We start from the raw sequence: 53,171 nt of genomic DNA, 5'->3' as shown, positions 1-53,171 counted from the left end.
CCATCACACACACGGTTGCACATCGCGTGGCAGTCTGCAATAATCAAAGTGAGGCGATCAACACATGACCGCCGTGATGATGGACTGGGACTTACTGGAAATTTACATATCCCAACCAGGGAAAACATAAGGAACAATTGTGCCGTCTCATGAGATCTAATCCAAGGCACAAGGGGAGAGTAATGTTCAATTTATGATATCATTGGGTGATGTGTATTTGCTGTCTATCTCGTGTAAAGAGTGACTGACTCAAAGTCCCCTATTTGAAAATACAGTATATTAGTGAGTTGTTTGTGGACTATCATTCTTACCAGGAATAACAAGAGAAGGGAGATTTATTTCAAATTGGTGAAGTGGTCTCATGAGGAATTTGTGGGATGGAAGTCATAATTTCACAATTCAAACCAAATCATTCAAGGGAAAAGAAAACTAGAACAGACAGTAAATTAATTTCCCTGACAATCATGGAAGCTGCCAAAAAAAAAAAACGTATCCCAATATTTGAATGCATTTTAAGTATTGTGACCTTAAATGAATTGAATTGGAATGCAATGACTTAATACTAAATATCTCTTATTTATTCTTTTTAAATTTACAATGTAGAGTCTGTAACTTCTCTGTTAAAAAATTAACAAATATAAAGTTTGATCTTTTTGTTCATACCGTTCAATTCTAGATCACTGAATGATTAGAATTTGTAATATTACTTTTTGCCCTCACATTAATATTGACCCCATTATTTTTAAGGAAGAAAACACCCACTAAGCAGCCCAGGAATGTACTAACAGCACCTATTGAGTCACAGTGATGTGAAATGCCAAGATAGTCAAATCAGGTGGGCAATCCTACACAGTATATCAACATTATTTGTCTTATTTGCAGTACAATAAAAAATGGTACAGGCAATACAACAACATCAGCTCATTAATAGTAAAAGTATTAGCCCTTAGATCAAGTACAATTAGTCTTTTAATTTCAGATTTCATCTTTAAACAAATAATGCCTTTGACTCAATTCGATGATTCTACAAGCTTTGGATGTGTGTGTGTGTGTGTGTGTGTGTGTGTGTGTGTGTGTGTGTGTGTGTGTTTTGGAGTGTATTACCACAGTAACAGAATATCAATCTGCTCTTAACGATGACCTAAAAACTCAATAATTGAATTGACAACTCCCAATAGACATCATTCCACGGCATAGTCCAGGATATGATGTTTGATTTGCATCCAAAACAAGGCAAAAACAAACAAAGCCCCCTGCATTGGGAACAAATCGCACACTGCCTTGCTCCCTGAGATCCCTACCCTGCGGCCCCCTGGGGGTCCTTGGCCTTTAGTTTGGGAACCAGTGTCCTCCAGCAGCATAGGATTAGCCAGGCCAGCTGCCCGGAGAGACCTCAGGCTCTGGACGCTGACACAAGGCCTGACCCCAGGGTGGCTACTATCAGGGACCCTGAGGGGGATTTGGACAGCTCTCGGTGCGTGTGTATGTATGTGTGTTGTTCATTGAGTCGGACAACTGTTGAGCCAGCGCAGATTTGGGCAGTGGTGCTCTTTGTGTGTGTGTGTGTGTGTGTGTGTGCATGCGTGCTTGTATGGTCAATTCTTTCCGGGGGTTAACTGCTGATCCAGTACAAATGGGAGGTGTGTGGGGGGAGTGGGCTGTCGTGTGCTCCTGGAACATCTGCCTCTGTTTCTCCTGAGTCAAGCCTTGGTCAGAAGAGGACTGGGGAAGGAGGGGGGGAAGGAAGGCACACACTGGGGGGGGGGGGGGGGTGAACTGAGGGGAGAAGATAGGAAAGGAAGAGTTGGTAGAAGTTGGAGGAGGAGAATGACAAAGGCCAATGAGAAAATGCTTGTGTGCTGAGTAGACACACCTCCTAACAATTGTACTTGTGTTTACCTACATGTGGACCTTTAACTTTTTTTGTTGTTGTTGCTTTTTTTCATGACTATCATACATTCTTGACTTGGTATTATGTTAGGATTCATGTTTCATCACCACAAATTAACAATGAAATATGCATTCGTAATTCACTTAAAGATTGTATCATTGCTGTGGGCAATGTCATTTATTTAAATAAATTCTTGTTCATACTTTTTTGAAAACTTTTCATATGTATTGGGCCAATAGAGATTTATTTTGATTTCATATTATATCTACATGCTCAATCAGCAGGTTATATTGTTTAAAATAAAAGCTGCAATCCCCTACTATTTAAAAAAAAAACAACAACATTACACCAAAGACCTTAACATTCATCTCAGTCTTTAGACCTGCACCGGTATTTAAAATGGGTCGCATGTGGCACAATTTCACTCAATGCCACAAGCAGCAAAGATGCTGTTTGTGGTGTTTGTGGGAAAACATGAACCCATTTTGGCAACACAACAACCTTTGTGAATTACCCCAGGATAAACCACAAGGCATAATACAAAGTATTTATGTTGTAGAGAGCAGATGAAGACAGACGTCTCAACCTTTCACTGGCTGTTGATAAATTACGCAAAGCCATTGTGCTAAAAAAAAGTGAAGATGAACTTAGAATACTATTTACAATGAATTAAGTTTGCTCTTGCTGTTAAATGAACTTAAAATAAATGTGTTGGCAAAGTCGCGCATTTGTTATGGCATTTATTTAGATCGAAATAATTAATAATAATGAATAAATATTCAGATTATTTGGATTTTTACAAAGTTTTGATCTGACTTTTAGGACAATATGCTTCTTTTTTTAAAAACCTGATTAGCCTAAAACATGAATACACAGTATAAGTATCATAAGGCCAATATTAGATCAGAAAAATACCTATGGAAATACGACATATATTTTGCACCTTTTATTTAGCAATGAACTTTACAGTCACAGGTATTTCCTCGGTATGTGGTGGCACTTGCATCCATGATTATGAGACAGATTATTATGAATTTAAAGCCAAAAGATGAGTTGAAACCTCATGTGTTGCGATCATCAGCATCTGTTCTGACCCCCTAATGTCCTTCTTTTGTCTCGTATTGTTCGTTCTCAAAGTGTGACTAACTCTGCTTTCTTAGTCATGTTAATTCTTTTCTGTATTGAAGAGTATCGACGTATCCTGTCTTCTGCAAGAGTGATTCCAAACTCGGCTCAATCTATTCGCTGGGATCGACACTTCAATATATTTCGTTGATAGGACGTCAACACGACGGAAACTTTTGAGTGGGGCAGATTTACAAGTGGACTCCTCAGTCCTCCCTCCTTGAAGATCAGTTGACTGCGAGAGGTGGATTGCCCTCCGAGCCCACTGAGCATCTGGCTGGGGAGCGACAGATGCTGACAGCTGGACTGACGGCCAGCATATGCCGCTTTCTTTATTCCTGCCAAACTCAGACAATAGAGTTGAAGGGACGGGGGGTGCATTGTGTGGAAGGTAGACCTAATAGCTTGTGACTTCAGAAAAGAGTCTCTATTCTCCTGAAGAGCAATTAGTCTGTCTCTGATCCCAGCCTGGAAAGTTTATGGGTGGACTGAGGCCATGAAATGTCAGAGATGTCAATGGGCCATTCATATTCAGGCCTCAGTGCGAAGTTTATATTTTAAAGATGCAATCGATTGTATCGGCACCTATTGTCTTTAACGCGAGGTGTGTTTGTTTGGATTCACGTGGCGTTTTATCGCGGACTGATAGTGATCACTCGTTTAAACGGAGTTGTGTGGCCGCATGCGCCGAGCACGTGCGCTTTGTTTGGCAGCGTCGTGGCGTCACACGCACGAACCAGGAAGTGACAGCTTTCCATAACAAACGCGTGACGCTGCCCGGTAGGCAACACGTTGGATTTTCAAGTAAGTCATTTGCGCAACACGGTCCAATCACAATATTGGCTGCATCGTGAGTTCGTTTAGAACGCCAAAGTCTGTGGCTGCACTGTAACTAATAAAACTTGCAGCCTAATGAATGGTTTTTTTTAATGATCTTCTCCATCCGTAGAAATGGGAGTAAAAGGTTTGCAGTACTTCATGGAGCGCTTCTGCCCAGAATCCTGCATCACTGTCAATTTGCAGGAGATGGCCAGCGAACATGTTTCGAAAACATCTTCCAGTTGAGTGCATCCATAATGCAATGTACATATTTATATGTTGTGGCTCATTTATTGGCTCCCACAGACGTCCAGTCCACTGCCAGTCCCCCCCAGTCAAAATGGACTGGACGTCCATCGCCATCAATAGCACAGAAACATGATCATTCACTACTAACCCCTCCCAGTTCAAGAATTTGCCTAATGTTTCTGTTTAATTTGTTATTGGACTGAAGATTTCAGTTTGTCATTCTGATTCTTTCAGGTCCTACGCTCGTTGTGGATGGGATGGCCTGTTTGCGCCACTGGTACTCTTGTAAAGACTGGGTGTGTGGGGGTCAATGGAAGGAGTATATGAGCATCCTGAGGAAGTGGGTGGTTACGTTCACCTCTGCCGGAATTCATCTTGTCTTCTTCTTCGACGGCATGGTTGAGGAAAATAAGAGACCTGAATGGGTGAGCTACACAACCTTGTGAACACATAGGAATGGAGTCAGTATCACACAATTTTTTAAGATAAGACAGATAGAGTACTTTAATGCACTACTTTTTTTTAAAAAAAATAACATTCATTATGGAAACTAGGTATATACTTCGAAACATGAACATAATATATCGTCTTATTATTGCTTTAAGGTGAAGCGAAGAAGACGAGTGAACGGGGAGGTGTCTAGATTATTTCGTCACATTAAGTTGCATGGAGAGCAACCAGGCAAAGATCTATTTAACCTGCCTTCTGGATTGGCAACATTCACACGCTTTGCTCTCAGGTTTGTAGGTTATCACATTGTGGTTAATCAATGTGTGATAGACATTTAATGGTACTAATATTATCGATACATTTTAGAACTTTAGGTCAGGAGGTATTTTGCTCAGTGCAAGAGGCTGACTATGAGATTGCCTCTTATGCTTGTCGCCATGGATGTATGGGAATTTTGGGACAGGACTCAGACTTCATCATTTACGACAGGTTGGTTTTCTTGAGGCTGTTGTTTTTCATTTCAGTTTAAACACAGCTATTCATAATAATGTATATTTTAGAATGAAAATGTATCCTCTGTATGAGTATACAGTGTTCCCTCGCTACTTCGCGCTTCAGCTATCGCGGACTCAGAGCTTCGCAGATTTTTTTCAGGATTTTTTTTTAAAGATATTAAGTTAAAATTATAAATTACATCATTTTACAAGAGGTGGAAACAAAATATTCAATAAGAATTAGTAATTGCATCAAAAAAGGCCAAATAAATGGTCAATAACATGGTGTAGTTTGAAAAATATTCTCGGATAAAAAGTGCTGCTTTTATTTATAGGAAATCACTTTTATTTTCTATTTAACTGTTTTTCATCTTCACTGATAAAACATATGGGGAGATCTGATCTTAAGTATTTCACAAATGTGCCTTAAGTTTGATTTGTTTTAATTTATCACCACCTGGTCATAGATTTGTATTGACTGAAGATCCTGCAGATTAATTGCCAGACTAATATATAATTGTTTTTTTTTCAAGTGTTCCTTACTTCTCATTGGCAAAACTGCACTTAGCCCACCTCACCACTGTTCAATACGACCGAAAGAGGCTTTGCCGAGCCATCGGGTTGGACTTTTATCAGTTACCGCTACTCGCTTGTCTCCTCGGTAACGATGTGGTGCCAGAGGAGCGCATGCAAGTTATCAGGAACAATGCTATGGAAGCATACAGGTGTGTAATTATGCTTCATTTGTGATTTTCATGAAGATAAAAGACACAAAAAGGAAATACTTTTTTTGTCATCAGAAAATCATCTCACCCTGGAGCTCCTCAGGGACACGTGGTGTTAGCTGTATCCCAGTATGTCAACTCTTTGTGGGGTAAAGAAAAAGAACAGAGTGGGATTATCCCCCAGGCTCTGAAACTAGCAGCTCCAGATCGAACGCTCCTGGAAAAGGGCATTTGCTCCTATTTACTGGCTGGACCAAAAGCTCGTCCGATGGATGCCCAACCTCCTATCCACCCAATTTTTAAGAAAGATCTCAATCCAGAAATATTGAAGGTAAAGCATATATTTTTCTATGCCGCCGACATACAGTGAACAACTCCCCAGTGTTTTATAGGCCTTGTGGGCCGCCAGGCTTATTTTACCTTCTGCCAGGCTATTGCATTTCTACAAACGAAAGTATACAGATTTTCACCACATATGATAATAGCAACATTGTATTGTCGCTTAGTGAACACAGTTGAATAATTTCATTCCATAATTCTGGTCAACATTTATCTATTTTTTTGTCCACATTATTATTTTTTTGTTTATTGAGTGATTCTTTGCCTCCAACTTAGGCTTGTAGAGGAAAGCATGTGTCCGCAGAGAGTTTCATGGTCTACAATGTCCTATGTGAAGGAGTGCTTGAATGTAGTAATAGTCTGGAGGATGAGGAGGATCATCAACTGTTGCCTCAGGCTCTTGTTTTTAAGTCCTGCAGACAACACATCTACGCTCTGTTACTGCTCAGTGGGCAATATGGTAAAATTGCACACACACAAATAACGCATGGACTCCCACATTCAAAGTTATTCGAAAACGGTGTGTTTTTAGACGGCACGGTGGAACCTCCAACCATCAGAGAGTGGTTTGTCTATCCAGGTAACTCTTTGAAGGAGCCTGACATGGTGCTCCCCGTCCCACTCGACATCCCAGGTACTGTATTAACATCCCTTAAGAAAACAGTTTATGTGCCTTCTTTTCGTTCGCTTGAATTGGTTGTCTAGCATCGTCAATGGCAGCCAATCAATGACAACAATTTGTCTGTTGTTTTTAGGTGAACAACCAAGTCTGGAGTTACTCTGGTTTGGCTCTGGGTCTGACATTTCCACTAAACGCCTGATGACATTTTTGTCAATATTTGACTGCCAGGAGTTTTCTGAGTTGTATGGAGTTATTGAAGACTTTCTCTTGGCTGCTCTTTGTCTGACCACCTATATTGCACTCCAGGTAGTAATTATTATGACGTTTTAATCATTTCTAAGATGTCATAAAATGAAATTATTGGTGTTTGTTGGCAAACCTGCACGATTTATAAATTTCCTAGGACTGCGATTAAATTATGTGGAAAAAAAACAATAAATAAATCATTACAACAGAAGGCGTGTTTGTTAGGATCCGTAAATTCTAGACAAGCAAAGTTGAGCGGACGGGCCGACAGACAACAGAGGCTGTTGTTGTCTGACGGCCGGCCGCTGCTTTCAAATTCACTCGTCCCTCGTCTGTTCAAATAGCTTGGGGTTTGTTTGTTTTGAACACACCACTCACACACACACACACACACACACACTGGCTGCCTTCCCTGCTTCATTCAGCATTGGTGCATTTGTAGACCAAACAAAAAGTCCCACCTCGAAGAAACGCCAAGATGGAATTGAATTTGAAATAATGTACATACAATAAAACGGCTTTTTTTTTTTTTTAAATCATGCTGTCATTCCCTATGTAGGTGCCATCATTTTGCTCAGAGGATGTGGATGCTTACTTGAGTCAAGCTGTGTGCCTCAGGCTGAAATCTCTGCAAGATCTGCAGCAAATTAAGGTCAGCAAAGCACATGCTTATTGAAATTGGCTCAATTTGTGACAAGTTTCCCAATGTATGAGAACAATGCCTTCACTTAGTTTACAGTAAATACACTTCCAGACAGGGAAAATAAAAATAAAAATAAAAATGTAGACAAACCCAAATAAGCCCCTAAAGAAAACAAACAGCCAAATTAGAAGGGTACTTGGTATTTTTTTTCAAAGTCTAATTGTATTTTAGTCTATTATCTAATGTCTTAAAATTATAGTCTTTACACAGTTGTTTTAATAGTCACTATTCTTCACAGAGAAAGACCATTAAGGGTCTTAGCAGCTGTTGCCTTAATCATTCACTGCACCATTGTTGACCCTTTTATTTTCACCGCTTAATTACCATACTTATTTTGTGTTGCACCGCTTCATGTATTTCCTGCACAGTAATTAAGGTCGTGTTTTGTATTTAAAAAGCTAATGTGAAAGAGAGGTCAAAGGCTGTTGCTGTGTATGGCCATGAAAATGATCAATAGAGCTCTACATGTACAAGCATGCACCCCAAAAAAATTAGTACACGCGTATATAGGCTGACTGTGTGTCGATCTATCTGCGTTTGCCATTTTACGATGGGGTATTTATGGAAATCGCTATCATGTTGTTGGATTTAAACTTTTTCTTGTAAACTGAGACTTGCCATTTGTGTTGGGTTTTTTTTGGAAAAGGGCTTGTGGGGTGGTTCTTGGATGCCTTTTGTTTTGTTGCAACATTCCTCCCCTGGGCTTTGGATGCTTGCCTGTGTGCGTGTATAACTCGTGTGCGATATAGAAAGAGTAAGACGGCGCGAGTGTTCTGGCGACAGTCAGCCGTCTGTCCTGGTTGACGCTTACCACATGGAGCTATTTCCATCAAACACGCGTCTCCCCGATGAATGACACACACATACACACACATACACAATTTTCCATCCTTTGTCCCACTTGGTTTGTTCTCATATTCATATTCTTTTTACGCTTTCAGTATTTGTTTCCATCTTTTTGTCAGTGCGTTTGTGTGTCTCGGGCCTTTTTTTGCATCTGTTCAGTGCTTCATTGTTTTCACTGTGTGAAGCTGTGTTTGACTGGAAGCAGCTGACAAGCAGGGCTACGCCAGTCACTGAGCGCTTGTGTGTGTGAGTGCACGCGCGTGTACGTTGTAATCAAAGTTATCAGCGCGATCTGCCAATGGACAGGTGAGAGCATTAAGTATTCTTTGCACGGTGAACATCTGCCGGCTGTCATTCACTGTATTCAATCTTTGTTTACAACATAGTGGAACAGTCTCGCGAGACTAAAGAATTTGAAGTGGTGAGTTTAGAATGATGGAACGCGTGTTAAGTAGCTTCAGACCATTTTTTTTTTTCTCCTGGTGTAAAATTGTAGCAAATTTATTTTGTGTGGTGATAGTTAGGCGCATATTTATATTGTGTATTTTATGATTAGCCTGATTAGGCCAAACCCATTAAATAAAACACAGAAAACGTAGTTGAACTTGAGCTTTTTTCTTGGAAAAGGGCACTGTTTAAAATGAATTTGCATCACCTTTATTAATTGACATCTTTACGCAACAGCAATTACTGCTAGCATAATACATCAGTTGTAATCAAACTATAGTACATTTATTTGATATACAGTTTACCTTACCCTTCATAAAGGTTTGCCAAGAATAAATTGACTTGAAGGTGGGCCTAAGGTTGCATTGAAGCACCGTTTATAGGCAAAAAAACGGAATGTTCCAATGCCATAATCTGATTCTCAGGAAGCCCATTGTTTCCCAATGAACTGTATGTTAGCGGAATGACAAAATGAAAGGAAGCAATCACGAAAGATGTGATGTGTGTGGCCAAAAGCAAATATAATTCCACCTTCTTCTTCTTCTTCTTTTCTCTCAGTTGCCATTCCTCTGCAGTCGAGCAGTCCAAATGGGCTCTCTCTATGTCCGGGGACTGAGTTACCTACTGGGGGCCAACTGTGCCAGCGGTGGCCCGCTACCCAATGACGCCTTCATGCCTTGGCAAAGTTTTGACGGACGGCTCTTTCATTCAAAGTACCTGCTTGCACATGGTAGCACGGACCAAATGTTGCTACTGGAAAAAAATGTGAGTAATAGTTAGAATGTGTTAACTTATAGGTTCACTACAGTTTTTATTTTTTTAAAATAGCACATAACACTAAATACATTTGGCCTAGTTATATTTTTCTTCTTTGATAATTATAGTGTTGCTACAAGCAAAAAAATAACAATCAAACAATAACTTTATGTATTGTCTGTTCCGCTTTCAGGAATCCAGTGTGGCTTTGTTTCTCCAGCTCAGAGAGAAACTTATAAAGGTTTGCAAGAAGAAAAACAGAGTCTTACAGTCCCAACCCAGAGCTGGTGGGCTTGAAAAGAGTTATGGAACCTGCTACGAAGACCACCGTACAGGTGACTAAGCATTCTGCAGTGTTTTTATATAGTCTTTCATTGTCCATCGATTTTCTCTTTTAATTTTTTTAGCATACATTTTTAACTATTTGAATTCGTCATTGCGCAAATTCAAGGTAACTTCATCAAATAACCAAGTTATTCTTGTTCAACTGCGCATTTTCATTTTCAAAGCTGCAAAGTTGTTTTTCACAATAGTGCAAATATTGCACAATGTGGCTTCAAATACTTTAGGGAATAGCATTTTAATTTGACCATTGATCAGTGGTTGTAGTTCTCCAGTCCCCCTCAGGGAACCACATTACCCAGAGAGCCGTGCAATAACCAGCACCATGTGTGCTGTGGTCTTTTACACACTGACACGCACACACACACACACGGATGCAAAGATGCCGATATCCAACACTTGCTTTGTCAGTGCACTAGTAATAGCATGTTTCTGTTTATAGGCTGGGAGCACTCTATTTTAAGACACACAACAATGATTACAGGCTTCTCTCTCCGTCCCAAAAAAACCCCATCAACACCCACTCGGCCCTCGGCTCCCTTTTTACCTCAGCGGTTCCCATACGTTAATCCTTTTATCTTCTCTGTCCTCTCTTTACATCCTTGTTTTGGACAGCATTTTGACACTTCCCATCTTTTATCTGCTTTTCATTGTAATTTAACAAAACAACTTCATGAACCAGAAGAAAATCTGATCAGACAGTTTGAACTGCAAGATAGTATAAACTGCAATTTTTGCTTCCCCTATTTAACCTCCATTTTATTCCGCACCCCCTTTAAATAGTAACCTTTTATCAATTTCTTAGTGTAAAAAAACATTTTATAGAAGGTTGCTGGATTTTTATTGATGTGTACTTGTTGCAGCATTTCATATTTTTGTGGAATTGTGTGGATTTTTTTTTGGCGTGGATATTGACAATTTTTCCCTCAATCAGAAAATAGTTTTTCAGCAGATCTCATGGTAAATGTGACATATTCATATTGATCACTGTACTTTTCATTTATTCTAATTCTAATGATAGTCCTGCCCAAAATGCATATTAGTATGTACTACTACTACTGGTACTATTTTCAGTGCAAATCAAATGAGGTAACTGAAGAAAATATGTAACAAAAACTCCCGAATAGAAATAAAATCTATAAAAAAAACTATTTTCAATTTAGGTTTCTGGGAAAACATTAATTAAAAAGTGAAAGCTTGGTCAGGTGATCCTTGGCACATTTAATATTTAAAAAAAAAGAATGCACATTATGAATAGAATTGAGTTCTCTACAATTTGGTGGTCAGTCATCAAGCACGAGTCAGCAGTCTCATGAAATCTGAATCCGTTGTTTTTATGCAAACCGTATGACTTTTGCTGAATGTTTTTTTTTCTCAAGCAGCAACATGTGCTTAGTTGGTTTACCCCAAACGGTCTTCTCTTTACTCAAGTCACACCCTTTTTTGGATGTGCTATTGATTTTTTTGCTTGTACAAGTTGGGGTGGGGGGCTTAACTATTTCTATCATTACGATATTTTGTCTTCTCGGCTAATATCTGTTCGTGTGCCAAAATACTTAATTTTTCCTTTTCTGGTTACCTTGCAACTTCAGATAGTGGTGATAACTGGCAGGACATGGGTGAAACATCAGTAGGAGGATGGAGGAGGGAGAGAGATCACGTAAATGTTCGATACAGCAGAGCAAATCTACACAGAGGGAGAAGAGGAGGAAGCCAATATTCCCACCCTGCTTCGAGTCGATGGCGTCCCAGCAGAGGGCGATACCAGCGGGATCCCAGGTAACATTTTCGTTTAACGGAAAAACCATGCCCTGCTTTTATAGTCCCTCATTTGAAATTCCTCCTCTCAGATGGTGTCAGCCTTCAGCTCCGGGATCGTAACCCCGCCCAGACGGAAAGAAGAGGAGCAGAGGATTAGTGAGCAGGACTCGAGAAGTTAAGAGGGTAGGAAAGACCTGATGAAAGGAATCACAGAATCAAGTTTCTCTAAGCAAACTGATTAGCTGTCAAGAATGTTTGTGGAAGGGATGCAGAAGGTGAAAAGGGGGATTAGGTAAATTGGAGAATTGAGAGATTTCAAAGATGGAGATTTGTCATTTTGGATTGACTTTTTGCGTAGAGAGAAAAAAAATCGCAACTCACTGTAGAAACCTGCTGCTACAGAAAACAATATAGGCATGGAGTATTAAATTCGTGAAGCCAATTGGAAAATCACAGAGGAGAGGATTAAATGCTTAATCCTCAAACTTGTTTTGACGTTATTGTATGGGACCCTTTTTAATATATAAGTCATTATAAAATCCACCACCATTCTGCCAACAAATATATTTAGGTATTCCAATTTTAAAAAAAAAGGGAAAATACGGCAGTACTTAGTCGTACGTTTTAAAAAAAATATTTTACAATAATTTTAAACACAGCATGAATTTCAGATTTACAATAAATACATTTATAAATATGAATAAGACTCTAAAGGGCGGCCTGGTGTCCATAGTTAGCAGGGATAAGGTGGAGTAGGTGGAATTGGGGAACTGCTATGAATAGACTGTGCGAGTGACCAACAAAAACAGGAAGAGACGTAATAGAAGAGGCCAATTTTGGAGAGAGTAGAGAGGAAAGACACGTTTGGAGTTGATGGTCTGTTGTGTTGTTTCAACCACAGGAAACCCTATTGGCTTCCTCTCGTTAAATGTGTATGTGCGGGTGTGGTTCCTCCAGCAGCAATGACACAAACACCCATTTCAGTCCTTCGTGGAGTCTAAGCTTTCTTTTTTCGACTGTTTCCTCTCCTTTGGTGGTCATACAATAAGTTTTCTTCTCTATTCTTTTGTGTTATATACAAATACTCTAAAGCATTTGTTGTCTTAACCTTAACCTTTTACTGAGCACTCATGAAACTCATTGGCTGCTAGTGAAGGCCAATCTAGTAATAATGATTGACAAATCATTGAAATATATACGTAATATTATACTACATATTATAATTAGAATTGAATTTTTAATTTTTAAAAATACTTCATGCCCTCCAAAGGAGTAAAAAGAATGTACATTATAACTGGATGCAATGGAGTATAAATCCATTTGGTTGAAAAATATCTGAAGAGGAATATTCAGAAATACTTCTATTTGTTTAGTTGTTGTTTTTTTTCGATTTGCATGTGCCCACATCGAAAATGTGTTGGCAACAGTCACGCTTTTTGTTATTTTGGATTATTCAACAGACGCACGCACAACACTGACACAAGTATCCAACAATGTGCAGAGCTTAAGCGCCCAAATATAACCCTTCTGTATTTACAAGCCACAAATGCTTTCTTTGGCACTGACCAAAAGTGATGGAACGCTCCCTACATATTTGCATGCTTGCCTGTGTGTTTTAGATTACAATATGTTTATTTAGTTTAATGTGGTCTAATCACCACGGCCTCAAATGTGGTTCAACAAGTATAATACACTTGAACATGGAGAGGTCGGGTCAGGATTGCACGTTCCAGTGTTGTTGAAAAAGGAAAGCCTTTTCTCTTACCTGTGGACATTCTAACCTCCATCACCCACCCCTCTTTCTCTTCTTCCCGTGTCTATGATTGAATGCACTTTGACTAGTGGAACATATGCTGCTGGTTGTTCAATACCCTCCCTCTGAGCAATAGCGCATCCATACGCGTGTGTGTGTGTGTGTGTGTGTGTGTGTGCCAGAATGGGAGAATGAGGGAGAATTTGTGTGTGTGTGTGTGTGTGTGTGTTGAAACATGTGCCTCCTGTTGCACATCGACCATCTGTTCCTTGAATGGACTGATGGAGTACTGCTGTAACCATGGTGATAGGCCATTCAGTCAAATTGCACCATCAAACCACCCCTTGCTGTTTTGTGTGTGTGTGTGTGTTTGTGTGTTTTTATGTTTATGTTCAGGAATGGAATTGTGGCTGAGTGGAGGAATTCCCACGTGTTGATGAAAGCAGGTTGTTGATGTGTAGGAACTCAATTGTTTTTCTATTAAGAAGCAAAAGAGGCAACAAATGCGTTTCTGTTTGCTGTAAGATCTGTAGAGATTGTTTTCAGCCTTATTTAATCCAACCGTTTTTCAAAGCATTATAATACAATGTGGACCGACTCCTGTTACCTTGAAAAAAGTTGGTTGGGAAACTCACTAATGCCCAGTCAATCTAGAAATGTATTGGTATTTTTAGAGCAGTTCTTGTACTTTGTTGCGGCAATAAGCTAATATTGATTAGTTGACTTTTTTTTTGCATAAAAAGTAGTTTTGACCAAGGGTTGTTTACATTTTACTCAATATAACTGTTAAAATGAATTGTCTTATCCATTTTAACTGTGAATCAACCCTCCATTTTAAACTCCGCTCATCCTGTTTAAGGTTGAAAACTTGATTGGTCGCCAGTCAGACACAAGCCGCATACAGAGATGGACAAACGCTCGTACTCACAATCGCATCTTTACACAGCAGGAATTAAACATTTTAAGACCTAACAGCAATCATTTGAATTCGTGCTAATCATGAAGCAGCCCTAAAGGAACCTACACACACACACACACACACACACACACACACACACACACACACACACACACACAAACAGCATCAGCACAAGGGTGAAATGAATATTGAGTTTCAACTGTCTCAACTCACTAGTCTATTCATCTGCATTCTTGGACCATTCAGCAACCCCACCCTTATGTGCACACACACACACACACACACAAGGCAACCCCGGCTCGCCCATTATACACTGCACATACACACACACCCTGCTCCACCCAGTGGTCCGGGGTCTGCTGGCCATATGTCAGCCCATCTCTTGTGAGACACCTCTCCTGAGACCCCGAATCCTCTTTTGTGTGCGTGCATGTGTGCGCGTATGCATGCACTAATGTGTTTGCCATCTTTGCTCACGAGCCATCTCCAAACCGCTGTCATCCACCGAGTGTGTGTGTGTTTGTGTGTGTGTGTGTGTGTGTGTGTGTGTTTGTGAGTGCAACTGACCGCACAACATCTGCATATAGAGTCAATACTTGTCTAATTGCCAAATTGGAGGAACATTATTTTAATTCTGTCAGAGGCTTGCTGGCAATCAGTGGTTACAGTAAAATCTCAATGGTTGAACAAACTGGTGATTAACGACGCTGGTTTATCTCCAGTGGATTCATTCAGTGGTTCCTACATAAAGAGTGATTGAAAGAAATCTGTTCTAGAAAGGCAATTTCCTAAAACTTTTATTAGCTGTAAAGCAGGGGTGTCATACTTTTCGCATTGAAAACCACCATCTGATAATCTTGTAATTTAAAACTATGTCAACTATATTTATAACACTAGTCATTCTCATCCAAGTTTTATCAGCAGGAATCACAAAGTAATTCCAAAATGTCATTTTTCACACTGACCTAATGTCACCAAAAGTTGAAAACCGTCTGGTTCGAATGATGCAAAAAATAAGTCATGTAATGGTATTAATTGCATAATTTTATGACTTTTCTCCAAATATGACTTCAATCTCCAGATATTACGCCAAAAAAAGTTCTCACACAGACTTTACGTGGTCAAAAGTCTTGTAATATCTCATAGTCATATTAATTTTTCTCTCTGAATATTACATTGTATGACTGCTTCCAATATACCGGGGCACCCCTCACCATTGCTCACGGCACCCCAGTGTGCCTCGACACAGTGGTTGGGAAACGCTTACTGACTTAAGTGGTCATGCATCATAAATCTGCATAAAAACATTTTTCCCACTGCTCATTGTCAACTAGCTTTGGCTCAGCTGCATTTGAATCAACATTTCCAGCTCAAGGCAGTCGATTTTGTACCTCACGAAGTTGTGAAAACCGCGGCACCATGAAATCAGCCTAACAAAAAAAAAAAAACGAAGGAAATGACGATGGAAAGGTTCTGCGATATTGATTTTTGTCCCCATGAAGACACATTTTATCCAGCAGGAGACTGAGGACAGCAATAATAACCAAAGTAAAGACTAGGGAGAATTACAGTGTTGCATCCACTACAGCCCAGCTTTAAATAACGTTGCATATTTCGTTGAAATATGCCATTTTAAAGCTTTTTGTAAGACAGTGATATGGCATTATTAAAAAGTCAAGTAAACAGCATTCACGGGGGATCATGAGTGTTATGCATTCTATCCCAGCAGATGGGTGAAATGTGGGTTACGCCCTGGACTGGTCTCCAACTAATCACAGGGTTCATGGAGAAGAACAAGCATTTACCCTCACATTCACACATAGGGACAATTAAGAGTCTTCAATCAAGCTAACAAAATTCCTTCTCGTTTTGTCCGCCTTTTCTGACCGCTGTCTACACAAATCTAGCCAAGTATACACTTTTCTTTATTATTTTATTGATGGCTCATTTCTCATTGAAAATTGAAACTCGCTCTTCTGTATCTTAAAAATGAGATAAGTTTAAAAAACTATGCTTGCACCATTTTTGTGTCTAATTTTGTAAATTGATTTAGCTTCATGCATTTGAAAATACGCAAATTCTTTTAAAAAAAGCATCACACTCATTTATACTCGTATTAAAACACTAAACTGTTGTTTTGAGATGACTGATGCTTTCATTTAAAGAAAACCTATCAGTTATAAGTCATTTCTTATAACTTTTCAGCTGTTTTGTTTTTTTTCTGTCAGGGCAAATGTTTTATGATAAATTAGTTTGGTCAGAGAACACACGCATTTTGCCAAAAGTTCTTTTCTTCCTTGCAGTATGTGTTCCCCTTCTTCCTGCAGTTTTTTAGCCAAGAACTCCATGAGTCCCTGAAAGCTGCATTTCCTTCATTTCATTCTTTCAACACCTTAGGATTCCCTTAAGCATTAAATCCAAACCTTTGTTTTTCAGGATGCTATGTCAACGGCTCCATCCATCGTGTGGATTTAGACAAACATTTGCCATTTGCAACAATTTTGCGCTCTTCCTTTAAAGAAAACAAACAAGCATTCATTGCATCCTCACAGATGTCTTTGAGCTTAAGCTGCCAACATTTGGTGAACATAAATGGGGTCAAGTAATCAACATTAAAAATGTTCACTAAGGCCTTTGAAAACACTTGAAAATATTTACCAAAGCACAAATTTGACTAGCAATTTGTACTCTTTTTATAAAAATATCATCTAAACAACAAGGCTGTTTTAGATGACAAAAAGGTGATCTACTCTTAGACATTGGGTACCGTGTCAACCTTGTGGTCCTCGAAAATTGTTTGTGTTTGAGCCAAAGTTAACCCAAAGGTACAAGTGGGAGTCAGAATGGCCGAGCGGTCCAAGGTGCTGCGTTCAGGTCGCAGTCTCCACTGGAGGCGTGGGTTCGGACCCCACTTCTGACAGTCTGTTTTAGATGTCAACTAAGGTGATCTACTCTTAGACATTGGATACCTAGTCGACCTTGTGTTCCTCTAAAATTGTTTGTGTTTAGTCAAAGTTACCCCAAGAGTTCAAGTGGGAGTCAGAATGGCCGAGCGGTCCAAGGCGCTGCGTTCAGGTCGCAGTCTCCACTGGAGGCGTGGGTTCGAGGGTCTGCCACCTCGCGCCGGCATTCCTGTGTTAATGCATGAATCATGACACTGACTGGGCGCCGGTCTTTCTTCCTTTGCCCTCTGGCTCCGGTTCATGTCCCCCTCTCCCGCTCTGACTTTCCTCTCCGGCCCAGTAACGCTTTAAGGCCACACAGATGTCTCTTTGCTGCTTCGGCCTCAGAAGTGCAACGTGGGTCACGAGCATGAAGATTCAGGTTAACAAACAGACAGGCTGGCTAGGTGGCTAAAGAGGGGTCATGGTCAAAGGTCAGCATATTTGGGAAGTCCCAGAGCTGGAAGAAGCATGAAGCCACTTATCTTCCTTGTGAGGTGACTTCTTTGAGAAGCAATTTGGATCTTGTCCACATGAACGTCTTTATGGAGTCTGCTGACCTGTAATCCATTTCCCCTCATGATTGGCCTCATGCGCTATATTTCCTCAAATTTGGCTTCCACTCGTTCAGCCACTTTGCATTTCGTTTGAAGAAATTAGTGGCTGTATTTTAACTACATCCATGAGTTAACTGCTAATTGGAATTATGTCAAAAAACAAATTTGTGGCCTCGATTCAAGTGTTGGGAGTCATTCGATATTTCAAATGATTTTCTACCAAGTTAGTTTCTTTGACCATTTTTTGAATATATGTGCTCTGGAATTTATGCAATTTTATCTCATTTTGCTGACAATGATTGTGTAATCTTTACAGTTTTACTTTGGAGTGCATCATTGGTGAAAAAAGACGTCTGAGTCAATCCCAACATAGTGACATCTTGTAAGTAAATCACTACCCTGGCTCGTAAACAACGGGGCACAGCTTTGATCACAGAGGACAGAAAAATGAACAAGACCATGTGGAGCACCTCAGGTTGCTCATATTTTTGCAACTGGATTTTCCATCTACTGGCCCACAGGCCTCTTATTAATTACCCACAATTCCCTGAACTGCGACCAACACTTGGGTGGTGGGCCCTCATTTAACTCTTTGGCTGGCACTGATGGATGTCTATCACTGTTGGTGGCAGGCAATGAGTTGAAGTCTATGACATTTTTAAGAGTGAGTATTATTGGAGGCCATTTTTATCAATGCTGTGTTAATTTATATATTTTTTTTATTCATGAAAATATATTAATCATTTTCACAAGTAATACACACTCTCCTTATGAGCATGCAGAAATTGCATTTTGGGTTACAAAGGCCATACTTATACACCAGATGTTAATATTTTGGCCAACATAACCCAAAATCTAAAACATGGATGCAATTTATTAAGGGTTTAATTTGATGTTTTTTAAATGACCAAAAAATTAGTCACTTGCCCTATTGAGTTTTTTTTTAACATCCCCATCTGGATAATACTACAGCATTAGGATGACGAAGTTAGGCTTTTAGTGATCCAGTAAGACAATATTTTTTACAAAGATCATCAATCTGCATAATTCCATAAGGAAGCAGATGGAAAAACTAACTTATTAGTTAATTTTAGAACTTTTCAGATGAGTCAGGCCTCTGTTCACTTGATTTCTGTCCAGGTAGACCCCCCACCCCACACACAAAGAAGTCACCAGTGCAAGGTAGGGGTCCCAGCCCAGTAAAAGAAATAATAGTGCTTCAGCAGGTACATGTCACCTCATCCTGCTCTTTGATTTGCACAGACACTTCCCTTTAGCATAGGACCGACAAATACACACACACAATGCCCCTCTCCCTTTGGTCCCTTCATAAAATAACTTAACTCACGTTTGTCAAAAACTCTTGTTAGAACTAACCACCGAGATGCTAGATTGAATGCGTGTGAAGGCATTTCGCTTAGCTAGTGACCACACAGGGTTTGAAATCTCCTGACGTCGACCAATTAGGTTACTGGCAAGAGGAAGCAGCACTTAGCACAGAAGCCTTAAATAGTACAAATGAATCCTTAGGTCTATTTAACATGTCACCGTCAAAAAAAGGAACAGGATGTACGTGAAAGGGAAACGCTTATAATGTAGACTCTTGTCATTTGTATCTTTATCTCCCTTTGCTCCACAGTGATGTTATGCTTACTCACTTGTAGAACATTTTCCAAATACTACGTAAAATAAGTATCTCTAAAAGCAACAAATGTTGTAAATAAGTATCTCTAAAAGCAAAAAATATTGTAAATAAGTATCTCTAAAAGCTAAAAATATTGTAAAGAAGTATCTCTAAAAGCAAAAAATATTGTAAATAAGTATCTCTAAAAGCAAAAAATATTGTAAATAAGTATCTCTAAAAGCAAAAAATATTGTAAATATACCTGTCCGTTGCACGTAAACAGTATTAATTATACAGGTAGTTTTAAAGTCAACATGTAAAGAAATCTGTTGCAAACCAAGCTTTTTCATAACAATTCTCATGATTTCTTTTTTTTAAATTATTCCAATGCTTCCAAAATGTAGTGTCCAACAAAACTATTTAATGGATTGCTCATGAACATCTCCTGAGGCGACCTTCCCTATTTTTGAGCACCTTATATTTCATTCTGTATCTGGATAGCTGAAACAACATTCCAAGTGGCCATCATTCCCCCCCCCGAGAGTGTGTGTTTGCGTATGTATTAGGAGGTTAGTTAGAGGATCATCTCCTACTGTCAATGAGGTGTGAAGCCTGGATTTGTCATGTCCTCCAACACCCGCTGGCCCCTATCTCCCCTTTTACACCAAGACCAGGTGTCAAAGCCCCCGCTGAGGTGACACTTTTCACTGGTCTGGAAAAGAGATGCCCTGGAACAACATGCAAACACACACACACAAATTATAGCTAAGAAACATCTCCTCTTCATCTTGTCACAAAAAGCGAGACAATTCTACCAAGTCAACTAAATATCTCTTTCAGTACATCTAAACTTTTTGTGGCCAGTCTTTGTCTGGGATTTATCTAAACATTTATCTGTCACTATCTAATAAGTGACTGTTTTTAGGCTTAACCTTGTTTGACCCTGTTCTTCCTCTTCCTTTCCCATCCAAGATAAATTCGTCACTCAAACATGGAGAATGTGTTGTCTTAACTGACATTTTTCAGCTACTAATTAGTCAACCTTTTAAATCTTGTTGTTTTTTATTCAGGCCCAAAGAGATGTGTTCAAAGTAAATCGTTTATTTTTTTGGGCCTTTAGAATAGAATAAATAATAAAGTAAACACTGCCCACATACTTCAAGAACCCTCCATTTGCTCTTCCCTTAATCCCATTGGCACAAATGAGTACCTCAAGCATGCCAACCATATGGTTGACGTAAACCACTGCTAGTTACTCATCATTCTTTGTACGATTGAAAGGATACACTCAGTTAAAAATACTACTCATGCTAACATTGGCCCAGATTGTTGCAGTACGTATATCACCCACAGTCTCCGCTTGGTTGCATTTTTCTGTTTTTTTTTCTGCTAAATTGTTGTTTCCTTGTAGCTGATGTATACAATGTGGCATCATAGAGTTTTTATCAAGTGGAAAACCAAATCCAAATTGAGGTGAGTGAAGCGGAGCCGTTTACTGCAAAGTGTTTTCATAGAAACATAACGTACGGGAAAAAGAACACATTCTGTTTTTGTTTCAATTTCCACATTTCAAATTGTATTATTTTCTCAGACTCCCTATTAACCTTGTATGGCTAAAGGATCATATTTTATACATGCATTTTAAGCAATGTAATCATTTTTGCCGTGATAAACTTCAATGTATCATTGAAAATGTTGCCATCTTTTTGTTTTGAGGGGCCATTCAAAGCTCAGAGTTTTAAAAAAATTAAATAGCTGTCAATTATTCAGTGATTTGATCTTTAAAAGTATAATTATGTCTACAGTTGGAGATCATTCTCTTGGATCACACACATTTTAGGAAATACTAGATGTAACTGCAGGCTCCAGTCACATGATGTCTTTGTGATAATTGATAATATTGGTTGTACTACTGCCTTGTTGGGATAGAGTCCACGCCACTCCCTCCACCACAGGCTACATTTGATGTGTTGGCCCCTTGCTTTCTTCACATGTAAATCCTGTTCAACCACTCTTCACACCCACTTGCTGTCTTTTGTGTTTACCATTTAAAACTATTCAAATCACACTTAATTTCAATGCGGTCCTTTGATAATGCCATCCCCAACTAAGTCTTTCAAACAAGTTTTTGAATGGGTTTGACACAGTTGCACATGAAAGCATTTGATTGAAAAATGTTTCCTTTTCAATGCACAACTATTTGGGACTCTACTCATTTTTTTTAACAATGGAAAAAACATTCAGTGAATTACAAATGACTAGATCCACCACTTCCACGTGTGCTGTTTTGTGCTTGCCACTTCAAAATTTGCAGTTCAAGGAGAGGACTACAACTCTGAAAACACATTCATGGTAGTAGTAGATCACAGCATGTAGAATGTGAGGAGGGTGACCCCAAGCGGACAGACACATATACACGAACTTTGCTTACATTAAGTCATCTTTGGTGGGTGGGTAGGTAGGTAAGTGGGTATGAGGTAGGTAGGCACAGTATTCCTCGGTTTTTTTTGTGTTTCGCGGTTTTTGTGTTTTTGTGATTATTGCTGAAAAACGGGGGACTACTGCCAAAATATTTTTCACAATATTCGTTTTTTTGTGGTGGTTAGGTTTGTAGGTGAGTAGGTAGGTAGATAGATTCTATTTATTATATTATGTATTATATATTTTAAAATGTATATATATCTAGATGCATATATACATATATATTATATTTACCAATTTCTTTTGTCGAGTCAATGATGATGACAAAGCCTATGTCCGATTATTATATCATCATTTCTCATGAATTATATATATAAAGAAATACCTTACTGCAGCTAAAAGTGTTCACTGATGTGCATAGTGCACTCATTCATATCTTAATGTATTTATAGCATGTGATGGGTAACCCAATCCTCCCCTGATGAGTGGGTGTGTCTTGCAGGCTGGCTGTCTCTTTATCCATCCTCTCGCATCCTGTCGCATCCTTCCCCGGCTGTCCCCTCCCCCCCTCGCCCATTGGATGCCTCGTGGGCTGATAGTTGTGGTTTCCGTCGGTGATGTCTCCATCTCAATGTGTACAGGCTTACTGCTCCAAAACAAACGGCTTTCGTAGATAGCTTTTCACAGCCATTGCAGGTGTGGAACACTTGCTGGACATTACTCCAGAGGTAAGATTACAAAAATGCGTGATTATGTTGATGGGATGATGACTTGATGTTTTGTTTTGGTTTTTATTTTGGTGCCTTATGAGTCAATGGAGCTGTTTAGTATTTTGTGTAAATACAAATACTTGTGTTTTCCTTTGGTATTTACCAGTATTTCTCCAATCTAGTCATATTTAGGCAGGGCTGCAGAGAAGATGGCATGTTATACGGCACTGTCGTGAAACAGCATCCTGTTATTATTGGAGGAAAAATTGAGCACTGAGCAATGTAAGCATTTTTGATTGGGTGTTTGAGCCACACTCATATTGTACTTGCGCAGGAATGAACATGTGGGCTTCGTTCAGGAAGCTCTCGGAAAGAGGAGGGTTTTGAAGATTATAGAGTTTGTGACCAGGAAAGGAGAGGGGGGAAATAATTCTAGACCCAAATAGTTACAATCAAGACATTTTTACTGTATACAGACAATGTCATGTCAGCATTCTTAAACCATAATTCAATTGGAGTTAGCGACCATTGAAATACATTTAGAAGGGACATGTAGTTTTCTGGAAAAATCGCTTATTCTAATAGCTGCATCTCTGGGTCAAAAGGGCCAAAAAGTACAAAATACATAAGATAAATAATCAAAGAAAGCTGTTTAAAAAGTGCAAAACCAACGTAGCACAAGACTTCCACTTTAAATCATGAGTCAGGTTTTTCCCAGGAGGGGTTGGACAAAAAGTGAGAAAGAATCTGGAAATAAACCAGTCATATGATCCATGGTCAGCCATAAGCTTTTAGGGCAAGTGAAAAACAATGTGGGAGAGAGAGAGAGAGACTTTAGTGCATAGTGGAAAATGCTAATGAAAGGATAAGGGCATCTCATAAGGTTTGCTATCTTCCTGTCTTCTCATGGGTATTTATTTTCAAATCTACATCTTAACAAAGTGTAACGAAGCCAGAATGTAGGGCAATTTAGATGTTGGATTTACATCCCGCTGATAAAATCTTTACTTTTTTTTTTCTCCTCAAGGAACCGCCTAGAGCAACTTCCAAACTCAGGAATCGGTGTAAAGGGGGCTCTCGGCAGTCATGTATTCGCCTCAGAGCCTCCATCGCTGGGGTATCACTCACAGTGAGAGTATGGAGCGCTTAGCCTACAGCCAGGGTAAGTCACCTCTTACTATCTGACACAACACTGGAGCTGCACTTTATCACCTCACATACACATAAAATAGCTACATAACCTAACTAGATCCAGCACATGAATTGTATCATCTTTGCTTTTATATTGGCAAAGTTGCATGTTATCTCAATTTCTTACCATTCCAATAACCTATGTGAACCGAAAACTCCAGAATATCCATTAGCGTAAATTCTTGTAGGCGCATAACTGCGCCATTTTGTAACGACACAATATTTGCCAATGTAACCCTATGTCTGCCACGATTCAACTCAATAATTTCCATTTTGTATAATATATTATTTTTTATAAACACATAAAATAGATGGCAGTCCAGTGAACAATTGGTTGGTGTGTGGGCCTCATAGTTGTGGGGTTGAGGGTTCGATCCCAGGTGGGTCCTCTCTGTGTAGTTTGCATGTTCTGCTTGGGCTTGTGTGGGTTTTCTCAGGGTACTCTGGTTTCCTCCCACATCCCAAAACATGCAGGGTAGGCTGATTGAACACTCTAAATCGCCCATAGCTATGATTGGTTGTACGTCTCCTTGTGCCCTGCGATTGGCTGGACACCTGCTGCCCGTGGTTAGCTGGGATAAGCTCCAGCACCCCCTGTGAGGATAAGTGGTTCAGAAGATGAATGAATTGTTAGAGTAATATAAAAAAGCTAGCTGTCCACAGAGCAGGTTAAAAAAAACATATTTTTCTCTTCATTGTTGAAGGAATACCCTTTCTCGCTGTGTTGTAGTTACCACATAGAGCCAACAGTGGGCGATAGCGCGTCAGCAATGACGTCGTGCTTCCTTTTGTGTGCCTCGTGAGGGGCGTGTTGTTGACACCACCCCTCCAGAGAGGGTGCAAGGCGGACGAGACTGTCACAAGCCGAATGCGGTTCTCTCCTGCTCGTTGTAAAACATCTCCAAGACGACACCATGTACGGAATAGAAAGCGTCTCCGAGAAGCCACCCGTCTGTGTTTTGTCGGCAGTAGGGACGATAAGCATGTACTAACTAACCACCACCGAGCGGCGGCTCGCCACGCTTCCTCGTCTTAATTGGGATTTGCGCTCCCCCCGTGGTTGTTCAGTCGATGCCATTGCAAGTGTTTAAAGGACAGTTTTGGTAGCGTTCAACGGCTGAGCTAGGCGTCGATCGTGGTGGACACAGACCAAGAAGGAGAGAAGCTAAACATGGCATCGGCGGCCGAGCACGACTTGGCTCTCTCCGAGGCCGATGGCAGCAAGGATAGATCTCAGGTATTCGGCATATTGAGATTACAGGAGGAGAAATCCAACGTTGGGGACAAATGTGTCCCCTTGGTGAGAGGGGGCGGATGCGGAGGTGGGGGAGATGGACGGTGGCAGGCGCCCATCTTTGCGTTAGCCAGGAAAGCCTCCGAAACCATTTCAGGGAGCATTCACGTCCTGCCTAAAGTGTCGGAGAACAGACCTTCTATGCCCGGAGAGTGGAACGTTCAAGGTAGAGTATCTGCATCGGTACATTTTCACTAGCCCTTGACCCTTTGTCAACTATAGACGTTCCAAATCCATTTCCACAGGGATCAATGGCCATGAATTCAAACCATTGTTGCCAGATCTCACATGCAGTTTTTGTCGGTTTATATGAATTTCTGAGAGTTGCCATAGGACAAGACAATTATTTTTTACACTAGAAGACATTTCATCAGGATCTTGTTTTCCACAGTGTAATCAAAACTATTCATATATTAATGTGTAGGATCTGAAACAGATTCTCCATAAACTTGCAGGGATGTCAAACCGAATCCGCAGAGGGCCCCATTGGGTCCTGGTCTTTCTTCCAACCGATTCAGTGTCGACAGTTTAACCAATGAGGTGTCTTCTAAAATAAGTGTGCACCTGGCTTTAATCAACTGATTGTACTGGCAAAAGCTATCCTCATGTTCAGTTGCAATGAAAACCTGTGACCACTGCAGCCTTCTGAGGACCACTTTGACACCCCTGCATGCTCCGAATGCACACAAGGTGGTGCTTCATTTCTGAAACTAACATTCTCTTCTGGTTACGAATTAACGCAATAGTTTAGTGACTCAATGGCATATCTAAATTCAAATCTCTACTTGCTATAGCCATATCAAGCATAAGGTTTATGAATTAACTTCATGCCGATAGTTGAATTTCTGCTACACTGGAGGGCAAAGAAGTCATTAAAAGAACATAAGGCTTGCAATTGCTTTCAACTGCCTAAGTTTTGTCATGTAACATGGTTTTGGTGATTTTTGTGTTTGATTTTTTTTTCCTGGCAGCTCTCCGGGATCCCATGTCCATGGAGCGAGCCAACCTGCTCAACATGGCCAAGTTGAGTATTAAGGGTCTGATCGAGTCGGCGTTGAGCTTCGGAAGAACGTTGGACTCGGACTACCCTCCTCTGCAGCAGTTCTTCGTTGTCATGGAGCACTGCCTCAAACATGGTCTGCGAGGTAAGATGGCTGCCTTTGTGTCACCTTCTCAACTTAATGTTGTCTTACTGATTGACTCTCATATTTTTCCAGTCAAAAAGTCGTTCCTGGGATTCAATAAGTCTCTTTGGGGTCCTTTGGAGTTGGTGGAAAAACTGTGTCCAGAAGCAGGAGAGATTTCAGCCTCCGTACGAGATTTGCCGGGACTCAAGTAAGGATAAGGGTCTATCCAAACTTTACGTTTTTATTGCTAGACTCAAGGCAGACGCTATTATATCGTGACATATTCTATTGTCTGAATCATTGAATATAAAAGTAATAATACTAGTATACTAATCATATCTTATTTTCTTGAAATTGGTCCTTTACACCCTTATTAGACCTGATGTTATCTGGTGTATGCCGGCTATTTAATCCCATAAAATCCCAAATGTTTCTTACAGGTTTAGGGTTACTGTATCCATTTAGTTTGAGAATAGAATTAATAAAAACACCTAAAATCATTGGTTATTTGAACAATTTTCAGTCCTTTTCTGGATCAACAACGTTTGTCATCATACTTGCCAGGCCACTGTCATTTCCACGTGTATCTGTTCCAATATTTATTGTACGCCTTGGTATAAAAGAGACTTTCTTTCATTCAGAACTCCTTTAGGGCGGGCCAGGGCGTGGTTGCGACTGGCCCTCATGCAGAAGCGGCTGGCCGACTATCTGCGGCTTCTAATTACAAGAAAAGACATCCTAAGGTATCGTAAGCAACGGCCATGCAAACCAGCTTCTTTTAACAATGAATTTTGGAAATGTTCCTCTTCTACGCAAGTGTATCGTCTCAATGATCTTTTCCCAATAGTGATTTCTACGAGAATTCGGCACTGATGCTGGAGGAAGAAGGCGCCGTGATTGTTGGCCTGCTGGTCGGCCTCAACGTCATTGACGCCAACCTGTGTGTCAAAGGTGAAGACTTGGACTCTCAGGTAAGTGCCAAAAGTTCTGCTTCACTTAGGCCCACGTTCACTTTTCTACAATCATCACATCTTTAAAATCCACTTATACTAGCAAATGAAACCCACGGTACTTCCTCCGCCTCCACGATTGTGAAACTACTTACTCAGGATTTTAGGAAGTAAGAATTCTCAGTTTGTCATCAGGCAAGTCGAGGGTAGTGTTCTACGGGTGCAGACTTCACTATAAAATGCCAATTTCAAGCTAACCTTTATGAAACTCTTTGTAGTGTCTTAACTTTATTTATTTATTTAACTTATAAAAATGACCATGTATAGTAAGGTTTTTTTTTTAACTTAAAAATGACCATGTATAGTAAGGCTTTTATTTATTTAAAAAATACCCTGTAAAGTAAGGCACATTTATTCATAAAAAATGACCATGTATAATATGGCTTTTTTAAATGTTAAAGATAACCTTGTATAGTAAGGCTTGTTTATTTTTTTTAAATTAGTGTATACTAAAGATATTTTTTGTGGTCACACTCATAACTTAAAATCTCATTTTCTTTCATTTAAAATGTATGCAAATGAGATTAATCCATTCCAATGACATATTTATTTTTTTATAACAACTTAGAACTTCTTGACAGATATTTCAATTTTTGCAGGAATCTTTTATTTAAAATTAATCTGATCGGTCACTCATTGGGTTACTTCTCTTGTAGTGAAAAAAAAACGCAAATCATCACTTGTCATCTACTTTTAGGTGGGGGTGATTGACTTCTCCATGTACTTAAAGAACGACATTGATGATTACAGGAGTGAAGAGAGGTATGTTTTCCTGTAATGCTTTACTTTTCATCCCGTCCTCTTCCAACAAGAATGTTTGTTTGCGCCACAACAGGAACAGTCAAATTGCATCCATCTTGGATCAAAAAAACTACGTGGAAGAGCTGAATCGGCAACTGAAGTAAGTCTTTCCTTTTTTTTTTTAACTGTTCGAGCAAATAATTCTGTGTTCTCTATGACTGCTGGGTCCAGTTCTTCTGTTCATGGACTTCAGGGCAGAGTGGACTCTCTGGAAAAGTCCAACTCAAAACTCGTTGAGGAGGTGAGTGCAACTTTTGCCATCTTTGCTTGGAAGCATGAACGGCAAAACACACAACTTCAATTTTCCCTTTACACCTGTGTGCAGTTAGCTATAGCCAAAAACAACATCATCAAACTGCAGGAAGAGAACCAACAACTTAGGAGTGAGAACACTGTAATTCTTCTTAAGGCACAACAGCATTTAGAGGTACACACACACACACACGCTTTTATTGTCGTGATTCAGAAACATTGACAAATTGAAGTGATGCTTTGCTTTGAGATTGACTTTTTTTTTTTACTTGTTGAACATAGATGTCTCAAGGCGACGTGTCCATGGAGCGAGATACGTACAAACAGTCTCGTCAAGGTTTGGATGAGATGTACAATGAAGCGCAAAGACAGCTGAAGGAGGAGTGTCAGCTCAGACAGGTTTTTGTGCGCCCCCGTTTTGCCCCCATCTCTCTGCACCGTTTGGGCAGGGTGCCGGCGCTTGAGTATGTATGCTTTGTACTTTATGAACAGGATGTGGAGAATGAACTTGTAGTCCAGGTGTCCATGAAACAGGAAATGGAGTTGGCCATGAAACTTCTGGAGAAAGACATTCACGAAAAACAGGTGCAAAATATGCCCGGTAATAGAGTATATACATGGCGTGTGAATCAATTTTAGCTCATTTTTGCAATTGTTGTTGTCGTCGTCGTCTTCAAAATAGGACACACTGATTGGTCTCCGACATCAACTGGATGAAGTTAAAGCCATCAATGTGGAGATGTACCAGAAGATGCAGGTACTGGGATGCACACCTTGATATCTGCAAATAATGGTTTCTGAGCCACACATTCTCATCTTGTAGTCATCTGATGACGTAATGAAAAAGAAAAACAACATGATCAGTCGCCTCGAGGAGAAAACCAATCAGATCACCGCCACCATGAAGCAGCTGGAGCAGAGGTGAGCAAAATCCGATATCTCATCTTAATTTAAACAAGTCTCTTATCTAAGTCACGTAGTGCAAGACAGCGGTACATATTTTTTTTCCAGTTATTAGACAGTCCCAACTGGGAGAAAGGCCCAAAAAGATTTTGTCCTTCATTCCAATCATGAGTTTTAGAGTTTCTCCCATTTTATTATTGGTCATAAGCCTCAAACAGATGAAGAAGAGGACATTTTAGCTTTGAAATTCTTGAAAAATGAGCCTTCACTTTTCTGATTGAAGTATTCACATAAAAAATGCCGATAAACTCGGTTTGCAGATCACTTAATCATCTCATATTTTATGTTAGGTAGGATCCGCTTGGATAAAATTATTCTCATCCACGTGCTTAAAGCAGTCATCAAAAAATACAACCAGCCACTCCACGGTTTAATTCTACTCCACGTCAAACCGTAGTTGTAGTCTTGCCCCCCCTCACGGCATCAGTGCCTTGTTACGGTTAATTATACTTTCCGCCAATCTCCAGATAAAGTTTCCCTTCAATGGAATGCATCGATGCAACCGCGCTTTGATTGTAACCATTTTCCCGCTTCTCTTCACTATACTCATCCAGTGAAACAGAACTATAATGTACAATTCTGACGTGAAAAAAATGTCCTTTTTTTGTCCGGCTGGTGACTTCTGACACTTCCTGCACAATTAGCATACTGTTGTATTGACATCCTTTCTTCCTTCCTTTTTCTTTCTGATCTTTTTTGTCCTTCCTGTCCGCCTGTTCATCTCTTTTATGTGGTGACATCATCCATTTCTTGAATATTTTTATTATTTTTTCATTTTTTTTGCCTACTTGCTTTGCGATGGGTTCCTCTTGCGTGCAGTGATAAAGATCTGTTAAGTCAGACCAGAACTCTGGCCATGTCATTTGTCAAATGCGCCAGCACGGACACCGAGCACCAGTACAAGCTCGTCAAGGACATTTCCTTCTGAGCGCAAACACATGCACGGGGACTGATTAACGCCGCTTTGTTTATCTTATTTTCTCCCTTTTCACATGTTTTTTGTGGCTTGTGCATTTTGGAGAAACATTACCTACCTTTGGCAGAATAGATGGATTTTCACAAGTGATGATCAGCATCTCACGATATTATCTTTTTTCTTATTGTCCTGCAACCTTTTAACCTGTTGAAGATATTAGAAAGAAGCTGTCAGGGGATGTAATATTAACTCAATTGTTTAACACATACACACACACATGTTGACACTTTACATTCAGACTTATTAGAAAGATTGTTATTATGAAGTTGAAAAGCACTAATGTTTACAAAACATCTAAGAGCAATAACAACACACTAGTGGTGTTTCCTTATAAAATATCAAATATACATACACAAGATATAACTTCCTCACTATACAATTGAAGTTACTATTATTACCGGTAGTTGTGAAATGTACATTTAACCTCTCAACACAATTGTGGTCACATGAGAAAAAAACATGTTTAAATAAGGAACAATTGAGGCCATAAACTAAAAATGGAGAATGTTCCACTTTAGCTGGCGCTTTAACTGAAAGCACGGTTTTAAAAGAAAAAAAAAGCGGACAAAGTAAGGATGGGCAAGTTGTTTCGTTTAACATTATGTTAAATTACTCATGATGTATCTTGAATTAATACATTTTTTTCCTATTCTCTAGCGTTAGGCTTTTTAGTGTTTGAATACTATAATTTTAGAACCTTTTTTTTGGTCATCCGTCCGTCGTTCCACAATTGAAATAAAAATAGATTGTACTTCCATGTTTTATTCAAACAAAATGGAAGATGTGTGAAATGTGATCGTTTGCCGTTCATCTCTGAAACTACCGTATATGTTGGACTATAAGTCGCATTTTTTTTTGGGAGGGCAATTTTTGGGGGTTGGAAACTAAAGTAGTTAAAGTAATATTAGTAAAATGCAGAATAGGCTGAATAATCATCCGTTAACATTTTTTTGGACAATTATGTCTTAAAAAACAACAATAGGCTGTCGGTGGTATCGGGAAAAAAAATTAAAAATACAAGTCGCACTTGTGTGAAGTATAATCTGTAAAATAGGGAAAACAACATCCACTCACCTTTGTTAGAAAATGAAAAGCCCCAATCACCATTGAAAATGTAACACATTCGAAATTTGTTTTTTTTTCTCCTCACTAAAGCTCCATCCGCTGGATCGGGTGGGTCACTTCACTTGTTGACGCTATTGTAAAATGCCCACTGGTTACATAGCTGGAAACGTCCAATATTATTTGTTGAATGTCGTGTTAGATTGGGACATAGAAAGTCACCCGTGGAGGAATTTGTACAATTTCTTTTCCCACAATAAAATTTGATGTTTGGAAAAAATCGTTGGCCGCGTTTGTGACGGCAACTCGCCCCCGCCCCGCCATTTTGACCACCTTTTTAAGTTTTGACCTTTCACCTCATCCCGCTTGTGTTCTTTTCGACCCTCCCTTCCCCTTTCCCACGCCAGTTTTTTTTTTCCTCTCCACGGTCCTGAGTTTGTCGCTGGTTGTAATGGCACAGATTGCAGGAGGCCGAGAGTCACCGCACCACGGCGGAGGAGGGCACCCGGCGCTTCAAGGTGGACTTTGCCAACAAGGCCGACAGCCTGCAGCGGCAGATAGACCTCAGGGAGAAACAACTGTAAGCCCGGCCAATTTGCTCCAAGTCGCACGATGCCAATGTTGGCGCTCGCCGGGTGGCATTTTCATTGAGTTTTTTTTTTTTTTGTGTTGGCCATCCGACCGACGTACTTTCGTTTGGCTGGCAGATTGCAGTTGGAGACGGACCTGAAGATCGAACGGGAGTGGAGGCGAACGCTTCAGAACGATCTTCACCGGGAGAAAGAAACGGTGGCTCAGCTCAGGACGCAGGCACTCCAAATCAACGGTCTGAAGATGGTAAGATCATCCGACAAAAACCCACCCATGTTTGTATATCTACTACTCAAGTTTCACTGAGCACATACTAAGAATCAACTTGCTAAAATGTTATCACGTCATCAACCCACATACACAGGAGTCCCGAAAAGATGCATTTGTTTTCTTCTCTGCACCATAGTTAGCAGTACGTACTAGTTTGTCTATCTGAGTTTATTGAAAAAATGCACGTTACTTTTAGTCATGCTAATTTAAGATATTCATTTATTTCGAGAACTCTGATAATATTAATACGGTCAATGTGATTATATAGATTGTGTTAACTGCTCTCAAAATTGAGGCAAATGATTGTTTCATAGTATGAAACAGATTAGTTGATTAAGAAATAATTAACAGTCAATGTGATTATATAGATTGTGTTAACTGCCCTCAAAATAGAGGGAAAGAATTGTTTCATAGTATGAAACAGATGAATTGATTTAGAAAGTACTTGAAATGTTGTATAAGCGATTGGAAAAAAGCCCTTAAAATCAGGTGAAAATGATTTCATGTCCTCATCCTCCTGGATAAAAAAATATAATATGTGCTGCGAAAAGGAATACACATAGGGCACATTATTGTACTGTTATTCAGATCATTTGTATGTAGGCATTCAGTCTTGCTCTAGTCAACTAGGATTATCTTGATCTCATCCAAAATCCTAACGAGGAAAAGTGATCGTGTTGCTTTACCAAAAAAAAAAGTGAGCATGCCTGAATTATGTACCATCTGTTTATTTATTTTTTTTCACTCCAGGAGTTCCATCGCCTTCAAGATGAAAACTTCCAGCTGAAGAGCATCTGTGAAGACCAGGAACAAGCTCTAGAAGAACTGGGCTCCAAACTTAGCGAGTAAGTGTGCTTTCATCTCACTTTTTGACCTCCATTGCTGTCGCAACTTACCTTTTGGTTTGGTTGGACAACATTCTGTCGTGCAGATCCAAAATGAAGATTGAAGACATTAAAGAAGCCAACAAAGCTCTTCAGGTAAAACTTTGGCGTTGCATTCAATTGGATTCGGTTACATTGGGCGTTGGCGACTCTCATTTCAGGGCGGACAGGTGTGGTTAAAGGACAAGGAAGCCCGCCACTGCAAACTGTGCGAGAAGGAATTCTCCATCTCCAGACGCAAAGTGAGTGGGTTTCCTGCTACTTTTCACCTTCAGCTCGCCTAAATTGTGCTTGTGTGTGCAGCACCACTGCAGGAACTGCGGCGAAATCTTCTGCAATAGCTGCTCGGACAACGAGCTCCCCCTGCCTGCCTCGCCCAAACCGGTGCGGGTGTGCGATACCTGCCACGCGCTCCTCCTGCAGAGATGCTCGTCCAATCCCGCCTGAGTCGCTTGCAGCATCTCATCATCAAGGTCTGTCAGTCTGTCTCTTTAACGTAGCTCCTCACCGGTTGCGCGTGGTAAGGTGACAATACCTTTTTTTTTCTTGAAATAGGCCCCTCCCTCCGCTTTAATGGCACAGGCTCCGTTGACCACATTCAAAGCGCACCTACTGCACATGTTTTCTCAGTGGCCTATGAAACGCAAATGTGGGGCTAAACATCCAATCATTGCCTGAAGACGGAAAAAAAGACACTCGACTGAATGAAGGTGGGCCAAAGGAATTATTGTCCGTGGTACAACATCGAAATGTCCGGATCTATTTATTTATCTAACCACAGACGACGAGTTGACCCTTTAAGATGCATGTTTTTTTTGCGCGTGGGAGGAATTCTAGAGTATAGCCGGAGGAAAAAAAAATCATCGAAGTACAAGCTTTGATCCTAAAATGGGCAATAATTGATTTACACAGTAATTCTAATATTCGGCTTGAAGTGTGTTTATAAAAAATGCACATTCTGCATCTAATTCAATTTTGTACTTGAGTGGAGTAAGACAAAAACCCGAAAAGATGGTCTAGTGTATGCTAATGAATAAACCTGATAACCTGCAGTAATCCCGACTTTCACTGTGACCCACAAAATTCAAATAGTGCAGAAACCACCAAGTGTCAAAATCTGCAAAAAAAAAAAGGAAATACTGAAAAATATTTCGGTAGTAGTCCCCCTGACATTCACCAGGAAACGTGAAAAAACGAGGGAATACTGTACTTATTAAAGCCTCCATTTAGCCTTCGGTAAATTCCTAAGACTTGAAAAAGACAGCCATTAATTTTCCGTAAAACAAGTCAAAAATGATTTAGCCAATGATGTCGAAATGACACTAGATGATTAAAAATCCAGGTGATGAGTACTCATCCGCTGAATGTCGATGCCATTGTGATCTAATCCACCGGTGGCCTAAAAGTGAACATTCTTAATACGACAAAAGGACACTTTGACTTCCCTACTACGACTGCAATGAAGAAAGTGACTCAATCACAAAGTTTGTTAAATCAGATAAGTGCCACTTTGTGACCTACTGGATTTTTTTTTAACTGTCACTAGCCTAAACAAGGTTGCTGTTCACGTTCAATGTTGATTTCAGTCATGCTATTGCAAACTGTGCCAAAATAAAACATGGACAGATTTAGTTTATGGTGAAGGTATGACACAAAAATGGCTGCTGCTTCAGTTTTTCCAGACACTTAAATTAAATCATTGAATAATAGCTGTTATTTTTTTTAAATCTTGACTGATTCTAGGCCAAACAGAGCATTTACCTGAAGTCTTATTTTGAATTCATTGTCAAACTGACAGGCTCATCTGCACATTCTGGATTTTGCACTTAATGGCAACGTGTGTTGTCCTTTTTTTTCCTAATTTATTCCAATGTTTCAGCACAACACTTGATTTGTAATCTACTGCAATTGTGATAAGTACGCAGGCCTGGTTTTATACAATTTTCCTTGAGAGGATGTGTACAGTTTTTTTTTGGTTATTGTTTATATCAAAATGAACTTTATGACAGCATTGATTGCCAACGATACACTCGTTCAACTGGAACAGTTTTAATGAAATAAAGTTATCAATCTGATTCTGCCATGAAATGTTTGTCACACATACAATCAATCATTCACAGCACATTAGATAAACGTCATTTAATTTAAAAAACAATATTAGGCGAAATGTACAAGAGCTGCCAATTTTACACCACAGCCGCAATAGAATAGTTCCTGTCTAAATACATTACAAATGTCAAACCCCTTTGAACTGTGAGGGACTTTAACTGGAATAACTAAAAGAATAAAATGGGGTTTTAGTTTTGTCATGAACTGGGGGAAGTTAGAAACCCAAGCCCACATTTGAACTTGAAATATATTTGCGGAGTCCACTTTGTTTCATAAATTAGCAAGTTTGAATTTTTTGAAAACATGTTAGTATAATAGCTTTTTAATGCGAACGCAAATGACATCTTTTTGGTTTGGAGCAAATCATTTCCTTCTAGAAACAGAACTAAAAAAGCATCTCGTGAAGTTAAGACTTGTAAAAAAAACAAACCTAGTTTCTCCCTTTCAGTTTAAACTGGAGAACTAAATATCATTTACTGTACTGTTCTAAATTAGCAAGAAAGGTAAGAGACGTCGGTTCGGTTTGAAAAAGTACGAGAAAGTAGCGACATGTTCAGTACGTGCCTCGATGGCCGCTGCTCCGAGAGCCTCCTCTCGAGTTTCCGTAATAACCTCCGCGATCTAGAAAATGATGAGAATGGCGTTACCTTTTTTTTTTTCCTTTCAAAGAAGCAACATGTTTGTTGACGACCGCTTACTCATTTCGGCTCCGCTGGCCGTCGAGTTGAGAAAGAGCTCGATGTAGCGGTGTTCTAAAAGGGGGAAAAACAATGAATAAATTTTCAACTTTGCCGTTGTAAAATAGCAAACATACGCATGTGGTTCTTGTCTTTGGACATGGCGGCCACGGCGTGCTCGTGGGAGCGGAACTCCACGTCGGCTTCGCCCGTCAGCTTCCCGTTGTGAGCCACGTCGATGTGGACTCTCATCGGACTCAAAGGGGAGAAAAACTGCAACGGAGGAAGTGGTGCTCACAAAAAAGAAAAAAAAACTCTGGCCATTTTGCAGGCCGCCTTCTGACCTTGGCGATGTCCATCTCGCTGGTGCGGAAGGGCAAGCCCCTCATGTGAACAAAGTGGCCACCACCGTTGTAACTTGAACACCCATCACCGTGACGACCGTAGCTGTGGCCTGGGGACAAAGACAAAGACGTTTACGGATCCCATTTTGGGCCAGTCAGCGTCGGTTTGTTGGCGGGCGCCGCGGCCTACCTCTGGAGCCTCGTTCTTCTCGTATGCACTCGTCAAACAGGCAGTTCCCAAAATCATAGTCGTTTAAGCAGTCGTAGCCCTCGTAACCGTGCGCGTAACCTTGGAAGGGCACGGTCTGGCTCGTTAGGGGGAAAAGTTATGTTATGAGTGACCGCTCGCTGACTCACTTCTCCCGTAGCCCCCCACAGTCCTCATGGATTCCACCAGCGAAGCACAGCGACTGCTACCCGAGGAAAAGTAACCGCCCCGGGGCCCTTCCATGACGGGCCGGTCGTAGGGGCCCGGCCTCTGGCCCCCGATCGCCCGTCGAGGCTCGTCGTAGTAAGATCGGATTTCCACGCGACTGCTCTTGAAGATCTCTATGTACCTGATGACGAGAGCGGTCAGCGAGGTGGGGCACGTGCATCGCGTACAAATGAAAAGATACACACAGAAAAGACAGATGACCTAATCATGGAGGAAATCAAAAGCTATCTTTAAAGTCACCTGGGACTGGTCCAAGTGGTTCTACAAGCCTATTAAGCAAAACTAACAGGAAAATTCAATGAGCTGAACACATTGCTAACAACTGCTATACATTTTCATTGTATGAAAGCCCCAGTTACACATAAAACTTGTAGCAGACCCACCCCTTATTGCTTAAAGAAGTGAATAAAAGAAACCCATCCCAAACCCAGTTGAGCCCCAACCCATTCCCTTCTGGTCCGTCCCACCTGTGCCCTATTCTTTCCTTGTGTTTCCCCCGAGCCTTTTCTGCTATCTCCTTCGAGGCAAACTGCACGAAGGCTTCCCCTGTGCTCCTCCCCTGGTAGTCCACTGGCAGAGTAATCCCATTGGGCACGATTCTCAACCCTTCAACCCAAGCAAACAAATACGTAAGTGGGCAGGTAGGGAGACAACAGCCGCCGGACGGAGCTTTCGCCTGGATCGCCTGTGTGATTTTTCATCTTTTTAAGAGGGGAGGATGGCACTGCCACTGGCCTGGGATCAGCAAACGGCAACTTTGCGACCAGGACCAGTTCACGATTTGTCCTCAAATGTCCACAATATATAAAGGCTTTGTAATTCTAACTGAATGGAATATTTCTGGGGTCCATCAGGGATCAATCCCAAGCCCCTTGAGGTTTACCGAAATAGAACATCTTGGATGGTTACCCGGATGAGAGCTGACCCCAGACCAGTGTGCGTCTGTGTGTGTGTCAGTCCATTCCCCTGACCTCAGCAAACTTAAGTCTATTGTCATATATATACATTCCATTTTTGTTCAACAACATAGCATCATGTCAACAAACAAGAACAGACATTGACACTTGTATGCAGACAAAAATACTGCCAATAAAAACTCTAACTTCTAACATGCTAAATAGGTTTGCTCGACTAGAATGACATTTGGCTTCAGTTCTGTCGATATATGTACGCGTACAAAGAGTAGTAAAGGCACGTGTTATGCCGACATACCTGAGAAGAATTGAACAATTTCCTCTTTACTGCAACCGAAGGGCAAGCCTCGCAGTCTCAGCATGCAGCCATTGGAGCTGTTGTAGTCCGCCGGCCCGCTCCGTTTCAGCACCCAGTCCATCTCGCTACGGTTGGACTTGAACACTAACGACGACACGCGACAGACGGGAAACGCTTTCGCCGCCGTCGATTGCAATGGCGGGCCGACCCGAGCCCAAATGGTCGGTGGAGATCGGAACGCCCTATTACCCTCGATGTAACGGTGTCCCATGTATTTGCGATCTTTGCCAATGGCCTTCTTGAAATCCTCCGACGTTTGGAGTTCGATGAAGGCCTCGCCGCTGGGCCGGCCTTCTCTCGAGTAGGTGAAACACACGCCGTTGATTTTGCCCACGATATCACAGTCTGAACACAACACAAAGTACATGGTTACACAACCTGAATAGTACATTTCTCGTTACATATAGACTGACTGGTACACTGGTTCTCACCGGAGAAGAAAGTGGCCACTTCCGTCTGGGTGCAAGTCCAAGGAAGGCCTCTGATCCGGACTACGTACCCTTCTTCGCTGGAAGACATCTTCACTAAAAGTGCAAGGCAAAAAATCATTGTTAAAAAGCAGCTCAGTTTAAGTCAACGGCCGCCTTTGACAACTACAGATGTCCAATTCATTTAAAGGAGAAACGACATTCGTTCATTCGCCCCGCCCATTCGCTCTCTAGCCCCGCCCAGCAAAATTGGATCGAACGTCTGGCACCGACAACGCATCCTTTGACTTTAATTAGCATTTTTGGTCATGATCATGCAATCCATGTTTCAATAAATCTAAAGAAACCAAGCAAGCAAAAATCGCCCTTACTGAATGTTGACTGGCTTTTTGTGTGAATGCCGAGTTCCCAGCAACAAGTTCCTATGGAAACCTTAACAATTCCAAGCAAACTAAACTCAAATTGACGGCGTCGATTTTTCTCTGTAAATCTGACGTTGAACAGACAGCCTTCTAAATACCAAGCGATACGTCATGCGAATATTTCATGATTTGTCTTTGACGACCCACGAATACCATCGAAGTCAGCCGCACGCAATTAGATGCGATGCTCGTGCGTTAGTTGCATAGCGTTAGCCATTAGCTTCGGCTTACGCAGCGGTCAAATGAACGCCGCTCGCTTACGCCTATTCATGTCGCAAATGCATCGTTATTGCGCATCGTAATGTGTCCCTGCAGAGGAATGTCAACAAGCGCCCGCTTCGTAATAAATTGTCTCACCAATGTTTGCTAAGGCGCCGGTTTCTCGCATCGGGTGCTAGCGAGCCCAATCTAACTTGACATTTCCTAGACTACACTAGTCACTCAACACCACGCGAGACTAACGCTCTCACGTGACTGAAACGACCACGCCAGTAACAGAAACATTTCAATGAGATAGTTTTAGACACTTTATATTTAGACTAGATTTCCAATGCATGCAGTGAGCCAACAGGGACGAGTGTCGTCACTAGTCGGTCATTTTAAACTGCTTGAAATGCAACGAATTTTCACACAGTTTTGGTTTTTAATACATACTGATATGCAGTCAATTAATTTAATGCAAATTGGTGCTGTTCATTTAACATTTATGGAAGAAAAAAACCTAAAAAAATGTTTAAATAGCCAGGATGCACTTTGTACATGTAACAATTCTGACAGCCCGGGTCAAAGTCCAGAAAATACTTTAAAAAAACAACAACCTCCATTTAAAATGGAGATTCCCATGTTTGTGGTCGATGCCTTCACTAATTTACCATTTAATGGGAATCCAGCAGCTGTTTGTCTATTAAAACAGGTGGGTAACATTCCTATAAAATAAAAGTAGTAGTACATCTATTTTCCAGTGTTAGAAAGATCAAGCCAAACTGATTCCAAAGTCAACAGATGCTAGAAAACATGAACTGTTATGCCATTAAAAAAATGGACGTATCCCATAACAGTTATGGCATACGTACATTTTTTTTCCAGACCTCAAATCCATTTGTCCTGGAATGACCTTTAGCAATCACATTTTACTGGTGGGGGCTGGAACAAGCAGCCCTCCCAGTTAAAAGAGATTGGATGTCTGTCAACGGCACCCAATGACTTAATGTAATATATTAAATGTTTTTTTTAATGTCAGGAGCTGAGTGATGAAGTCTATCAGAATATCGCCGCAGAGATGAATTTGTCAGAGACTGTTTTCATCACTACGATCAATCCTTGGGAGGATTTCACCAAGGGTCAGATTATGAGTTATGACCAAAAAAATTGAGGATTTCTTTAACCCCAGAGGCAGATCCATACTTTTGTTTTTTTGCTCAGACTCACGGTTCCGCTTGCGTTGGTTCACGCCGACCACGGAGGTCAATCTGTGTGGTCATGCAACTCTGGCCTCTGCTGCCGTACTCTTCAAACACCAGAGTAATAAAATCATATCCACCACAGCCTGGTATTTTGAATGTTTTGCAATTTTTTCAAGAATGAATGTTTCAATGTTTTATGTTAGTTTTTGTTTCTTCAATATCTTAGAAAATGTGAATTCTGCTGTGGTGTTTGAGAGTCGGAGTGGCAACCTTACTGTTATCACGCGAGGGGAGTTTCTGGTGATGGATTTTCCTCTTAACCCACCCACCAAGCAGGTAACACTGGGGGGAAAAAACAAAATAAATAAGTGAATTGATACACTAATGCAAGTATAAGTTGCAAATTTGAACCAACCATATACAAAAAAAATGCAACTTATAGTCCGTAAAATACGAGTCTTAATACTTAAAAAACAGATTTTATAATTTATTTGACATGATTCTTTCTGGTGGCATGCACAAGATTTACCTTTACCAAAATGGTGGTCCATACTGATAATATGCTAAAGAATGATTTCAAATTGAGGATTGATCGTTTTCTTAAAGCGATGACTGACATATTTTTTTTCTGAACTTTAGAATCCAGATGATTTCAAAACCTTGATCAAGGTGGGTGAAATAAACATCTCATGGCGAAGGCCTTTCTTTTCCATTTCAAGTATTCACGTGAATTCTCTTTCAGGCAGCAGTCGGAAAGCATTCGGTGCAGGATGTGTATTACAACTCCACCACTAAAAAACTACTTCTGCGACTATCTGACAGCTGTGATAGGTTCCCATTCCCACACAATGCAAACCCATTCTGTAGAATCCATATTTTTGGATTGAATCGGTTTAATACCAAAAAAATATATATTTTCTCCAGGTCAGTGCTGACCAGTCTGCAAGTCAACCCCGAAGAATTACTAAACAGTGAAAAGAGCGGACAAGTCAAAGGCCTAATAGTCACTGTGAAAGGTATCTATTTACATATTACTTTGTTTCACTGCCAATGACGGCAAAAGGCGTCCAATCCATTTTGACTTTGGGGTGCTAGAAGCGAGTGATTGCTCAGTTAAATAGCAGATTTCATTGTTACAATCTTATTTCACACTAAAATATAGAATGAGATGATGTGTTACTGCAATTTTGGCATGTTACATCAATGAAACTCATTTTAGAGGATTTTTTTTCTTTAAAAGCATAACTCAATCATCTTTTTTCCCCATATTCCTGCACGTATGCTTGACTTTAGGATCTCCAGACCACCAGTCGGGATATGACTTTTATTCCAGATATTTTGCTCCTTGGAATGGAATTCCAGAAGATCCCGTCACTGGTTAGGATTCTTAATACGACTGCGATCTGTTGTTGCCATGACATCCAATTTGGTAAAAATGAAATTGTACTTACAGGTTCTGCACACACCGTTCTGGGCAGCTACTGGTCTGAAGAACTAGGGAAAAAGAAAATGAAAGGTTAGAAAAGTCATTTTCTCTGGCCATTTTTTCTCCCACATATCTAAGCCATAATCACCTGACTGTGTTGATCATTTTCTTCCCTCCCCATCTGGATACTTCATGTAGCATTCCAGTGTTCCAAGAGAGGAGGAGAGCTGGAGCTTGAAGTGAGAGAAGATGGAAGAATCAACATTGCGGGGAAAAGTCTCACCGTTCTGCAGGGAACATTTACATTGTAGACAATATAGCAATCTGGATCGACTGCCTTTTATTAGAATGGAATTGTGGCAGATTTGTGATATCTGCAAATACAGCCTTATGTTTACACTATATATTGTGTGAAGATCCTTAGAAATGTGCTTGATATTTATCCTTTTTTTTGCCAAATTTCCTCACAGGACATTTGGAATTTAGTTTAAATCATTGACACCAGATGATACTAAAAAAACAATTGTTAAAAAGTCAAATATGTAGGCTAGCTCAGAATTGCATCAGTCACTACACTGCATGTTATCACTAAGGTTGTAACAACACATTAATGTACATCAACAGATTGAACGGATAAGCCACAGGTGTCTCATTTTTGACACTTTTGTATAAAAGTGGTTGTCTTCTATCTGTCGTAGTTTCTATGAGACACTGTACTGTCCACACAAAACACTAGTCTGAGCCGTTTTAAATAATTAGCTTTATTAGTCACTTTAAAAAAAGAAAAGTAAAATTTTAAAAAGCTTCTCAGCTAACTGATCACAGAAGAATCGTGGGTAAGGCCTTGTGTGCTGCCGGAGGGAGCTGAACGATGTGAAATTTGGTTAAGGAGAAGCCCATTTGAAGGAAAATAAAGGACGTAAACACTCAAAAAGAGCCTCATTTCTTTTGTTAGTTGGCCAGACAAGCAACAGGAGAAAGGATATCATGTTCTCTTGCTCCAGATGGCCCAGTAGTTTAGCCACGGGGGTGTAACGTCTGAGAGTGCAGGCGGAGCCCACCATGAGGAGTTTGTGTTTGGCCCTGGTGATGGCCACATTCAGGCGACGCCAGTCCTTCAACAGCTCTCCTAACTGAGAGGCAAGAAAGTTTTCAGCTCGCAATATAGCGACAGCATCCCTAAGCGTAAATGCCTACCTTTTCTTCTTGGGTGCTACTCCTGACAAAAGAGAGCACGATGACACTTTTGTCCCGTCCTTGGTATTTGTCCACCGTGTTGACCTCCACGCCGTTGAAAGCAGGCGAGTGCAGCAGAGCGGAGATGCTCTTCAGTTGTTGTCTGTACGGGGCGATGACGCCGATGTCGCTGGCCTTACAGCCGGCCTGAGGGATGGAAATCAAACCCGGGCAGAAACTATTGAATTTGGGCAGCAAAAATAGTCAATTAGAAAAAGGAGGCTTAGATTCACAGTGTTTGTCTTTCCAAATAACCAGTTTTTTAAATTATTATTATTATTTACTTCAAGCTTAAAATCAAAACACAATGTACGTTAAATTATAGTATACTATTACAAGATTCAAATTGTGAAAGTCATTTTGTTGCTTATTTTTTCTCTAAAATGAACCAGAAGTTATTTTGGTTTCAAGGGCATCGACATTTGGCAACATAAAGTCAACAAGGACAAAAGAGTTGGAAAACACTGACCTAATAGGACCTATAATGGCAATACCTCTATACATAATTGTGATGAAGGGATTAAGAAAATAAAAGGAGAAATTCAGTGGTCTGACCCCTGAACCAAGCAAGCTAAATCATCCTGAATGAGCGAAAATCCAATTTTTCCCATTAAACACACCTTCATCAACAGGGACAGAAGGAGGTGGATGATGGCCGCCTCGGTGGGATTGCTTACTCCTCCTTGTACGACTGACTCCAAGGCGGGAACCTAGATTTGTGGTAAAACGCAATTTATTTTTATTAAACTGAATAGTCAATGGTAAACAAACAGTCAGTCTTGCGTACCATTGAGCAATCCAGGAAGCAAACGGGTTTACTGGTCAGCAACACGGGCTCAATCCACTCCAGATCGTGTGGCGGTGGCGAGTCGGGGAGGAAACCCAGCTCAGACTTGAGCGCGGCCAACGAGGGCAGAGAGAGAAGAGCCGACGCCGTCCTCTCCGAGCCGCACTCCAAGCGACCCTCGTACATTAGGCAGTTGCTCAGGGACATGATCTGCCTGGAAACAAGATGTCAGACGGCTCGTTTGTCATTCATTTGTATTTTGAGTGCGGACGACATCGGAAGCGAGAAGCGAACCTGTTCATTCGGTATTGGACGTTGAGGTGGACTACAGCTTCGCTATGACACTCCAGTCGCTTAAACAGACTCTCGTCCATCCCCAATGACCTGTGGAAAATCGACATGCATATATGAACAAGTTAAGGTCACAAATCTGGGTGTGTTTTCCCGCTTTTTTTTTGTCTGTTAAAAAAAATAATTGAAAAAATGCTACCTTGCTTCGTGGTTTTGCACTATTGGGGGCAGCTGTTGGTGGTCCCCAACTAGGACAAACTTGTCGGCATAGAAGAGCGGACCCAGACAAATAGGCTGGCTGATCTGCGAGGCTTCATCCACGATGCAAAAATCGAAGCGTCTTCTTGAGAAAATGGGATGCTTGATGCCCAAGCAAGTGGTTCCCACCACCAGCTGAGAGCACAATATTCATCACATATTTGGAAAAAGCAATACAAGTGAAACATAAATCCAAGCAGTTCACCTCCTTGCCGTAAAGCGCCTCTAGTTCGGACACACTGTTAATTCCATCCTTCCTGATGCTTTCCTCCGTGTACGGCATGATGTCCGGATGGACCTGCGACGGGCCAAATAACGTCGGTTTTCAGATTGAAAATTCAAACGCAAAAGACTTGCCAACCTTCTGTCCTTGGCCCAGTCGCAGGAAGCCCAGTTTAAAGCGCTTCAGCTTCAGAAGGATGTTGTCGACGGCCGAGTGCGTGTAGCTCGTTAGCAGCACGCTGAAACCGCATGCGTGTAAGACACGAACCTGGGTAATAATCCATTCATTTTTGGTAAATGGTGGCATCCCCATTTGGAAGAAATTGCCTAATGACTGCGACAGCTCTTCATTTAGTGTATAATCATAAGATTCGGTTACCAAGTTGCAGATGGTGGTGGTTTTGCCCGTGCCGGGCATGCCAACGATCAACGTGTAGTCTTTAGACAACAACACCTTCTTCATGGCCTGCCTCTGAGGCCTGTTAAGACCTGGAAACATGGCCACCATCACACGTCAAAACACCCGGATCTCATACCTCATATTGAAGTGAAATACAAAGACCGAAGCAGTCCAGCTTCCAAGAAAAATCCAAACCTTTGAGGATGTTTCCCACCGTCTCTATGGCCTGTCTGCCGATAACTGAACTGAGCAGGGAAATGAACTTGGGCGGGCGATGATCCACGATCAACTCCCTCAGACGATTCCTGCACACATTGTCAACATGAGGAGAGATTTTCAGGAAAGAAAATCAGAAGAGCAACATTTGCAAAGGCGAGGCGAGGGTGCGAAATCCTACCCGTTTTGACCATTTTCCATCAGTCTGGAGAGATTAGTGAAGTGACTGCTGAGGCCCATGGCCCCTTCGTCCGCATCCAGTCGAAACACCTCCTCGCTTCGCTTTGACACATCCCTGCCACACACAGTTATTTCGACAAAAAGAAGGGTGCAAATAGACAAGATTTGTCTTTGTCCAACCTGTCTAAAGTACACGTGATGGCTGTGGCGCTGACGTCATGAAGGTAGCCCACCGCCAGTGCAAGAAAGCGACCGCGTTGGTCGCTAAGGACAACGCGATCCCCGCAAGCCAGGCCGCAGCCGCTCGGTTCGAGCATCTGGTTAAGCCGCCGGAATCGATGAAGGAAGACGCCATCCGAGCGGATTTTAGCAGGAGCCATCACGTGCAGGTTCCCAATGCAGGTTCCTTTTTTCTCGCTATTGAAAAGTGAGAAGAAGTTGATTCTAATGGATTCTTCCACTTGCGATTGAGTTGAGACATTTTTCATGAAATGAACCTTGGAAACAACATCAGCATTCTGACTGGCCGGGTTGTGACTATTATTTTTTTTGATGGCCTGGTTTTAGAAATCTGCTCATTGGTACAAATAAGTCATGACGACACAAGCCTCGTTACCTCTCCTCTGGTGTCTGGAGCCACAGGCGCTTCCGACCGTTCCTGGCCTCCATACTCGCGGCTTCCAGACTGCAGAGCAGCAGCCAGTGGGCAAAATACTCCAGGTGCGTGGCGGTCAGGTGACCCGTCTCCTGCCGCAGGAACTCTTCGCCCATGTCCGCTGACTTGCCTTCCAACACTCTGGCCAAAAGACATTGCAACGGATTGTGGACCGTGGAGCTAACGTGGAGCTAGCATAGTGCTAGCTTTGATGGATTTGGTGACGATTGGGAAAAAAAGTAACGCGAGGACATTGTTAACAAAAGTACTTCAATATTTCAATGAAGCGCAACCCAGTATTGCTCTCGCTGCCTTTTAAAAAACATAAGTCAGCATATGTGCTAGCATATGATGTTAACTGATACTGTGTCTTTAATATGGTGCGTTTTGTGCTTGTAAAATACGGTACCTTTTATACAGAGCACAGTTTCTCCTTTGAGGGCAATAGAGACATGTCTTCTTGTCCGTCACCATGTCGGGAATCCTGGCTAGGAAACTTCCCTCTGTGCCCTTCTGCACGCAATTGTGGAGGTGATGAACCAGCGTGTTCCTCAGTTTCAGCAATTCTAAAGAAGAAAAAAAAAACAATGCATTATTTTTTTTTCCCAGCCCCATCTGTCATTTTAATGAGTTTCTAAACATTAGCTGTTTGTTGGAGCGCTACGTACCTCTGCGATCCATGTGGCTAGCCACGACAGGATGCAAGTTTCCAGTCTTGAGGTAAAGTAGGAAGCCAGCTGCAGGGTTGTAACGCTCCAACGTCATCAGGGTGTACAGAATCACCTGTGGAATGAACACAATTCCAGTTGTTCGCCTCGAGTTTCTACATACAGTCATACCTCTACTTACGAATGCCTCTAGGTACAACATTTTCAGGTCACGACATTTATGAAAAACCTGCTACCTTCTATTGGGCTCTCATTTTATAATTTTACATCTGCCAATATAACAGTCGTGGAGAGAACTATTTCAGCGGCGCAGGTCACATTTTCATAGCGATTTTTGGCCATTATAATCATTTTAAGACATTAATGATTTTTTTTTAAAAATAATTTCCCTATTTTTTGTTCCTTACATTTTTCAAACAAAATTGAGACACTTTGACTAATTTTAAAGAGTTTAGTTGGCAGTTGTGTGAGGACCGTGGGTCGAATTAACATAATTTATATATAAAGTACACCTCTACTTACATAATTTTCAAGTTACAGAAAAAAGTTCTGGATCCGATTTAATTTTGGTAAATAGAGGTCTGACTGTACTTTCTACCAACCTGACTGCGATGTTCGATGGAGTTTGACTCTCGTCCAGTTTTCAACTCCAAAGGGATGGTCATCTCTTCGGAGGATTCGTGGCTGAAATTTCTTCTCCTTTTGATTCGAACCTGCGCAGTCAAGTCGATCTTCCCTTTGAGACCGAATCGCGGCGACCACACGTTTTCTTCGATGTCAACCAGCTCAGTCACGGTCGCCGTGGCGGCATCCTGCGTGCCAACCGCGGCCTCACCAAGGTTAGGGCTGAAGATCAAAAGAGAAATTTTCGAGGCAAACTAAAGAAGGTAGTGCTTTTTTGTCAAAAACAATGACTGCTTGGTCAAAAATAAATACAGTAATCTCTCGAATATTGCGGATAATGTGGACCAGCCATGGTCGCTATAAGAAAAAAACGCGAAGTAGGGTCACCACCATTTAAAAAAAAAAAAATCCTTTGGACTTTAGAGTGTAGGACCAATAACACAAAAAATGGTGGGGGGGAAACAAAGTCACAATTGGCTGCAAATTCTGTGACCACTAGGGGTCTGTGTCTACCTTTGCGAGTTGAGTAATAGTACAGAGAGATTTCAGAAGTCCAAATAATATTAAATAGACAGCATAAAACAGTCGCTGTAATTCACCTATTACCACAGGTCTGTAACCTATTAACCGCCATAAAGGAGGTATTACTGTATGTGAAAAGTGACAATTGTTTTAATAATCTTTTGAACCTGTAACTAAATAAACTAAATCATTTATTGCATTGTGTGGAGGGAATATTGTTTTTAAGTGCTGTTGTCTCACATTTTAAGGCTGACGGCTTTAGGCGTTGGTGAATGGAGGTATTCCTGTGCCCAGTGCTCTAATGAGGGCAGGTAATTATGAAGCTCCAGCTTCATCTCATCTTGAGAGATGCCCAAAGTGTACCTGCACATGGAAAAAATATAAGAATTTTAACTTCCATGTCATTTCATGCTTTTGCTGCCCAGTAAAATAAAAAAAATAATAAAAACATACATATCCCCAAGGTACTGAGGGCTGTGTAACGCCTCGTCAGCCATGTTGGATAAAGTACCCAAAGAGAAATCTTTAGCTTCAGCAGCTTTCTGGAAAACTCGGTGAACAATGGTGCCGTTCAGCATCTGCTTGGAGCCTCCTTCAAAACTCTAAAACCCAGAGGACACTTGAATCATTTTTTTAAACCAATACACTGTAAAATAAAACTTCTTATTAGTCAAGAAACATTTGAAGTAGACAACTCAATGGGTGAAATCTAACAAATAACGCTTCATGAAATAAGTTAGATTCTTTTGCAGGATGAAATCTGTGGGCCATACTTAAATTTCTAAATTAAGTGAATTTATATTTGTAATTAAACTGTTGCTGTTAAAACAGTGCTTAGCATTTGGACCAATTTGCTTGGGATAAAATGCCCCGCACATGAACCTTGAGTTCAGCCTACATTCTGTTGGGTTTCTTATCTTAAACAGTAGATGGCTCTAGACCAGGGGTGGGCAAACCAGTCCTCGAGGGCCACTGTGGGTGCAAAAATTATTTTTATAGTGTAAATAGATAAATATATTTTGTACCTTGAAGATATCCCCAAGCACTGCCCTCCTCATACAGCGGATAGAGTTGGAGATGCTGGTGCCTGAAACCAGGTAATCTGGTTGTAAAACCAGCAGCCCATGTTCTCGGTCCACCGTCCAGCATCCAGAGTCGGCGTGGCCCTCCAAGTGGATCACGTCGCCGCGGCGAACGAGTGTAGTTTCCCTGAAGAGTCAAAACATTCACTGCCACGTCCAAAAAAATGAGGAGCACATTTTTTGGTTGACTTTGGCTACCATTCGTCCTTTAGTCGACAAGTCTCGGTGGGTTGCAGAGATCGGAAGTGCGTGATGGTCAGGACTTTTTCATTAGGTCTCTCGTCCACATTTAAAACCCAGTAGCGGTTGTCGGGACCACCACGGAGGATCACGTCATCTGGTAACCGACTGCAAGGAAAAACCAAAACCATCACAAAGCTTTGTCAGACCCGTCTAAATAGTGTTTGTAAAAATATTTTGCAATAAAAACACTAGATTTACACCAAACTAAATTGCACAATGTGGAGTGCTTCTGCAAAAAAAAAAAAAATATTTTTTTTAATTAATAAAAAAATGATGTATCTATTGTTTATATATATTTTTATAAATAAAAGCATTTGATGTTTTTTTTCAGCTTTTTTTGTCGCAAAAATTAAACAAACCAACATTTTTGTGTACCGTTACATCTTTAGTGTCCACTGGTAAATATACTTATATTACAAAAGCGCCAGATTTTTCTTGTTTTGTCCTTTCTCTCTTTACATCCTAAATAAAACATTATGAATGACCACAGTGACAAACTCTCACGTGGCAGTCTGAAAATATTTTGAGATGACCAATCTCTGTGTCCAAGCATCTGAACAGAGCAGGTCTAAAAAATAAAAAAAATCCCAAAATGTCGGGAATGTAGTGAAAAACCCAGCATTACCGAGCTTTCTCCTTTAGGACACGAGCTTCATTGGACTCCATTGGTTCTGTGAACCAACTCTCATCCAAACCGTCTTCCACGGGAAATGCCGACGACGTGCCAGCTGATTTGGAGGAAAATAAAGACCATGGTGAAACTTTTGTTCTGGCTCCAAATAGTTTCAATGGCAGAACGTACCTGCAGCTGGCTTCTCCTCAGAAGTTCCCCATTTGCGCTCAATTGCTTTGGGATTTTCTTTCTCTCCCGAGTCGGCCTCAACTTCCTCTTCATGCGTATTTGCTGAAAATCCATCGTCTGGCGGCCGCACACGGACTCCTGCCCTTTGCCTTTCAGCCTTCTTTGGCTCAATTATCGTGGTAAAAGCAGTTTCGCTTTCCGGGTGGGGTCCTTGGTCGGGACTGCAGTCTAATGCGAAATCTGTTCTTGGCCTCTTTGCTCCGTGGAGCTCTTGGGGAGGATTCAAGATCCTTTTCAGCGAGCCACAGCTTTCCTCCTCAAGATCTGACATGACATGAGGCCCTTTGGAGGAAGGACTTTGACAGACAGGGGACAAGTGGACAGCTTTCTGGACCACAGGTGTTTCTCTCCTAGCCTCAGGGCTCTTTTCTTTGTGGCCATTGGATGATAACAGAAAAATCTGACTGTTTGGGGTCTCGGAAACGATGTAATCCGGCGATTCGGGAAGGTTCTCGATATCCCCCAGAATGCTCCGCTTTAAGGGAGAATGCGGTTCAGTGATCAAGACACCTCCATTTTGGTCCGTCTTACAGAGCACAGGGTTTGTTCGAGGCAACTTTGGTGGTGAGCACTAAAAGCAAGCAAATTGATTTGATATTTATATATGTAAAACTCATTAACATGGATTTGACCTCTATTAGAGTCAATGGCAGCTAATAAGTTAAAACGTTTTGTTGTTGTATTCTTTTTTTCTAAAGCTATTGAGGGTCCCTGGCAAAACATTTGTCACATCATTGTTATAGCAAATGTGAATGGACCATAACAATTAGCAATAACAATGATAATACAAATAATAATACAATATGCAGTCATTTGTGCTATGTAAACAACATTATCACCTTGGTTTCAGAACGAAAGAAGGTGGAGATGTCTCTTTGTCCTCCTGGTGTCACCTTAGAAAGAATTTAGAAGATAGGAATTTGTATTTTCTTTTTTAAATAACTGTACCATTGGAAAGTCAAAGATTAGTTTATAGAATAATATGCTATTAACAAGAACAAGCCAGTGACTCGTGACACGTAGACTTTACATTCGAAATTATGAAAACGATCTGGCAAGTCCGAGATGAATGGAAAGTATTAAAGTAAACTCACCTTTGGAATCTTCAGTTTGGTTCGTTTCATGTTGATGGAACAAGTAAATAAACAGAAGCTGGCTTCAAGTGGAATAATAGGACAAGTGGTAGAGTGAATGTTTCTTTGCTAATATTGCTAACATTGGTCGTTTTCGGTGGGCCAAAAAGAATTTTGGACTTTTCCGACGCAACCCAATTTATCAAAACGTCAACTAAATCGCCTTAACGGCACTGAGCTTTTTTGAAGATTTTAAGTTATGAATGGGCAGTTGGTTTGTTGGCGCGCCATCTTCGGATTCCCGCAACGGGCGTGACGCAAGCTTCCATTTCCGGTGACGACATTAGAACAAGGAATAAATTAAGCATAGAAATATTATTATTTTTTAAATCAATCACGATGCATTACATATTGAGTAATATTTCACTTTATATGGCGTAAATAATTCTTTTCATCCCATAATTTTATTTTTTGAAGCTTTAGTTATACGGACTGATATTTTTACATTTAATTTGACAGTCAATGATTTTTGTTTTTGTAATTTTCACTCCACTTTTTTGCCCGTTTTTCAAATTGTGGACATATTTTCTATACATCTTTCGTACTCGTTTGCCTGATTCAACCATTTAAAATTAAATAATCCACAATGAAGACAAACAGGGAACAATTTTTCACATTTATCAACTTCTAATAATCCACTGTAATTGGATGGCCACCAATTAGGGGTGTTCCCCACCTCAGGCTCATAGTTGGTTGGGAAGAGGGCTCCAACACCCCCCGCGGACATTGTGAGGATAAGCAGTGCATAAAAGGAATGAATAGGGTTATTCAATTTAAATCAATTCTTAATTGGATTGGAGAAATACGAGCAAGGCTTTAATGGGTAAACTGCGGGTGCCTTTTTTTCTCAGAACATGTTATTTTCTGGTGTTCTTGATGAAGGTAGGTAGTAGTCTTTGAGGTAGTACTCTTTGAGGTGGTCCTTGTTGTATTGATCATTCATTCATATTCAGTATGTGGGAGAAAAACAAGTGTAACTGTACAAAACATGCAAACTCCACCCAGGCAGGTCAAACCCGCCTGGTATTGAACCCGCGAAAGTCAGAGGCCGGTGCGCTAACCACTCGACCGCTGGGCCACGCATGTTGATGAAACTTATCTAAATACAACCCCACCTTGTTTCAGTAGCTGTTAAAATTAACTCCAAAGTCAACCCCTGAATTCAGAGAAGGAATTGGCACCAAAGAGATGAACACAAATACAAGAAAGAGCGCGGGAAAGATAATTGGATTCATCCAGACTAATTAGGGCAATTCATTTGGCAATAACAGCTGAATGACTGAAGAGATGCTGTTAATCAACTCCCAACAAAGAGACATGGTGACATGCTGAGAGCTATTTGTGTCGCTTGTCAAGATTGCCACCTGTTGAAATAACAGAAGGCAAAAATTACAACTGCGTGCTAATGATGGGACTGCAGGGTCGGCAAGTTTCCTGAAAACTCATGGAAAAGAAAACGGAATAGCCATGAAAGCAAAACTATTCTGTGGATGCACGGTATGATGAACCGGGAAAAGCCGAGCTCCTGATTGGCCGACTCGTTATTTTTGACACAAACTGGACACAAATCAGTCACCATTAAATGAGAGTGACAAACAGTAACATTTCACTCTCTGTGTAGGCTAAGCAAGCATTTTAGGTTATTAAAATAAACTTAACCTGATCATCAACTGACATTTGGGGGTGCTTGAGCCTATCCCAGCTGACTTGGGGCACTAGATGGGAGACAGACAGCCAATCACAAAGCACAAGGAGACTGACAATAAATCATAGCTAGGGGCATTTTAGAGTGCTCAACCAACCTACCCTGCTGCATGTTTTTGGAGATGCGAGAGGAGTACCCAAAAAAAAACCCACACAAGTCTCAGAAAAAGATGCACAGTAAGGATCTACCTGGAATCAAACCCACGATCCCAAAACTGTGAGGCCAACACACTAAACACTTTCCAACATTCCGATTTATATGCAAATTATTTAAATGATCATTTACAGAAAAAAACAAACTATTCTGTTAGTAATGGCATTTTCCTTAAAATTTAAAGTGTTTTAAATGTGTGGGCACACTTTGATTGTATTGTATTGCAGCCTACGCTGATTAAATGAAGCGACAAAA

At 40.8% G+C, this 53,171-nt stretch overlaps 5 protein-coding genes and 1 non-coding gene across 13 annotated transcripts; 4 read left to right on the top strand and 2 right to left on the bottom strand.

Moving 5' to 3' along the window:
• The first annotated feature begins 3,690 nt into the window (after positions 1–3,690).
• fam120b (family with sequence similarity 120 member B) lies at positions 3,691–16,524 on the top strand. Of its 2 annotated transcripts, XR_013325963.1 has the most exons (16): positions 3,691–3,820; positions 3,966–4,076; positions 4,319–4,509; positions 4,690–4,823; positions 4,901–5,023; positions 5,562–5,753; positions 5,829–6,084; positions 6,369–6,552; positions 6,625–6,726; positions 6,848–7,020; positions 7,520–7,612; positions 9,515–9,721; positions 9,906–10,047; positions 11,647–11,833; positions 11,905–11,998; positions 16,217–16,524. XR_013325963.1 is itself a non-coding variant. In XM_077713990.1 (15 exons), exons 2-15 carry the CDS (start codon positions 3,968–3,970, stop codon positions 11,933–11,935), a joined length of 2,124 nt encoding a protein of 707 aa, XP_077570116.1. In that variant the 5' UTR covers positions 3,691–3,820; positions 3,966–3,967; the 3' UTR covers positions 11,936–16,209. The 2 variants fall into 2 exon arrangements, 1 of the variants encoding a protein (XP_077570116.1); XM_077713990.1 differs by lacking the exon at positions 16,217–16,524 and having other exon boundaries at positions 11,905–16,209.
• Positions 16,525–17,324: 800 nt separating this feature from the next.
• Positions 17,325–17,407, top strand: trnal-cag (transfer RNA leucine (anticodon CAG)). Its single transcript has one exon. It is a non-coding gene; the product is annotated as a tRNA-Leu (tRNA).
• Positions 17,408–22,579: 5,172 nt separating this feature from the next.
• Positions 22,580–34,740, top strand: rufy2 (RUN and FYVE domain containing 2). 5 transcript variants are annotated; one of them, XM_077713993.1, is made up of 22 exons: positions 22,580–22,759; positions 22,924–23,023; positions 23,769–23,903; positions 26,198–26,371; positions 26,444–26,561; positions 26,995–27,096; positions 27,201–27,324; positions 28,061–28,125; positions 28,199–28,264; positions 28,336–28,405; positions 28,490–28,591; positions 28,699–28,815; positions 28,909–29,001; positions 29,099–29,173; positions 29,240–29,337; positions 31,878–31,997; positions 32,125–32,254; positions 33,029–33,123; positions 33,210–33,258; positions 33,324–33,404; positions 33,466–33,635; positions 33,718–34,740. In XM_077713993.1, the coding sequence occupies exons 3-21, from the start codon at positions 23,828–23,830 to the stop codon at positions 33,607–33,609; spliced, it is 1,899 nt and encodes a 632-aa protein (XP_077570119.1). In that variant the 5' UTR covers positions 22,580–22,759; positions 22,924–23,023; positions 23,769–23,827; the 3' UTR covers positions 33,610–33,635; positions 33,718–34,740. The 5 variants fall into 5 exon arrangements, with proteins under 5 accessions (XP_077570119.1, XP_077570118.1, XP_077570117.1 ...); XM_077713992.1 differs by lacking the exon at positions 22,924–23,023 and having other exon boundaries at positions 22,581–22,759; XM_077713991.1 differs by lacking the exons at positions 22,580–22,759; positions 22,924–23,023; positions 23,769–23,903 and adding an exon at positions 24,723–25,392.
• A 455-nt stretch (positions 34,741–35,195) lies between these two features.
• hnrnph3 (heterogeneous nuclear ribonucleoprotein H3 (2H9)) lies at positions 35,196–39,369 on the bottom strand. 2 transcript variants are annotated; one of them, XM_077713997.1, is made up of 11 exons: positions 39,208–39,369; positions 38,432–38,524; positions 38,190–38,345; positions 37,941–38,084; positions 37,196–37,334; positions 36,650–36,849; positions 36,483–36,581; positions 36,293–36,402; positions 36,086–36,221; positions 35,970–36,023; positions 35,196–35,892 (listed from the first exon to the last, which is right to left on the bottom strand). In XM_077713997.1, exons 1-11 carry the CDS (start codon positions 39,236–39,238, stop codon positions 35,825–35,827), a joined length of 1,230 nt encoding a protein of 409 aa, XP_077570123.1. In that variant the 5' UTR covers positions 39,239–39,369; the 3' UTR covers positions 35,196–35,824. The 2 variants fall into 2 exon arrangements, with proteins under 2 accessions (XP_077570123.1, XP_077570124.1); XM_077713998.1 differs by lacking the exon at positions 39,208–39,369 and adding an exon at positions 38,800–39,138.
• Positions 39,165–42,083, top strand: pbld (phenazine biosynthesis like protein domain containing). Its single transcript, XM_077713999.1, has 10 exons — positions 39,165–39,763; positions 40,091–40,190; positions 40,273–40,371; positions 40,480–40,589; positions 40,893–40,922; positions 40,996–41,084; positions 41,178–41,269; positions 41,547–41,630; positions 41,707–41,769; positions 41,878–42,083. The coding sequence occupies exons 1-10, from the start codon at positions 39,401–39,403 to the stop codon at positions 41,988–41,990; spliced, it is 1,143 nt and encodes a 380-aa protein (XP_077570125.1). The 5' UTR covers positions 39,165–39,400; the 3' UTR covers positions 41,991–42,083.
• A 337-nt stretch (positions 42,084–42,420) lies between these two features.
• On the bottom strand, positions 42,421–51,326 carry dna2 (DNA replication helicase/nuclease 2). 2 transcript variants are annotated; one of them, XM_077713988.1, is made up of 25 exons: positions 51,020–51,326; positions 50,765–50,818; positions 49,866–50,496; positions 49,689–49,791; positions 49,019–49,168; positions 48,764–48,947; positions 48,192–48,340; positions 47,979–48,101; positions 47,195–47,438; positions 46,593–46,707; positions 46,334–46,490; positions 45,886–46,065; positions 45,450–45,686; positions 45,271–45,384; positions 45,069–45,178; positions 44,853–44,962; positions 44,613–44,741; positions 44,457–44,549; positions 44,193–44,386; positions 43,997–44,086; positions 43,703–43,916; positions 43,536–43,625; positions 42,877–43,062; positions 42,666–42,812; positions 42,421–42,552 (listed from the first exon to the last, which is right to left on the bottom strand). In XM_077713988.1, exons 1-25 carry the CDS (start codon positions 51,047–51,049, stop codon positions 42,499–42,501), a joined length of 3,888 nt encoding a protein of 1,295 aa, XP_077570114.1. In that variant the 5' UTR covers positions 51,050–51,326; the 3' UTR covers positions 42,421–42,498. The 2 variants fall into 2 exon arrangements, with proteins under 2 accessions (XP_077570114.1, XP_077570115.1); XM_077713989.1 differs by lacking the exon at positions 50,765–50,818.
• Positions 51,327–53,171: the final 1,845 nt, after the last annotated feature.

Source organism: Stigmatopora nigra, chromosome 3 (genome assembly GCF_051989575.1).
Source record: "Stigmatopora nigra isolate UIUO_SnigA chromosome 3, RoL_Snig_1.1, whole genome shotgun sequence".
Lineage (NCBI taxonomy): Eukaryota > Metazoa > Chordata > Actinopteri > Syngnathiformes > Syngnathidae > Stigmatopora > Stigmatopora nigra.
Note: the sequence above shows the minus strand (reverse complement) of the source record. Positions and strands in the feature narration are given on the sequence as shown.

Coding starts and splice junctions, on each gene's coding strand:
- fam120b (XM_077713990.1), top strand. CDS start 3,968: ATGGGAGTAAAAGGTTTGCAGTACTTCATGGAGCGCTTCTGCCCAGAA. Junction 6,553..6,624: donor ACTGCTCAGTGGGCAATATG/GTAAAATTGCAC, acceptor GTGTGTTTTTAG/ACGGCACGGTGGAACCTCCA. Junction 7,613..9,514: donor AAGATCTGCAGCAAATTAAG/GTCAGCAAAGCA, acceptor CTTTTCTCTCAG/TTGCCATTCCTCTGCAGTCG.
- pbld (XM_077713999.1), top strand. CDS start 39,401: ATGCATGCAGTGAGCCAACAGGGACGAGTGTCGTCACTAGTCGGTCAT. Junction 40,590..40,892: donor TTAACCCACCCACCAAGCAG/GTAACACTGGGG, acceptor TCTGAACTTTAG/AATCCAGATGATTTCAAAAC. Junction 41,085..41,177: donor CTATCTGACAGCTGTGATAG/GTTCCCATTCCC, acceptor TATTTTCTCCAG/GTCAGTGCTGACCAGTCTGC.
- hnrnph3 (XM_077713997.1), bottom strand. CDS start 39,238: ATGCGAGAAACCGGCGCCTTAGCAAACATTG. Junction 37,335..37,940: donor AATTGTTCAATTCTTCTCAG/GTATGTCGGCAT, acceptor CTTGGGTTGAAG/GGTTGAGAATCGTGCCCAAT. Junction 36,222..36,292: donor GCGAGATGGACATCGCCAAG/GTCAGAAGGCGG, acceptor CCTCCGTTGCAG/TTTTTCTCCCCTTTGAGTCC.
- rufy2 (XM_077713991.1), top strand. CDS start 25,104: ATGGCATCGGCGGCCGAGCACGACTTGGCTCTCTCCGAGGCCGATGGC. Junction 26,372..26,443: donor CCTCAAACATGGTCTGCGAG/GTAAGATGGCTG, acceptor ATATTTTTCCAG/TCAAAAAGTCGTTCCTGGGA. Junction 33,405..33,465: donor TCTCCATCTCCAGACGCAAA/GTGAGTGGGTTT, acceptor TTGTGTGTGCAG/CACCACTGCAGGAACTGCGG.
- dna2 (XM_077713988.1), bottom strand. CDS start 51,049: ATGAAACGAACCAAACTGAAGATTCCAAAG. Junction 44,550..44,612: donor GACTGGGCCAAGGACAGAAG/GTTGGCAAGTCT, acceptor GGCCCGTCGCAG/GTCCATCCGGACATCATGCC. Junction 42,553..42,665: donor ATCTGGAGCAAGAGAACATG/ATATCCTTTCTC, acceptor ACCAAATTTCAC/ATCGTTCAGCTCCCTCCGGC.